Source organism: Amblyomma maculatum, chromosome 9 (genome assembly GCF_055883805.1).
Source record: "Amblyomma maculatum isolate TAMU_Amacu chromosome 9, ASM5588380v1, whole genome shotgun sequence".
In the NCBI taxonomy this organism is placed as follows: Eukaryota; Metazoa; Arthropoda; class Arachnida; order Ixodida; family Ixodidae; genus Amblyomma; species Amblyomma maculatum.
The window spans coordinates 47,121,780-47,193,868 of record NC_139352.1 but is presented as its reverse complement, the minus strand read 5'-3'; the positions used below and the strand labels follow the sequence as shown (position 1 = coordinate 47,193,868).

The window sequence follows — 72,089 nt, the reverse complement described above, 5'->3', positions numbered from 1 at the left end:
TTACGCGAGACAAGGGGAGAATCGCGAGCTGCGAAAAAAAAAAAAAAAAAAAAGACTAATCGAACATTTTTGGTCGAATCGGCCATTGTATTGTTGAGACCTGCACTCAATAGAAGCATTGCGTCAGAATCGCGTGATCTCTTTCTATACCCTATGAAAATAAAGAAAGACTGCCTGTTCGTCTGGCGACCAATAAGAATGCGCCACATCTGGTATCGTGGTTCAGCAGTGTGCTGCGCCGTTGTACGCGTCTCGTCGCGGGTTAAAGAAAAAGAAAGAAGGGGGTACAGCACAGGTATCTCACACAGTACAGGGGGCACAGGTATTTCTGAAGGATGAAAAAGCTATCGCTCCGGCCTCTTCACCACCGGTGAAGGCTGACAGTATGACATGATCTCTAATGATTAGAAGGAGAAAATTTTTCCTCAGAAAACTGCGACTTCGTAATGACTCCAGTAGCGACACGACTGAGAGCACCATGCCTATAGGTTACACCACGTATAAACGAGGACGAGGTTAGATCGCTGACGTAAGGGAAGGCTGCCTTCATGCGTCGTAGAATGTGTCGAAAATTTGCATATAGACACCGGCCGCACCAAGAGTGACGTACTGTCTGCTCGACGATACAGCAGCTGTCGACAAATTTCAAACATGTCAATGTCGTGCACTTCCACAGACAAACGGAGTTCATTAGCATAGTGTTTACTTCAGCGTGTCAAATTATACTGACATTTAAAAGTTCTTTGTTATCAATCACAGCTAAACGTAAAAAGCTTCCGAATGAGCGATCACTGGAATAGTCAAATTACAAGCATATGCGCGATCATGAAAAGATTCACTTTTTTATACATTGTATACCTTGACATCCCACCATCCACATTTCATTTCTGCACGACTGTTCGCGACGGCAAGCAGTCAAAGCATCAGTGACGCGAAGAAAATGCATTTCTCTACTCGAATGCAAATTTCAACTTCCGGGTTCGAGGCGAATATGCTTCGTATAAAACCCCCGCACGAATAATTTTTAAGCCGCACCTATTTGACCGGTATGAGGAAAAAAAAAAAAAGTTGCCGATGACGACTCTTGCGTTCTCGCTCCGTGGCGAGGTCCTCCTTGTACCAGCTTCTTCCAAAGCGGAGATTTCGAAAGTTCAAGGTCCGGCGAATTATGCGGTGTCGCCGGCGTTAATGCAAGGCATTCTTCGCCTGCCGCACCTCCGTATTGCTATATTGTCAATCGGTTTCTCGCCCTCGTCGAGCACTTGCGCTTCTGAGCTGCAGGCGCTCGCCTATAGGTGGTAAAAAAAGTGAAGACAAAAAGCTAGGAGCAAGATAGCGAGGCGCGTGGGCAAAACTACAGGACTGCGTCGGCACGCTTACGAGCGCCGCGTTACTGGACTGTTTTCTTTAACTGCATCGTCGCTGTCATCCCAGCTAGTATAATCATCATCCCACTATCGCTATACTACCATCATTATCATCTAAATGCACTGTCATTATCAATGCTATGAATATTATAATTGCCACTAACTCCATCGTCATTTTCATCGCCACTATCATTCTCATCCTCGACAAGGAGAATGACGAGCCCGGCGTGGCGTAGTGGTTTGCGCGCTCGGCTGGGGATCGGAGGGATAGCGGTTCGGTTATCGATTGTTCCCTTCTTTCGTCTCCAATCTTCGTTCTTTTCTCTTTCGTTCCTGGCTACTTTTATCGGGGGCCTTCGACACGCTTCGTCTGCAGCATGGCTCAGGTTTGGCTCTAATAAACCGTAGAACAGAGCCTAACAGAACACGACAGAACATAAGTACCAGATACAGTCAGTTAAAGCCCACAGAGAATAATATGACGCTTGCACAAAGCGGAAAACGGTGGAAATTTTATAGTTAAACCCTGACGCGATAGCAGCATATATAGTTCTCTCTTATTACACGCATACTGATTAGTATACACTTCGTAGACATCATTTTACGAGAATTAATACCACACTGTATATATATATATATATATATATATATATATATATATATATATATATATATATATATATATATATATATATATATATATATATATATATATATATATATATATATATATATATATACCCCGGTGGGTTACATAGGTTTCCTCTGATTTATTCGTTAGAAAATTTTCTGTGCTTTTTTTTTTTAAGGTTAGCCTACACATTGGGCTTAGTTCAAAGTATGCGTGATAAAAGAGGCTAACATATTTAAACCTGATGTTAATTTTCGCAGCGAGATCGTTCATAATATTTTCTCGGTCCTAGAATCGAACGCGACTCAGCAGCTGGTTTAAACCGAAAATATGAAGCTAAATTGCGTGTGTCCAGACTTGTTAAGTTCTTCTCACGAAGGCCCAGATAAGGTCGATGCGTTTTAAGTTGGCCATCAGAAATGTTTACTATGCAAAATGTTTTAACCGTCCGTCAGCATCCGCCTCGCATTCGGGAGGTACCGGGTTCGATCCCTAGTGCCGCCGGTTACCAACTGGCTTTTCAATGGGTAAAAGCTTTCCCCCGGCCTGGTGCTCGGCTCTTCTGGGGTGAAATGCTTGGGAAAAGGGGTCACGGCCCAAATAGTTGCGCCGATGTGGCAGTGGTCCGTTCCGCCATCGGACAACAAAGAGTCCGCCTCGCGCGGCAAAAGCCAATTATGTGGACTTTTTTTTTTTTTTTCTTTTTTTAACGCGCTTACTGATCGCTGGTTGCCAGCGTAATCAGTTGGCGATGGTTCTTGACCTAGACGGCCGCTATACAAGGCTCTGTACACAGGAACAGAAAAGAAGTCGTCACAAACAGCTTTATACAGGTTCTTCTTTTTCACTGAACTTAAATAATCTATCGAGAAGCGAGCTGACAGAATTCGAACACTGCTGACAACCTCTTTGAAAAAACTAGAAAGACGCCCTGGCATGCTTTCCGTGGCAACAACGAAATTGGGCAACGCCCGCGCGAGCCTCACTTGGCACACAGTGCGCAAAAAGGGGTCGGTAACGTCGCGCCCGCCCTGCAAGGCTCTACTTTCGCGAGAGTATACACGCATTGGTTGAAATGCACAAATTGAAGACCACTGTGCCAGACTGGATTTCAAGAGTCGAACCACTATGCGAGCTGAAAGAATTTTAACTTGACAAAGGCAACTCGTATGAGCCTGCCGGCTTCTGTATTAACAGTGTCATGCTTGTGGTAACCGCTCTGCTGTGAGCATTCTGTTTGTAGCTTGTTTTTGCTGGTTTTGTTTTGTTTTATGTTGGTGATGACCGGCAAAAAAGAGAAAAAAAAGAGTTGGCGATGGTTCTTTTCCAGAACTGCAGGCGACGGTGTGTGCGCCTCGCGAGAGAGGGGTGTGTCATCGCGGAGGCACCGTGGCGCTGGGAGGGAGTCGATCTGCACCCAGGATTCGCACAGGGTGAGTGGGGCGTTTCGTTTCCTCTCCGAGGACACATGCCGTTGCGCTAGGGGCATGCACGAGCTTAGCGCGCGTTGAGGGCATCGAGGCTTTTTTTGCCTTGTTCGCATCGCGAACTGCATTTAGCCGAGGGTAACCACCTTCAATAGGCTGGGACATTCGAAACTGGTTTTGTGACCCGCGAGGGCACAGCGGGATTTACGGAGCTTCCCCTAAGCGCATTTCCTTAGAGGAGCCGGGCGCCAGGCCGGGGAACGCTTGTACCCAATTTTTACCGAGGGTGTCCGGCGGTGGATGTTCGGTGGTGGGTGTCCGGCGGTGGGTATCCGGCGGTGGGTTTCGAACTCGTTGAACCTCGAGCAAATCAAGCACATACAGTGAAATACATATCTCGAGCTTAACGCCTTGTAGGGTAGCTATTCCGGCTCGTCACTTGGTTTTTTTTTTTTTCTCTCTCTCTCTCTCTGGTGGGCGGATATATACTTTATGCGGTAGGCACCCGCTAGATTCTTCCCGCGGCAATTGTACCTCCAGATTTCGCGCTTTTCCACCTAAGTCAGGACCTCCAACGTCCGCGGTATATCCACCCCATTAGCCTCTCCTTCCTCTCCATTATGAACGAGGAGGGGCCCTTATTACTTCCATCCCTTTTGCCTCTTGCCAACCATGACAGGTGGTTTACATCCAAATCATTTGCTGTTTAAACTCAATCCAGGCCATTGATTCAATTTATTTTAATCAGGTAATGCAGGGTGCAATGCGGGGCTGCATGGCTGCACCAAGCCTATAAGTTTTTACTCTAACAAAAGCCATATAAGTCGAACGGTGCATGATATCGTCACCCTGGCCTGTTACTCTGCACATTGAGGGAAGGAGAACGGAAAAGACAGCTAGAGTGCAAATGGAAGGTGGTGATGACATAGCACTGACTGTCATATAATGACCCGAACAATATAGATATGTCAACGCACACTATGTCTCGCAGTCCTCTCTCTCTCTCAAAGATCCTATAATGTGTAGCAGACACTGCGCGCATATCTGCATTCACACGTGTGCACGGATACACGGCACTGACACACGCCTTAAGGTCTATTCACACTTGCGACTCGCGAAGGACGCGCGACTGGCAGTCGCATGCGACCAGAAACCAACCGATTTTCACAATTGCGAATGCGACTTGCGGGTTGCTTTCCACATCGTGTCTACCTTGACTGTTCACCACACAGAGTAAAGCTATAGCTTACGTTCACGTCAGCTGAGCCGCTGATTGGTTTAACGGTTTGCGACCAGCAATCGCGCTACTGGAAATCGAGCAGTGCCCGAACGGCCCGCCGCTTTTCGACCGATGCGACCATTTGCGACTGTCGCAAGTTCGACCAAAACGGTCGCGCGACCGCTGCGAGGCGCAAGTGTGAACGGGCCTCTAGAGATCAAAGAACTGACTGTGAGCTTCCATGCACACGACTTAACACAATCACGTATGCGCGTGCAGCTTTTGCGGGGTTAATGGAGCAATTCCGAAGAGTTCTGGGGGCATTAGGGTGGCATGCCGGCACCCACACAGGGCACGGGTCGACGAAGTTGTTCACGGGGATAATTTGAATCAACCCCAACTACAGCGCTGTCTGCAATATCCGTAGGTTTAGTGGTTCTGATGGCGCGATCCAACACCCGGAAGGTTTCTGGACAGTGCCTATGCGGGCAAGCGGCGTCCTGCGCGGCCATGAAAGACTAGCATCGAGGCTAAAAGTGAAAGTGTGAAACCCGCCGTGAGGAGCTGCGTCCTCAGCAACCCAGTCATTGCTCCACCTATAAGCTGCGATTAGCTTCGCGTTGCTTTTTTACGACTAAACTACCACGACATTCCCTGCTATTTAGGATGGAGCAATATAGACCTTTAGTTTAGCGCTACCTCTTACCGTTTACCTCTACCTCCTACCGCTACCGCGCGAGCGCCAGTACGCATGCGCAGATCACCTCAAGGGTGACAGATGGCGCCACGTTCCTGTCAAATTCCAGTGGATTCCGCACGCAGGCACCAATCAGCGCGTGCTGGGCTGACGTCGCGAAGTAGCGGTAAATGGCCACGTAAGCGCTAACGGTAAACTAAAAGTCTGTTGTTAGCACCGCGCTTCGTTCTAGTGGGAGCGTTCGCAGTACCTTTACAAATTACTACAGTGGCTACCTCGCACATTCTAGCGTTTTATATCCACCCTGAAATAAGCCGGCGCTTTTACGTACCCATAATTTTTGTAAGTTTCTCGGCCGAAACATCGCTGATAGTTACAAAGCCTGAGCATGAGTCTTGCCGCGAGTCTCTTTTATGGGTGATGATCGACCCCCCTGACATGGACGACGAGACCGGCTTCTATACTTCAGAGTCTGACTGCTAACATTACCTCAACAACCTTGCCACTTGGCTGACTCACGTTGAGCGGCACTTTATGATCCTATGCGGCTTTCGCTGTGACTCCTCCTGCCTGAATTGGCCTGCGCCAATGCGAATTACCCCTTTCTCGATCCGTCTGTTCCTCATACTCCAATTCCCTTTTCCCCTGCGACGAGCGTGGCTAACCTCAGTGGCTCAGTTCGATCACTACGACCTTGTTTTTCTCCTTAAAGTTATAGTTTAAAACGGCTGTTTAACCTGATACCGAAAACACAGCCACCTTTATTTGCACATCCGTGTGCCTCCCTCCACCTGCAAGAGGGCGGCAACAATGTTGCGAGCTAGCATAGAGCCGTCCGTGCCAAATGAAATTCAAGCGGTGCTCCAACGTGTCATCAAAGGGCACGAGTCACCGGAGTGTTCACCTGTGTTTCACAACACCTGTGGCACTCGTAGGTGCCGCTCTACACTCGAATGGGCACCAGCGAAAAGGGCAGCTAGCGGTTCTACCCCGCTGTGCCACCGCAGTGCACACACACGACGCTGCTGTACTATAAGATAAACCGCGTGAACAGCGCACTCAGGACGCTACCGAAACACGGTGAAGACTAGTCGGCTGCGACTCTCCCCATCTGTACGTCGCGTGTCTCACGAAAACCGTTGTCTACACGTGCGCTGAATCTGCTCGGGCCGCGGTATAGCATTGTTGCTGATGCTTTCTGTCTTTTCTGCGGCCATTGTTTGTCTCGACGTATCACTGCAGCACCAGAGCAGATGCGCACCTCTTGCTTTCGCAGTTCTGTGCAGTTCTGCTGAAGCCGGAGCCGCGGTGTAGGAGATGAGAGGTCATTTTCTGGAAGGGAATGTTGTTGTTCTCCTCTAATTTGGTGGCACATACCCACACAGGGTGAAAGGGAACATTGTTGTTGTTGTTGTTGTTGTTGTTGTTGTTGTTGTTGTTCTCCTCTAATGTGATGGCACATACCCACACAGGGGGATCGGCCAAGAATTGGGGTGCAGAGATATTAGATTTTGAGATGTATAACTACAATGGAAAAGGGAACATAACGTCCCCTTCGATCCCCGCCGATCGGTTCTTCTTCTTCTTCTATAGATCCAATAGCGTCAGTACTTGCAGCGAAATTACGGTTACGAAACTTGCTTCTTATTCAGAAATGTGGCGCAACAAACACTAACACAAGAGAAGATACACAACACACGCGCACACTACCAACTGTAATAAGAATCTGAAAACACTTCCTCTTCCCCACTCCTCCTCTTCTACACTCAGGCACATCTCATCTTCCTCTTATTACAGTTGGTAGTGTGCGCGTGTGTTGTGTATCTTCTCTTGTTGGTTGGTTGGTTTGTGGGGTTTAACGTCCCAAAGCAACTCAGGCTATGAGAGACGCCGTAGTGGAGGACTCCGGAAATTTCGACCACCTGGGGTTCTTTAACGTGCACTGACATCGCACAGTACACGGGAGCCTTGCTTTTCGCCTCCATCGGAAAGCGGCCGCCGAGGCCGGGATTCGATCCCGCGTTTTTGGGAACAGTAGTCGAGCGCCGTAACCACGGCGCCACCCCGGCGGGGCGTATCTTCTCTTGTGTTTGTGTTTGTTGCGCCACATTTCTGAATAAGATGCAGCACCAACTAGCCCCTCAAGCCGTTATGTTGAGATACGAAACTTGCTCTCGAAATTCGATTTGTATTAAAGCGTTCAAACACAGAGGCAAGTGACTGTGTTTTATTCAGGAAGCGCTTTGAGCTACTACCCAATGAGTACGATCGTTTGACAGCCTTATCATTCGGCATTGTTTAAAGCAAGAGAGAGAGAGAGCTCAATTTGAACCATGCACGCTTAGTTATGTCAGCTTAGCGGACACTTGTGTAATCCGTACTAGCCCCTTCAGCCATGATTCATTCCATCGTGCGGTGTTTCCTTTCACTCAGTGTTTTCCGCTTCGATATTGCTGCGGAAGATGGTCGCATTTCAAGAAGAGGCAGAGAGACAGAATGAACTTTAAAATTTGTTTACGTATTTGCATGGGTTGTTTTCCTTAGTCCAGGATCCCAATGGCTGCGTCCCTGGCCCTGGTGAGCAGCTTGCCCAGCTCAAAGAGACCCTTGCGGGCCAGTTCCGCCTGCCACGCCGTTTTGCTCAGGGCTCGAGAGTTATATTTCTGTATTTGATCTTTGCAATTTCATATCCCGTGAATGATGTCCAGACTTTTCCGCATGGGGTACATGTGTTATTTTTTGAAATTTTCTGGCCGTATTTCGCGATACTTTGCTCTGTTCGAGAAGGTCCTATAGCCTCTATACTCCTCTATACTCCTCCAGGCTATTTGTTCCATGTGTTCCTTGTGTGGTTCTGCATATGCTTTCCTTACTGATTAGTTCCCCGTATGTGAGAGGGGTTGACGGCTTCGGGGCAGCTGGTACAAATGGCCGGAAAGTATCCCATCAGGCTGCCCTCGGTTTTCAAGACGACAATCTTGTTTTCCTGCTCCATTATTTTGTGTGCCTGTTTGCATACAAGAAGAGACACTCATGGCTCTTTTCTTTTCAACGCGTTAGACTCGTGGTGGGTCTGCTGCCTTCGGGTTACCAACGTTCTCCTATCGCTCAAAGCCAACGTCGACGGGATTCACCCCTTATCCAAGGTCTAGGAGGTTCCTCGGCCAACCTGTAGGCTTGGGAACAGGTAGTTTGTATTGCTTCTCTTAGCCCTGAGGCCATTTGTTTGAAGTCACGTGCGTTTATCTTGTGGTGTTTAATGTTGCATTTCGTCTTGGCGCTAAATTTAAAAAGGGCGGGGATGGCATTCGTGGCAGTATTCGCACTTGCTCTTATCCACTTCAGTTCAGTCGTTCAGTCGTGTCCGACTCTTCGTGACCCTATGGACCAAGCCACGCCACGCTTTCCGGTCTCTCACTATCTACCTAACATCACATAACTTCATCTTCAGTGCCTCGAGAATGCCATCTAACCATCGCATTCGCTGCCTACCCCTTCTCCGGCGACCCTCAACCTTTCCCAACATCAAATCTTTCTCCAGCGACTCCTCTCTTCTCATCAGATGACCAAAGTAGCTGAGCTTTAACTTTAGAATTTGACCCTCCAATGAGCAGTCAGGGTTTATGGTCGACAATATCGACTGATTTGATCTTCTGGCAGTCCAAGGAACTCTCAAGAGTCTTCGCCAGCACCACAATTCAAACGCGTCAATTCTTCGGCGGTCAGCCTTTTTCACAGTCCAACTCTCGCATCCATACATCCCAACTGGAAAGACCATAGCACGAGTTATACGGATCTTGGTTGGCAGACTAATGTCTCTGCTCTTTACTAGGCGGTCAAGGCTAACCATTGCTCTCTTTCCCAGAAGCAGAATAGTCTGAGGAAAAATATTTTTTTAATTGATCGAATGACCTGTCGGCACCGTTCAACTCTACAGCAGTACGACGAGAGCAGGCACGTGTGCGGCCCTTTGAACTATGCGTGAGAGGACATGTGTAGTTTCAGGTGTCCGAAAAGTTAGCGGCGCGTAGCTGGGAGGAGTCGAACGACAGGCCGTAGCGCTTTTATCGCGCGCGCGGCGGCACGTACTAAGTCTCCTACAGCCACGACGCCATATCGACGTGTATGATGTTCTGAAGAAATGTGTGCGTTCTTGGAGGTTCGCCGGCCGTGCCGGCGCTGTACGGTTCAATGTAAAGATGCTCCTGTGGTCTTTATTGTCGTTTTCATGCTTTCGCTATTAAAGGGCAACTCCGGTGTTGTTTTCGTCATTTTGTGTTTATGATTGAATTAAATTCCTCGGCATGTCCCGACTACAACACAAAAAACCGTTTTTCGAAATTCCAATTAGAAGTATTTTTAGGAAAGAAAAAACAGCAAATTGAAACCGAAACTGCTTTCACGGCCAGAAACGACGTCCCAGGTGATGAAATGGTGACGTCACACTCAGTATTAGAAAATCACTCGTACGTGCGTTGGATGATGAAAATAAAGTGTGGAAATCATGACGCACTGCACAAAATGTCTGAGGTAGTTCAATATAAACCCCACAATTTCATAATCACGCGGGAAGTGGACAGTGACGATCTATAAACATTGGTAACGCTGATATACTGTTTGTGACGTCAGAAACTCAGTGTTGCCCGCAGAAATACTCTCAACTTAAGCCATGAAAACGGCATATTTTAAAGTCACGTAGCGCGCGAACGGATTATCGTACGGCGCCCAAAGTTTGTGGAATGCGTCAGGACGGAGAGGAGAACCTACAGTAAGACTTTTACTACAATATTCGAATGCCAAAAAACCTCCGGAGTTAACCTTTAAGCGTCGTACTTTCTTACTGTCGCATGGGCAGACCGCAAGCTTCTGAGTTGCCAAAACTTTTACCACATGGTAGCGTTAGGGTCCTGTGTCGCTGAAAACCCGGTGTAGGCGCTGTTGCTCACCATCATCGTAACCCGAAAAACTGCGCCAGCATGCGGCGGCCACTGCAGAACCCGTGATCGTACAGTGCAGATGGTGCGCAAACAGTATGAAAGGTCCGCCTGTATGCTTTGCCGTACGAGTGTAGCTAATGAGCAGCTGAGTTATTAGAACAGGCGATGTTAAATGCGTTATTGCTTCTACTCTTAAGGAGAATTTTGAACGTCCACTAAATGTGTTTTTTTTTCTTTTTTTTTTTTTATGAGCTCACGCGGAGTGGCTAGAACTGCCATAAAGAAACTAGCTATAGTTTTTGAAAATAATTATGATTCAGCTGCGGAGTATTGTGACATACTTTATACTTTTATGAACACCTTATTAGAAATACTCTAAGATACCGACGCGTATCAGAAATTTTGCTCGTGAAATTTGTCCTGCTCTCACAACAAATAATTATTCAAGACGCTCAAAGGACACCAAAGGGGTACGTTTATAAAATAATTAGCAGAAGCTACAAGCCTGCCGATGGAGGATATCCCGATATATTCATGAACATGAGACATTTTTACTTCAAAATGCGATTAAAAATTACGTTCAAAAACTGTTTTCCCGGATTTTGTACAAAATTACGACGTGTCAAGCCGTGTGGCGCGTCGCAGTAATTATGTTACCTTCAGCGATTTGGAAGGTTGACGATGCATAGCGGGCCACATCTTTATATCATGAACGAACAGAAATGAATTTTTTTTTACCTCTATACTTAGGATATAGGTGGTTTAGATATCGTTTCAGTTTAGATACCGCGTATCAAGGCTGCATGAAACCATGCATGGCTACTAGTTTTTTTTTTTTCTCCCAGTCAGCAGCTTCCGAGCTCGTCTCCTTGCGCTGGAAGCGTCAACACTGCACATAACAAAACGGTGAGGACGAAGCGCGCGCGTTGTTCAACAGCAAATCTGGGACACAAAAATGGCAGGACAGGTGTACACAAAGCAGCCATTGTAAGAGAAAGAAAAAAGAACTTGAGCGGACGAACTCAGAGAATCAAAGTAAAATATCGCTATAATGCTTGATGCTTCTACGCGACGAAAGTCCAAATCGTTGGCGTACAATGACGGCGGAATAAGACGCTGCGCACTGTCTCGCTTCCCACCTTGTTTGGGGGCAAGACAAAGCGGCTTAGCAGTTTCCGCAGCTGCTGTATTTACCCGCCAGAACCTGCTCACGTGAGGAGTGGCCGGGGAGTACGGTGAGAGGGAGGGCAGCCTCGTGATGTCGGCCAGGCCGAGAACAGTTCTGCGTATAAATTTGCGCCAGATTTTTCAAGCGCTCACATTGTAATCTACACGCCCAGCTGCGGTCGCCCTTCGAGACGTCCTTTCCCCTTTCCTTCCTCACCCTCTTCCTTTGAGTCATACTACACGCGATTCGCGAATAAATCGGCAGTCGTTTCCTTGGTCCTTTACATTGTTTATTTGTTTCTTGGACTCTCTGTGAGCTTGACATTTTTATTCGCCTGCAACATCAATAAAATGTCCAGGAGCAGCATAAATGATCCCATAATGGGGCATTACGGCGACTGGTATAACCCTAACCTGCGCCGTAAATGCGGTGTCGCGTGCCGTTTTTGTGTACATATGATGCAGCCGTGTGCTGTGCTAAGCTGAAGCTCTTAACGTGTACCGCTACGCCAAATCTCATTCTGATATTTTTATGTAACAACGGCTAGTAGATGAGTCTGATCAAGGACTCCCCGCCTAGTGGCCATTGTTCGTCTGTGTGAGTCAGATATGGGCAGAAAGCGCCAAGGCTAAGCTAGGCGCGGCGGGTCTAGGTTTTCCTCGCCTGCTTCTGTAGTAGGTCTGGCAGACGGGACGTAAAACATTTGTTTTTCCCACTAAAGCTTTCCTACCAGTTATACATACATACATACATACATACATACATACATACATACATACATACATACATACATACATACATACATACATACATACATACATACATACATACATACATACATACATACATACATACATACATACATACATACATACATACATACATACATACATACATACATACATACATACATACATACATACATACATACATACATACATACATACATACATACATACATACATACATACATACATACATACATACATACATACATACACCGGTACGCCTCTCTCGTAGCTATCTATCTACGAGTCTCTCTGTACGCCTGCTACATATTTTTGCACGTTTACTTTTCTACATCTAGATGTCCATATAATTCATCTTATTGGTCTTCGTCAGTCTATTTTTCATTCTAATCTATCTGCGTGTCCAACCAATTTATGTATTTTGCAATAAAACATCGATTTGTAGGTATTTCTGTTCATTTTGTCACGGAGCCAGGTTTTAGCACAAGTCACCGATGATCGCACAGCGGCAGCGAGCTAGGCAAGGCCAGCGGCTCAACGTCAGAACTTCGGCTTCTTCGTCTCGAGGAGAGCGCTCGCGATAAGCACGAAGCGACGACGGGAAATGCGCCGTGCCATTGCCCCCCCCCCCCCCCCCCCCGGGTAAATAAGCATCGTCCCAATGCTGGGAGACTGTGATTGAGAGAAAAAAAAGACAGCACGGAAGGCAGTCGCTGGGCTTACGTCTACACACAAATATACACAAAATTCAATTGTTTCGGTCGTAGTATGGTTCCAGGCGGACCACGTGGACCACCTCAGGGAGCGCGAGTAGTCTAGACTTTTGAAAGTCATCCGGAAAGACCTCGTAATTTAGGTTCCCAACGTTTGAGAAACATCTTCGTCGCCTCTAATACACCGTGTCAATCTATTGATGCATTCTTCGATATTTTTATCTGTCGGTTTCCCTCCATCTGAGACAATAACGTTAGCCTGGCGATCGACCTTGCTCTCATTCCGTAAAGCTGTCATTTTGTCGTCCAATGTCTCTGTGCACCGACAAATGCGACCGTCTTATCCATTGGCCTATAGATTAATGTATGCCTGCCTGTTTATGTTATTCAATTAAATTATCCCCTTATCTGTTAGGCTGCCATAACAGTGGACAATAATACCGAAATGGGCAGACTTAGGTGAATGGATAATATGTGTCATAAAGGCTTGGTTACTTGTGCACTGGGCCTTAACTACGTCGATGAGTTTGGACGGGAGACTGTAAATACATTCGATCTAATCCGGTCCCGACGCCTATTCACAGCAACAGGTGAAAATATTGCTATCGTCCTCCGCAGCTGCACATCGAGCGGCGAAGGGTAAACAGTGGGCCATGGAGGTTCCTCGGATCGCCTTCCAGAGTGTATCCGAAAACTGATCGGCGCTTTGTTCGATTCGCTTCTTCGGCAACAATAAAAGGCCGCGGAGTTTTTGCGTCGCAGAAGGCCTCACGGATAAGCAACATGCTGTGGTGCAATAAAGGCGGGAAATTGAATTTACAGGTTGTTATACAGAAAATTAGTCTTTAAAAATTGTCTTTTTAAAAGCGCTGTCCTTGGAAGAAAGTCTTCACAAATCATTCTCGTGCCACACACGGGAGAAAGATTGAGCCGAGAGCCAGCCTCGCGATGAGCGCGCGTCACAGGGTCACGCGTGTCACGTGGTGCCTTCCAAGTGCTCCAATGGGAGCGGAGAGCGCGCAGATCTCATGTGAAGTGCATTTGTAAGGTGTAATTAAAGTGACTACATGCCGTCTCAGAAACTGTTTGCAGCAGTCTGGAAGCTATGGGCATCAGGATGGGACAAACTACGTATACTTTATTCCAGTAGTTCCTTTCAGAGGTGCAAAAGCTCCGATGAGTGCAGAGGGGACGCTCTTACGCTGTGGAATGTAGTGCTGGTTAAAATGGTCATACGAGTGTATTAAAATGCGCATTAGTGAAACGCTCTTTCAAATCGAGCCTTAATTAACTTACGCTCGCTTTACATAGGCTATACGCCCCAAGTTTAGCGTCTGCAACTCTTGCACATAAAAAAAAAATGCGTAGCCAATATGGCGGCGCTCTTCGAAGCTGGGCGTCTCGATTCGGAGCGAACTTGTTTTGAAGCGAAAGCTTCACTACTCCAGGTTTTCAAGCCGTCAGCATGGGAGAAAATTTGACCTTGAAAAATTTGTCATAATTTTTCTTATAATTGGTTCACAGGAAGGGAAAGGCGCAGTAGCTATCACACTTGTTTCTGTGGACACCTCTATCCCACCGTAAACTGATTGATTGATTTATAAAAAGGAAAAGGCGCGGTAACTTTCTCACTTGTTTTCCGTGGACACCTCAACCGCGCCGAAAGGGAAGGAAGGGAGGTGGGAGTGAAAATGGAAAGAGAGAAAGAGGAGCCGTAGTGGAGGGCTACAGAGTAATTTCGACGGATTTTTGACGTGCACTGACATCGCACAGCACACGGACGCCTCTTAAACGCAGCCGCCGAGGTCGGATTGCACCGTAAGGAATAGATCAGAGTAAAAAGGCAAAGAGCGAAAGAGGTGCCGTAGTGGAGGGCTAAGTAGTACCTTCGTCAATCTGGGGATCTTTAACGTGCACTGACATCGCACACAACAACAACAGGGTCATTTGTTTAACCTACACCATCTACACGTGTGTAGGAAATCTCCTATACCTAATAGATTTTTGCTGCACTGGTGTAGCTAGTGTAGGTTTAACAAATGACCCTAACAACAACCTCTTCGTTTCACCTCCACCTAGGCGCAGCCGCTGGCGGTCGTTGTTGTGGCTGTAGGAAGAAGGAAACGAAAATGCACGGGCCTGCTGCTGGCTCTATAGCTGAGCCACCTCCGCTGCCTTTAAAACTGATTTATTTATAGGAAGGGAAAGGCGCGTTAACTGTCTCACTTGTTTTCTGTGGACACCGCAACCGCGCCGTGAGGGAATGGAGGAAGATGGGAGTGAAAGTGGAAAGAGAGAAATAGGAGCCGTAGTGTAGGGCTACGGAGTAATTTCGATCACCTGGGGATCTTTAACGTGCGCTGACATCGCACAGCACACGGACGCCTCTTCGTTTCGCCTCCATCGAAACGCAGCCGCCGAGGTCGGGTTCGAACCAGGGTACTCCGGCACAGTAGTCGGGCGTCTTGCCACTGCACCACCCCGGCGGGGCAACCTCCGCTACCCCGTGCAGACAGAAGAGAAAATAGAGAAGAAAGAAAAGAGGTAGAGAAAGACGCGCGCCGCAACAACAGCCGTCGTCCACCACCAGCGGTGGCGTGTGCAATGACGACCTACAATAAATAAAAATTGAGTGCCAGGCTAGCCCCCACCGCAAGCGGTGGTGACCCACCTGTGTTCGGGATCGAGCCCGGGTACTTATAATAATAACGTTTAGTTCACAGGAAGTGAAAGGCGCGGTATCATTCTCACTTGTTTTTGTGGACACCTGAACCGCGCTGTAAGGAAATGAAGTTGGGAGTGAAAGTGGAAAAAGAGAAAGCGGAGCCCTAGTGGAGGGCTATGGAGTAATTCATTCATTCATTCATTCATTCATAAATATTTATTCATAACAATGACCTGAGGCCTATAGGGGAAGGGGTTGGGTTAGGTGAGGTTGAGGGCGCCATACTCCGACATGAAGTCTAGCTTGCGCTTGGCGTTGGTATTGGAGACTTTCCAGTCTTTGTAAGTCTGAATGTGGTGAGCAGATGTGAAGCGGGCACGGAGACTCGCCGTTCCAGGACAGGTCCAGATCAAGTGCTGCAGGTCAACAGAGTCAGCAGGGCAGGTGGGGTAGCCAATCCTGGTTCGGGGCCATTAAAAAAAATGGAGTCAATTCATTGGCAAAAATAGCCTCAGTCCAAATACCAGATGGCGGCACTAGGCTGAAATTGTCGCTGCGGCCTCGTTTACATACGATGCAGTAAATGCGCGGATGTGACAGCGGAACGTCATCCAGAATACTTTTCTAAATCTTCCGGATCTTGTTTTGAAGCTTGGCGCATAAACAGCGTCTATTTGTACTCTTTTCCAACCATATCTGCATGGCCACGAGCAGACGACGTGCAGACGACGCGGCGCGGAGAAACATGCTTAACGCACTCTCGTGATTGGCCGAAAAGAACTCCTAGATTCCATACTTAAGTCAGTTATTAGAGAGAGTATAGTTGTGCTCCTACGCGCATATGATCCCCATGAATACGACAGGTGGTTCCCCCTATATGTCATAAAAGGTGCACTATAGCGGACAACCAACATTGAACGGACGGCCTAAAGGCGACACAACCACCTCGGCCGACGACTTGTTGACGAATGGGGGCGCATTACTACCTTGCAGCAGTCCTCCTCCGAACTTTGCCCGTACTGGTTTTGTCTGCTGAATTTACCATTGACTGAAAAGCCCTTTGTACTTAAAAAAATACCCTTTCAATATTTCTCAATTTCTGCTAACCAACTATTATTATTATTATTATTATTATTATTATTATTATTATTATTATTATTATTATTATTATTATTATTATTATTATTATTATTATTATTATTATTATTATTATTATTATTATTTAGTATGAAAAATTTGCCTTCGCTGCTGAATTACTTGAGGGACAATTTTTTTGTGGTCGTAGAAAAAAAAAAACTGCAGATTGGATATTTACTTTGTGCTGCAAACTTGCGAATAAATGATAACCCTAAAAATAATACTTACAATTTGTACTTTAAAAATTGTTAAACGTTCCTCTGGAGTTCGCATGTTGGCTTTCGCGGTGGAATTCGTTGACGCGAATTACGTGTTTTCTGGTACACGCTAATAATAATATGCCAAATCAAGCGCTCCTTTATTTTCATAACTGTATACTAAATAACTGCTAGCAGTTCTAAGTGAAACAGCCTCTATATGGGGATAGCAATTAATGATAATATGGGTGTATTCAATCAAGCTTAAAACTCAACTGAATACTAAAATGCACGTTCTTAAAAGTGTTAACACTCAGTTGAAATTGAAAAAATTGAGAGCATTGTGGAATCTACACTGCAGAAATGCGAAAACTGGAGTTTTGGTGCTGCATACGGTGCATTACGTTTGCTCTCATCATTATTATCAACTAAATGCACCGCCATTATCATACATGGCAAAATTACTTTTGAAAAGGAGTTAAATTACATTACTAATTACTTTGCTGAAAATCGCAGAAAAGTAATTAAATTACATTACTCATTACTGCTCCCAAAAAGTAATGAAATTACATTACAATTACTTCTACTGAGTAATTCAAATGCTTTGAAATTACTTTCTAGTTTCCATAAATGCAAAAACTAAGTAAAGCTATTAAACAAAACAACAACTTGTTCTCCAGAATATTCTAGTTCACTATAGTTCTGCTCAATTCTATCTCCTTTTGCCGATCCTTTACGCTGGCTTTGGATTGCAGCACGTCGTTCCTGCTTTCGCGCACTCTACTTTGTTGTCTATTGAAGGAGTGATGGCGCACTTCAGTAAAAGTAATTTCGAGAGGAGTTAATTACTTTGCTGTGAAATTACTACCAAAAAGAAATTCACTACATTACTAAATTACCAAACCAATAAAGTAATTCATTACATTGCAAATTACCGGGAAAAGTAATTAAATTACAGTCATTTCATTACTGTAATTCAATTACTGCCATGTCTGGCCATTATCAATGCTACTGTCATACAGCTGTCTAACGTCACAACACCTGTGGCGCTCCTGGCGGAGAGAGCGGGAGTTAGGCCGCCGTTCTCTGAAAACAGTGCACTGAAAACAAGATCTTCACATGCGGCGTCGAGGTTCTGCCATCAACGGTGCGCGAAGTGTTGTCTTGGTCCAAAGTTCGCCACCCAACCTAAAAAGACTACACCGGAGCTGCTAGCCTTGGTTCGTCAAGTTGCAAAAAGAGGCCCTGAGTCTGAAAGTGCAAGGTGCGTTTCCGATGGGGTCCAGGTTGTCAGCTGCGTCCAACCGAGCTACCAAAACCTACCGGTGGGAAAACCTGTTAGGTGCCTGAAAGAGAATTAATTCCCTCGCGTTGCTGACCTCTGACAAAGAGGGGGGTTTTGCTGTAATTCCCAAGCACCTGTACAAGGCTAAGGCTTTAAAAGCCATCACATCTGTTTTTGACGAGCACAATACTTCAGTTTTGAGGAAGGCAAAGCCATCAGCTAAACGGCTTTGTAAAAGACTAAAACTTGACCGCCTCTTACAAGGAATCACAACTTGCAAGAAATCTTGCCTGGACGTATCTTTCAATGTAAAACCGCATAAGCCTGACTGGCCCTTAAGGGTAATAGTTTCTGAGGACGGCGCTTGGCAAAAGACGCTCGGCAAGTTCTTGCAGGAAAAACTAAAACTGCTAACTATTGACGACCCCTTTCAGGTAAAATCCTCTGACGACGTAGTGATGTTTTTAAGTGACAACTTTAGCAGTGACTTTACAGCGTGTTCCATGGATGTGAAAGATTTATATTATTCCATTCCCCAGGACGAATTGATGAATTGTGTTGAAGAATGCATCGATACGTTTGGTGCGGTCGCTTTTCAAAACGACTGCGGAATGGCAATCCAAGGGTTCCTGGAATTCCTTTCATTGTACCTCAGGTCGACTTACGTCCTCTGGGAGGATAAAGTGTATCTACAAAAACGCGGGGTGTGTATCGGGTCATGTATCGCGCCATTTCTTATTGATTTGTACCTTGCCCAAAAAGACAGGGTCTTAAACAATATTCTCGCTGGCACAAATGTCAAGAAAGTGTTCAGGTATGTCGACGACTACCTTGTGCCGTGTGAAGGCCAAGGCTCGAACAACCAGGAAGCAGTACTGGAGGCTGTTTGTCACTTTTCTCATGCGTTAAAGCCACTTGCTGTTACTCATGAGCTTCCTTCCATCTCAAGTGTCTTTGAGATTTTTAGATCTCAATCTTGAGTTTACCAGAGGGCATACTTGTTGGGGATATGAGCCTAGGTGCCACTGCCGTTCCTATCGGCTCACTCAAAGCTGACAAAAAGAGCTATTGTGAACTTATGCTTGACAAATGCTTTAAAGAAATCATGCGTGCACAAAATGAAAATTAGCTTCCTACGTCAGACAGAACGTTTTGTTAGTGCTGGTTATCCTTTGCATGTGCTGGTGTCGGTTGCCAAGAAGATGAATAAGCGCTTGAGATTGCCAAGGCTTGAACAACAATGTGGGCAAGAGAAAATAAAGGATAAGAGGAAGGTGGTTGCTGTGCCGTACATCCATACTGTTTCTCATCGCCTTAAAAGAATTGGACGAAAAGCTGGTGTTAATGTGGTTTTCACTGCCCCTAACAAATTGAAAAGTCTCTGTAGAAAGGTAAACAATAATTCAAGTGGTAAAAAACAGGTGTGCCTGACAAAGCACAAAAAACCTTTTGTTGAATGTACTGAAGGCCTTGTGTATTCTTTGCCGGTGTCCTGTGGAAAGGAGTACATTGGGCAGACGGGAAGATGTTTCAATGAAATACTATTAGAGCATAAAGGGAATTTTGAGCAGGCTTGCCAACATTTAGGGGTTCACTGCAGAGACTGCCCCTCAAAAACTTGTGCTCCGCAACTCAGCAGGTGCAAAGTGCTTGTCAAGCACAAAGAACAGCTTGTCCGCGAGATTATCGAGGCAGCTGCTATAGCGAAGCTGAATGACAAGTGTATCATCACACCGTCTATTGCATTAACAAAAAGTGAACTGGACATGTTGTAAATTGACGCGCCTGCATGTTTACAAATTCTGTTACTTTTTCCAATGCTTGAGCGATATGATTGTGATGCACGTGGCTGTTGCACATGTATAATAAGGCATGTTTCTTCGCAATAAACTCAGTTGTAAGTCAGCGCTTGTCTCTCGTGTGTCTCGTTGTTGTTGCTCTATTTTGTCACTAATGGATAACCAACACGCCCAAGCAGCCGTAGTTGCTCACCTAGCACGCTTTCTTCCCTTCTCGCTGGCGTCAGTATACGGAGAAAATGATTACGTGCCCCCACTGCACGACTCTAACTCGCGGCGGCATATCTCATCTACTCTGGGATTGCCCTGCTTTTTCTACTGGACGCTCCGAGATCAAACCCTACCGCCTGAACTACCATTCCCTTCTAGAAACTGATGCTAACACACAGATATTTGCCAAGTATGGCTCGCTTAGTGGCCTGCTTAGAGCAATGTGATTCGGGTGACGACCTAAATAATGAAGATTCTGTCTACTCCCCTTTATCCCCATCCATGGCCATGAGCCTTCCCATTCAATAAAGAACATTCAATCAATCAATCAATCAATCAATCTTCCCCTCTCCTTTTCTTTTCCTTTGTCTCTCATGCTCACCCTTGAAAGTGGAGAAAGGTTTCCTTCTTTCCGCTTCGCGTCTTCTCCGCCGGTTTCACCCCGTGCTGCAGACTCCAGACAACTTAGTTTGACAATGGCTGTTTTCGTGGAAACATTTCTCTTTCCTCCACTGCGGTAAAATGGCAGTGGAAGGCGCTCAAAAATACAACTCGTTAATAAAACGGTATTGTACAGTGAACTAGTACATTGTAGCTATTGTAATAGTATTCAAGACCGCCTGACCATTTACGTTATTTTCACGAGATGCCCACTTCTCGGCACTGTTTAAAAACCAATTCTTCCTGGTTTTTTCTTTTGATAGTCTACAGTTGCAGGCGGGAAAGAGACGACAGCAACTTGGATACGCGACACGTGGAGTTAATAAAATGACGCTATAGAGCGAGGGCGCCTGCCGCACTCCCACGCATGTCTTCTTCCCATTCTTGCTAACAATAGAGCCATCCATTATGGTAACGCCCTTCGATAGACAAACCTTATTTACTCCGCGGGCACCAAATGCGATGCGCACTAATGTAACAAAACAGCCTTTTATGCATGTCGTTATCCAACAGGTTCTATCATTATGGTTATAGCCATTTCTACTACCTTTCGTTAGATCACGCGCGTTTAGATGTCGGAGCATATTCTCTTGATACGAATTTCAGTATTTGTTAGAGATGTAATTCGTTGGCTCGTGTTGTAGCCTGTATATTCTCTAAAACAACATGACGGCTGCGAATACGGTTTTGCGTCAAAATAGGAGCTACCTGACGCAAAAGCGATTCATATTATTACAAAAACCAGGCATTATTCTGGAAAACAGAACAAAACGAAGCACCCGTGTGACGTCTGACGTCAATGTTGGCAAACAGATTGGTCGATTGTCTCGTGGCGCACTGCGAATGGGGTGAGCCGTAGGCTCTTGAGCACGATGTGACGTAAAATAAGGCCACGTAATCACAATCTAGTGTGTCAGAAATTGCACTAAAACTCACTCGAAAAAAAATAGGACAGTTTACACTCTCTTGTAAGACAGATGACACAGGGATGCTGGTTGCTTTTGGTTCGACTAAGGTATCATCCGTAATTATACTTGGAGACTCGTCTTTATACCAATCAGCTGACTCGAGGTCGGGGAGATAGCGACGCTTTCGATAACGACGGAAACTCCGAATACTGTACTGCGTGTGCTTTTGTTTGCTGTGTGGTGCGGCGTTCGAGGAAGCGCCATATAAATGGCGCCGCACGGGAGCCTGGATTGGACGCCCGGCAGGTTCATCTCTCGTAAATCGCCTTGTGACGTCATCACCATGCAGTCGTGAGGTCATGGCCAGATTTTACATCATGATGACGTCATAGTCAATCATCTCTGTCATTATCATCATCACTATCACTACGCTGGGCTGTTTGAATCCGAGGACAATTTCCAACATGATTACATTCATTTTCTCTATGTGTGATCAATTCCTTCACCTCCTTCCCCAAAGTAAACCGACATATGAGTGCAATTGTGCCGTTCCTGAGACCCCGCCGGGGTGGTGCAGTGGTAAGACGCCCGACCACTGTGCCGGAGTACTCGGGTTCGAACCCGACCACCGGCGGCTGCGTTTCAATGAAGGCGAAACGAAGAGGCGTCCGTGTGCTGTGCGATGTCAGCGCACGTTAAAGATCCCCAGGTGGTCGAAATTACTCCGTAGCCCTCCACTACGGCTCCTCTTTCTCTCTTTCCACTTTCACTCCCATCTTCCTCCCTTCCCTTATGGCGCGGTTGCGGTGTCCACAGAAAACAAGTGAGACAGTTACCGAGCCTTTCCCTTCCTATAAATAAATCAGTTTTTTTTTTTTTTTTGTGCCGTTCCTGACGTCACCGAACTAAACCCGGCAAACCGCTCACTCTTTCAAACCTTAGGCCCATTTCGCTAACTTCATGTCTTGGTAAACTTTTTGAACACGTTGTCTTGAATCGGCTACATACACACATGCAAACCCGCGACCTTTTTCCTCACACAATGCTGGGTTTCCGCAGCCACCTATGCACCCAAGATGTCATGCTACAGATATCAGAAGAAATTCTCCATCCCCGACACTGCAAACGCACAAGAGCATTGCTGGCTCTAGACTTGCAAAAGGCATTTGACAATGTCTATCACTCCTCTATATTGGATGCACTATCCACTCTGAATGTGGGAAACCGAACACATGCTTACATTTCAGCCTTTCTCCGGGATCGCACAGCAGAAATTCGGTTCGGTCCCCTAAAATCCCCCACTTTTACCCTCGGTAATAGAGGCACCCCGCAGGGATCAGTCCTTTCCCCTTTTTTATTTAACATCACACTCATCCCCATGGCTAAAAAGCTGTCACAGATTCCAAACCTCTCCCATTCTCTATATGCAGATGATATCACCCTGTGGACCACCACTGGGAATGTAGGTAGCATGGAAGAAACTCTTCAGGAGGGGGCAGACATGGTGTCAAGATGCGCAGCTTCAATAGGCCTTGCATGTTCCTTCACCAAATCCGAGCTCCTGACACTCCACCCAAGCCCGCGGAAACACCACCAACCCCCTATGCTCATCACCGCAGATGGTCAGCCAAGTACCACAAGTTCACAAACTTCGAATACTAGGTATGTTCATACAAGACAACGGCCTTAACACGGATACACTCTCCAGACTGACTAACACAACACATCAGATCACCCGCCTAATCAAACGTATAGCCAACAAGCACTGTGGAATGCGCGAGCATGACCTCAGACGCTTAGTACAGGCATTTATTATAAGCCGCATTCTCTACTCGATTCCGTATTTATATCTAACAAAAACAGAGACAGACAAGGTGGATGCTCTCATCAGACACGCTTATAAGGCAGCTCTCGGCTTACCTAAGCGCACCCCAACCTATCGACTGTTAGGCATGGGAGTTCATAACACCCTCAGCGAACTGGTGGAAGCCCACCGCATCGCCCAACTAGGACGGCTCTTCACTACCCCAACTGGTCGCCACATTCTTTCCTTTCTCCAACTTAGACCGTTTGGTCCCCCTCCAGTAGAAACTTATGCAGTTCCAAAGACAGTCCGCGATCACCTCACTGTCCACCCACTTCCGAAAAACATGCATCCCCTTCATAACCAGACCAGACGAAAAGCGAGAGCACGTGCCCTACACAGAGCACATGCGAACGAACCCGACATGGTCTACGTGGACGCCGCAGAATATCCACACCGCTCAGCTTATGCGATATGCGCGGTATCCAGCCGCTTCGAACACATCACATCAGCCTCTATCATTACCCGAACGTCCGTAGAAGCGGAAGAATCCGCTATAGCCATCGCGATAGTCTCTTCCACTGCCACCCTTATCCTCAGCGATTCTAAAACTGCCATACTAAATTTCGCCCGAGGCCAGCTACATGCTGCCTCTCACAAAATCTTAACTACCAACGTTCAAACACCCCGACCAATAGACCTTGTCTGGGTACCAGCCCATTCGGGCAACCCCGGTAACGAAGCGGCCAATTCTGCTGCTCGAGCATACGTCGACCGAGCAACAGATACCGAGGACCTAGGCAGTGCCAGAGATCGGCTGATCACCTACAACGACATTACACTACACTACCGGTCTGAAAGACTTCACTACCCTCCCCCACACCCCTCCTTAACTAAACCACAACAAATAACATGGAGACACCTTCAAGCCCGCACCTTTCCCTCCCCAGCACTGCTGGCACTCTTCTCCCCCTCTACTCATTAGTCCAAATGTTCCCTCTGCGAGGCCCCGAGAGCTACATTCGAACATATTATGTTCAGACGCCCGGAGTTTCAACCACCGGCCGAATGGCGCCTTACGGACAACGAGGCTTGGGAGATCGCGGTCTCCAGCTCAGAACCGGCTCCACAAAGGAGACGGGTCGACAGGGCTGAAGCGGTCGCCGTCAGGCACTGCCTGCTGGCCACCACCCGTGATCAGGAGCCGGCCCAGCCCTTGTAACGAGCATTTCGCGGCTCCACTAAATAAAGTTTTTCACCACCACCATCTCCACTGTGGACAATGTTGTTGTTGTGGCTGCAGGAAGAAGGAAAAGAAAATGCACGGGCCTGCTACTGGCTCTATAGATGAGCCACCTCGCTGCCTCGTGCAGACAGAAGAGAGAAACTGATTGATTTATAGGAAGGGAAAGGCACGGTAACTGTCTCACTTGTTTTCTGTGGACACCTCAACCGCACCGTAAGGGAAGGGAGGAAGATGGGAGTGAAAGTGGAAAGAGAGAAAGAGGGCTACGGAGTAATTTCGACCAGGATCTTTAACGTGCGCTAACATCGCCTCGCTTTGGATCTCTCTGATGGGGCTGGGGGACAGGTAGCTCATCGCCGCTTGCGGCGGCGGCTTGCCTAGCTTCCATCGAATCTTTTTATCTGTTATAGGCCGTCATTGCACCCGCCACCGCTTCGGGGGTGGACGACGCCTGTTGTTGCGGCGCGCGTCTATCTCTCCCTCTTCCTTTTCTTTCTTCTCTATTTTCTCTTCTGTCTGCACGCGGCAGCGGAGGTGGCCCAGCGACAGAGCCAGTAGCAGGCCCGTGCACTTATTTTTCCTTCTTCCTACAGCCACACCAACAACAACAACGCTGACATCGCACAGCACACGGACGCTTCTTTGTTTCGGTTTGGTTTGGTTTTGTGGGGTTTAACGTCCCAAGGCGACTCAGGCTATGAGGAGGACTCCGGAAATTTCGACCACCTGGGGTTTTTTAACGTGCACCGACATCGCACAGCACACGGGCACCTTGCTTTTCACCTCCATCAAAAATCTGCCGCCGATGCCGGGATTCGATCCCGCATCCTAGGGAACAGTAGTCGAGTTGGTGGTGGTGACAAACGTTTATTGAATCAAAAAGGGTAGATGTATGCATCGGCCGGATCTATGAACATCCAGCCCTTACAGATACTGGGTGGGGTCCCTAGTACGGGACCCCAGTGGCGTCGGCCGCTGCCCGGGCGCGCTCGACCAAGGCCTTTTGGGCCTGCAGGTCATAGCAGCCGAGCAGGGTCGCCTCCCAGTCCTCCCGAGTGGGGTTGGAGTGAGGAGGAATAGCTGGGTTGGATGGGCAAGCCCACACCATGTGGTAGATGTCCGAAGACTTCTCCGCACAGTGCGGACAACTGCCCGTGAAGGAGGGATTAAAATGTTTTAGTGCTGCCGGGCACAGCAGAGTGTTGGTATAAAGACGGCGCCGTAACCACTGCCTGCGTCGAAACTCAGCCGCCGCGGTCGGGATCGAACCCGGGTACTCCGGCACAATAGTCGGGCGTCTTACCACTGCACCACCCAATTTGGAGAATGCGAAGGCTGTGTGTGTCCCAGTAACCTTGCGTCCCGATACATATCTTGCATGTTGTCGCGCATTTACCCAATATTAAAGACCAGCATGATTAAACGGATGCTCCGCATGGAGGACCTTCTCTGCACTTCTGTACATTTCTTTTTTTTTTTTTCTGAATTCAAGTTGCCCCCCCCCCCCCCTACATCTTTAGACATCGTGAACAGCTCACTCCACTCAATATCTATTTTGACATTGAGTACGGAGAGTGCTTTGATGGAACTTGTCGGGCTGGTTGGCTCATTTTGGACGCACGGTAAAAACTGACCGAAGGAGGCACAAGACGGCAAATAAAGTACAGGACACGCGCAAACGCGATTTGTCTTTCGCCCGTTTGCCTCTCCTTTGCGCAGCTCTTACTCGGGAGGTTGGTCGTCCCTGGTGTCACGTGTTCGTGGCGCTATATCGGAGAACCGGCAATACGGCAGTGATGATGAACGATAGTGTCCGTCATTTTTTTTTCTGCACTGCCGTCTCGTTTACCCATTTTTTATTTCAAAACTGCACGATACTATTGCGCACAATGGATGACAACCGGATTAGTTTTAATCGGACCGCTTGACTGCGTAAAGCGAAAAGCAATTTTTGAGTATAGCCGGGCATTCCGCATTCTACGTGCACTTAGCTCCTGGCACTGTTAACTTTTTCACGCTTATCAGCAATCGTAGACCGTAACCGACCATTTATCTAGTAGACCAGTGCCAGTCCAAGAAAGTATAAAGCGGAGGTGGGAGCTGCTTTTAGAACGCAATCTTTATAGCCCTGTCATGCATTCATAGGTATATACTGTGGTGCTAATGGACTATACTTATAGTTGCAGATTCGATGCGTCGTAGTTTAAATGCACTCTAACATAGTAACTTTATAAGGCTGGTAAGCGTTATCTGCAACCGAGCCATTCCGGTCAATTACATTCGCCGATCGCTTATCGCAACGCTGCCACCTTGCACTATTTAAAACGAGTCTACTTAAACGTACTCGGTCACGTAAGGTAACGCATTTCGCTATACGTAAAAGTCGTATATGTTAAGTAGCGCTACGGTGTAAAGTATAATGAACAAAATTTGTGAGTCACCCGAAAGGGTCCCGAGTTGCGGCATATCGAGCCGTCTTTTCGACCCCTCCCCCCCCCCCCCTACACACACGCAAAATATCAGCTGATAAGCTTATTGCGTAAGCAGCTAAAATAAAATCACAGTCTAATCAATGCCAAGTTATATACCACACCACTGCAGGAATGATTGCAAGCCGTTCAATGCCTGAGTGCCATGTATATACAAAGAACCACACCAGGGAGGTTTCCACTAAAGAAATGTTTATGCTCATCTTTTCTTTTTCTCACTCGTAATCACCTGTGTGGAAGCAGAGATGTCGGACTTATCTGCTTAAATAATTGCCGGTACGTTAACGCCGGCTAAAATCTCTTTCATTAAAGAGTTCTCCCTCCCTCTCTCTCGGCGCAAGAACTTGTTTTTTACTGCATTTACTTTCCACATAGTTTCGCGCGTTCCAGGTGTGGTCTGCGAGGTAGATACAAGAAAAAGGGATGTTGGTATAGCCCTTTATTTTATTTTTTATTTTTTTAAATATCCGGAAGCGTAAACTGGTTGGCGCTGCTAGGTGGCGAAGTGAGCAAACAGGGGAGCTTCGGGTCATGAACAGAAATCGTGCTGCAGGAGGGTGAAATCGTGCTAAAAAAAAATTAAAAACTACTAATCCTACCAGCATGCTTCAAGAAAGCAAGATTAAGTTTAAAATACATTGTTTTATGAATCGTAAAGTTATTTGTTAAAAACACTGCTATATTTTGTAATTTTATTGCAGCGCACTTATTGCGCCCCTCATATATAATTGTGTATTAGCAGAGCAGATTTGCAGGCCTTGTTGCGGTTGCCGGTCGCAGTAGTAAGCTCTTGCGAAGGAGGTAATAATAATAATAATAATAATAATAATAATAATAATAATAATAATAATAATAATAATAATAATAATAATAATAATAATAATAATAATAAAAATTGGTTCGCAGGAAAGGAAAGGCGCAGTATATGTCACACTTGTTATGTGGACACCTAACCGCGCCGTGAAAGAAGGAAGGTGGGAGCAAGCTTTCCTGGCTTGCTCCCGTCCTCTGCCGTCGTCTTTCCCAGCCGTATGTATTGGTTTTCCAACTACACGCAGACCGCAGGACTCAAACACACTTGAATGCCAAAGGTTGGCGAACCCTGAGCGGCCACCCTCGAAAGAAGGAGCCTCTAAATAGGCGGACCCAGAAAAATGCCACTTTAAAATTCGCGCCAGCAGTATACGATGACGTGACGTCGTTCAACGTCATGAAGATGACTGGACCTCCACACTCAATGGCGCTGGGGAGTCCATGAGCCACCATGTTTTGACTGTGCTGGCCTCTGTAGAAGCTTCGCTAAGCCTTGTACACTGTCCCAAGGGCGTTGGTTTCGACGTTCTTCGAATATGGCGATCATAAGTCCCCCAAGATTAACTTTAAGGAATGAGATAGTTTAAAACATGAGATATTTGACAACCTCCCCGCCTCGGTGGCTAGTGGTTAGCACGCTTGGTCACTGAGCTGAGAAATCCTGGCTAGATTCCCTGCCACTGCGAACGTGCTTCAACCCTACTGAAAAAATTGTATGAGGCAATGACGTCACATTGTCTCACACAATCTCACTCAATTCGCATAAGAAATCACATACAAGTCACATATAATTGCATAAGGTCTCATAGTTTCTTTTACATTATCATAAACTATGGGAAATATTTTATGATAATGATGTGAACCGTATGAGAGTCTATGCGATTAGATGAGATTGTATGAGGTTATTGACACGTAGACCTTTTGGTTTTTCAGTAGAGAATGGAAACAAAACGCAAGGCGCACATGTAGTGTGCGATGTCAGTGCACGTTGAAGAGGTCCAGATGGTCAAAATTATCTGTATCCCTCCACTATATACGAAGCTGGTTTGGGAAGTCGAATCTTACACCAAATTTTTGATAACTTTATCTCACTTCCTCTGTTGCTACCCCTGCCATCGCATGTCCGATTGATTCTTTTTCACCTGTAATTTTGCTGGGATATGCTCATTAATTTTGCATTCCTGTTCATCTTTAAATTTGCCGAGTCATGACAGGGTCACCTTTGTTCTGCCAAATTAGGCTCAATCATAATTTCACGAGCCACTGTAGGCTTTATACATCATGACTGTACTTCTCCAACTCCCATATTTGTTTATTTAATCATTATTAGTCTTCTCTATTTTTCTGAGCCATGCTGGGTCATCAATATTATATAAAATATTATATATCATAATATAATATTGTAATATATTATTAGATTATAATATATAATACAATATTATACATCACTATTATACCCATGCACTGTCAGCCATTTACTATTTCCTCTTTCACCTCTTTTTTGCTTCTCTGGTCACCTTATACACGCATATAAGAAAGATTTATCTATTCAAACAGAAGAAGACGGACAGTATTCGCCTCCATGACCCTAATAATGTTTTCCATTGAAAAATACACATCAACGACTCGTGCGCAGGCTCTCGTTATTCTCAGAAACAGACACAGCACGCATAATCGCGTCCTGGCATATCCAAAATATCCTTGGCGAGACGCTATGCTGGTCCGTAGAGTATAGGTCCCTACAACATGGTCTGGAAATCGGGGGCCGAATTAAACAATTATCACACCACAGAAGCTCGCACAAACCATTCAATTAGGCCCCGCTCTTAATGATCGGCATGCCCGCCAGTCAGAATCGACCAATACGAGCACGGCTAACCGATCGGTTTCTGGCAGGTTTTAAGCAGTTATGATGTGGTTGTTGCCTAATTCGGTCCCATGTTGGAGATTTGTAACCGACGTATGAGTATCCATAATCGTGCCCCACAAATAATCTTTTGATTTGTTTCCTAACTAGCTTTCTTTTTCAACGTTTAACATCCACCAGTCATTTTGAAATTTTCAAATGCCACAAATAAACTGAAGCGGAGGATTTATCCACCCCCGGACGAGAAGTTAGTCAAGGCACAGGAATGCGTCTAGAAAAGATTGCAGACTAGGTCTTTCCTCAATCCATACGTGTTGTTTAAAACGTATCCGGATGATACTGAGTCGGATTTCAGATGGTGCCAGGAGCTGGCAACCTATGACCATATTTTATGCATATGCAGCATAGCGCCGCCGCTTGTGGATAAGCATTTTTTTTTTTTTTTTAGATTTGTTTCAGACAAGGTAAAAAGGTTGCCCGGGTTGACATGGAAAAAGGCATACACTTCCTGAATGGCAGGCGGCACCACAGACTACACAAAAATCAGGAGAAAGGATTTACATGACTTGACACAGATTCGCTTTTTACATAAATAATAAAAGGACGGATTTACAACCATTGTGGTTATGCTAAGAATAAACATAGTTTAACCACAGTTTAAGTATAAAGAAAAAGCATATTCCAGACAGCCAGTAAGAGTACATTATATTTCATCTTCAAAAGCTTATCTAAGCATTTTTATTAATTTTTTATATTTGCGATCGGATGGAGTACTGCGTGCAATATTCATTATAAGGGGGTGCTGATTAATTTATTGAGGAATCCGCCATCCTAGCCTCTGAAGACGATAATTTGTCCGTGCGCAAGTTATTTCCATTTGTTGTTCTCAAAGTTCATAGATGCTAATCTTAGTGTGATATGCATTTTTGAAGGCTATTTTATATAACTTGTACTGGCGTAGTATTTCAACACATAGCTTGTATGTCTGCACTTGACTTATTTCTAATATGTCATAAGACCTAAATAAATGCCGGCAGCTTTGTGAAAGCGGTAAATTTCCAATAGCCCGCAATGCTCACTTTTGTATAGCAAGGAGATAATTTAGATTTGTTCGTGCCGTCGATAACTATACAAGGGAACAGTAAATTAAACGGGCGTGTATTAGTGAGTAATATATTTGTACCTTTGTGGACACCTGGGGATAGAACCTCAATCTTGTAAGCAAGTGTAACGGGCGTCCGTTTTTTTCTGTGTGTTCACTTTACTAATGGCCATTCCTCTTATTTTACGGCCAAGGGGAGTGAGGTCCTTCTTTGTGTGAGAGTCCGTGCGCGCGAGGGGCCCGACGCAGTGTGGCCAATTCCGAGGGAGCGACCTTGGCTCGGACGCGGGACAGCTCCCACCCCGACGTTTCTCGGAAGATGACATTTGCACGCATGCGTCCCTTCTCTCTATGTTTCTGTGTTTTCTGGGAGTGTTTGTATTTCTTTCAACTTTTAAATGCGAGACTGTCAACTTTGACGAAGAGCAGAGCACCCTCTTTGTGCGGAGAGAGGCGTGCGGAAAACGGGCGAAACGGGCGAAGCGGAGAGCGTGTGTCCGAGCGTGTGCGCGAGCGGTTCGTTGTGTGAAACGTGCTTAGTAATTTACCCTTATACAGTGTGTGTATTTATATATTAAGCGTCATTAACTGTAACTTGTAGTTCATCCGTCTATCCTTTTGTGCATTCTTTTCCGCGTTAGCAACTGTAAAAGCTAACAATCTGTTTAAGATGGCAACAGCTCGACAAAGATAACCATACGAAGCTGATCTACATGCGAGTTCCAGGATAAGTTTTCTTAAAGCAGAACACCAAGAAAACGAACTTGCGAGCATTGCTGTAACTGAGTGTTTTCAAAATTTAAGTTTAGATTGTCAGGAGCTTTTACACCTTTTACCCTAAACATAATGTATTTTGTCTTACTAGCATTTAATTGCATCTTGTTTGCATTCAACTACGTACTCAAGCCTGTCAAGTAATAGTTAGCCTTTATTTCAAGCCTGTAGGGGTCGATACCTGAGACAAAAACATTGCTGTCATCAGCGTACAACACAGTTTTCGCTTCCCAATAAATTTATTTTATCATGCAGGTATAAAGAGCCCCGATCCCAGAATAGATTTATGGGCACACCATATTTCACGTTTTTACGTTCCACGCCACAGAATTTACGACTGTAAATTGTTCTCTTACAGGTAAATAGCTTTCAATTAAAGTCAATGATACGCCCCGGATGCCGTAAAATCGAAGCTTTTTTAATAATAGGTCGTGCTGAATACAGCCAAAAGCCTTACTATAAGTCGAGGGAAATTCCCAGGGTGTATGCCTTTTCTTTTATGTTGTTTAGAATTTTTTTCATTTATCCCAGTGAGTGTGGTTTCTGCTGATCTATTTTTCCTAAAGCCATATTACTCATTGGCTATAATATTTTGTGCAGTTAGAAATCGAACAAGTCGTTTGTTGATAATCTGTTCAGCAGAACCTTTGCAAATACCGGTAGTACTTATATGAGCCTATAATTTGTTAGTTGCTCCTACAGCCACCCTTGTGTATGACAGTGACTTTGGCCAGTTTAATTTCATTAGGAAAAACGCTTGTAGGTAAAGTAATATTGTAAATGTGGGACAGTGGGAAAAAGATTATTTCAGCCACACCCTTTATCGGTTTCGTGTAATTTAGTCGGCTCCTGGTGCACAGGCATTCTTCGGTGTTAGAATTGTATTCAACGCTTGACTCTCGTCAGTCGGCGCTAATAACATTTCGTTTACGGAGTTTGATTAGATGAACTGTTCACATGGTATATCGGCTGATTCCTCAACCACATGATCCTACTGCAATGAAATGATCATTAAAGAAATCTGCAACTTCCGTATCAGTTGAAGCGTCATTTTGATACGGGACCTTTCTTTTCTTAAGTTCTTCTAGAGTATATACCTGACAGTTTGCCACCTTAGTTGTGAATTGCCAGTAATGTCTGCAATCCTAATTGTGCAATAATCAAACTCTTAATCTTCTAATGATCTGCATTTAACTTGTTTCAAACGTCTTTAAACAGCGAAAATTTATTTTCATGTTTAGCAATAAGGAACTTTTCAAATAGCCTACTTTTTTGTTTGATTCTCATATGCTGCTCACGGATGATCCAAGGATTCTTTACCTTTTTCTGCTTTACCCACATATATGTCAACGTTTGCACTTATACTGCTCGCTCCCATCTTTCTTTGAGTGCGCGTCTAATGACCAATGATCTGCTTGCTTCAACGTTCACAGCCCTCCTCACATCTGAACTTTGAAGCTTCTTCATGCCATCTAGCGAGAACAGTAAAAAAAAAAAAAAAAATAAAAAAAATACGAGGGACTTTAGCGACTAAAGTAGTAAAAGGCGAAAGCCTGAGTGCCGCATTCTGCTACGCAACTGCACTAAATTGTAACAAATTAATTCATTAGTCATTAATAATTGATTGATTATTTAGTCATTAAGTATGTAATTGATAGTGGCTTTCCGCCACTAGCAAATAGCCACTATCAAGCACGGAATCAAATGTACATGCAGCCTCGAACGAAAACCGTTAGGCTTGGCTATTTGAGTTTTTTCCCGCGCATATAGCTTATCGTTTATGGCACCTTTAGAGCTCTAAGGGTAACCTCTTTCCGAGATTTTAGGACGTTTGGTTTTTGTTTTGAACAGTAAGTATAAACGGTGTATAGGTCCTTTTTTTTTTTTTAATTTCGACGTTCTAGCTTTGATTTTTTTTTCTTTTTTTTTTTCTTTTTTTTTTTTTTTTGCTATGAGAGTGATAAGCACGGCAGATCACACATCGACAAGGCAGTGTTAGTCAAAATGCTGTCAGAAATATATGTTGCACAAACACACACGCGCTCGCGAACTTAGTCTGTCTTGGCGAGAGCCCTATATATATGAATGGCAGAACTTACCTGCAGTAAACTACGATACATAAATAAAGGTTACTGTCAATGCTTGCATCGTGGTTGAGTTCGAGATCAATAGTGTAAATAGATTGTTAACAAAAAAGAACCGAAACAGCGCACCTTTGGTACTCTTTATGTTTGTATATCTGTTACCTATAAGCATACTCCGAAAGATAAAGCCCTTATCAATTTCTGCTCCTATGATCCATTATCGATAGCACAAGACTGGAATAAGTAAGGAGAAAAAAACAAAGATGAACCAAAGAAAATCAGCCACCACTCATTGCTACTAATGATGTATACTGAATACAATGATTAATGCCGCGGTGTTCTGCGTAATGGTTTTCACTAGGAACGTTAGGAAGGGCTCCTCGTAACCACTGCGCTCGTGCGCGCACGAATCCCCACGTCGAAGCGAGCGATTATTATTTCAGAGCGACCGTGGGAATCATCCGTCACGAACGAGAGCGCGCTCACAGACAAATTGCACGTCCACAAATGCGCCGTGTAGACAAACGAGTTGCGTTATTACGCAATCCAAGCGCTCCGAATACCGGCGCATTTCTCGGACGAACTTGAACTCAACGAGGCGAAATCGTTAGGAAGTAAAAGAACGCAAAAAGAGATAGAACAGCCACGAGTGCACGCGTCGGAGCGGCATCTAAAGACTCGTGCGATCAGTCGTGGAAGATATCGTGAGCAATAATTACACGGTAGCTGATCTCGTTAAATACAACGCACGGCTTGCCGCTCAGTTTTGTTAATATTTCCTCACATCGCCGTTTTCTTTATCTCTTTCTCCTTGGTATTGCTTCCTCTTCAATTCTTAGTTCCTTTCCGTAGTTTTTCGCTCTCTCCGTTCCTCGGCTGACCGCTGCTGTTCCTCACGTTTCCTAGCCCTTCCTTTGATTACAAGAGTATTGGCTGGCTACGGTACTACGCAGAAAAAAAGGCAATGAGAAAACATAAGAGAGCAACTTGAAAGTAAAGGAAAAAAAATGTACGCAGTGTAGACTGTGCTCTAGATGGGTTCTCTATATTGCCCATCCATTAAATCAAAGCTCCAGCTCCGTTCAGCGCCCGCGTCGATTACGATGAAAGAAAGTCATGCGCGAAGATGCATGCAACGATGAGCCAAGTAGCCGACGAACGTTATCCAAACTGCGAGCAACAGTTCCGGGAAAAAAGCGCGAGCCAAGTGAAGTGCATTGCGCTGTGACTTCCTCGCCGTGCAATGCTCTGGAGACGCCTCGCTAAGCACCATCCTCGTCAGGAGCACGTATGGACATCTTCTGTCGTGTTTTTTTTTTTTTTTTTTTTTTTTTTTTTTTTTTTTTTTTTTTTTCCTTGGACGCTTTCAGCAGTTTTGTGCAAATCCTCGTGGCAAAGACGTCCGATACCGACAAGATAGGCAGATGGCAATTGCTGCACCGAAACGACATCGCGGGATTCGGTGAAATGCGGAGAGAGTATTTTGACGGAAGTGATATAGTGATAAAGTGCGGTGCAGTGTCTGCCCTGTGGCGACCCATCACTGCAAGCCGGCCCGAATAGATTAGTCCTTACGTTTGCTCCAGAAATTACGGATGGCGTGAGCAGGTATAGAGCGCCTGTCATCTTTCCCCGACACTGCGGCGGAATAATTGACCGATCAATCGATTCAGGATTTATAATCATGAGTGTTTGCTCAAGAAAGGCGCCTATACACGTATTATAAAATGATAGATTTATTGATTCATTAACCGATCGATGGAGCGATTCAGCCTGGTTATCCGGACATGGGCGTATTACATCATTTTCTTGCTTGAATATCGTATTGTGTTTACGGCGCGCGTTTTTATGAAGAAGTAGGCAGTTGAGTAACGAAGATGCACTTTCAAAAAAAAAAAAAAAAAAAACACCTTTCATAGTCTTAAATGCGTGCATGTTTCCAAATCGATATCACCCTCTTCAGACACCACTGATTCGATTCTCAGAATAATTTTTCCGGGTAAACTACTTATGCATCCCAAAAAAAGCCTGTCAGAAGGCATATAGCCCTAAATCCCAAAGGTTAATTTGTTTCCTTAAGCTTATGCAAAATTTCGTACATAATGTTAAAAATAGTAACACGAAACGAAAAACGAATATTTAAGTGAGTGCTTGCGAGATCCAGATGATCGCTTTCTCTTTCTTTTTTTTTTTTTTTCGCAGCCTTTCAGTTCCAGTTATACTAATACGGAGTAGGCTTAGGAAGTCAAAACTTTTGTCACGCACATACTCCAAAGCAATTATTAGAGATTACTTTATACGCATACATTAGCACATCTTGCGCTCGCGTGTGAACCCAAGTGATCAATAACCTCTCTAAGGAACACATGAAAAAACTGCAAGTCCCCGATTCGTGTTCAGTATCCTTCTGGCGGCGTGTCTATACACAGAAACTAAGAAAAACCCGGCACCAGAACTTGTCTGCACAAATATGGAGGATTACTTTTCACCAAGCTCACTGTATTGACAAATAATATTCGGTGCATTCGCCAGCTAACGTGAGAAAGAATCCGAGCGGCGCTATATACGAACGCTGATTTCGTCTAAAACAAAGAAAGAATATACTAGAAGCTGCACCTGCTAATTCACTATGTACATAACTGCACAGAGATTATCTTAGGTGGTTGTTACAAAGGAATGGAAAAACTCGCGAGTATATAATAGTAGGTGTTTTCAGGTTGGCGCGCCACGCGCCAAAGATTGGCCGGGTCACTGTACGCCTGTGCTCGACGCTTCTTTTCTGTGTGAATAAATTCCGGATAAACCAGATAAGATAACCGTGCTAATACCCCGCTATCTCTGACTGCATACACGAACTTCCACGTGTCGTTGGGAGGGTATGGAAAGGTTGTGAGGGTATGGAAAGTGTGATGAGACCGAAGTCGGGGAAGCGATATAGACTGGCAACAATCAGCGACTCAGTATTCATATCACAGAAAGTATAGCTTAACTTGGCTTGCGGTTGTTCCACATCCAGTTCACCTGAAGCCTCGTGTTCTTTCCTGCTATCTCCGAAATCTCCATAGGTCGGGTACAAGGGCTTTCGAAAAAAAAAAAAATGTAGAGGTTCAATTTTCATTGAACGAAGTTTCACGAGAGTTAGCCATCGGCCGCAACCGCAGTCACTACTGCCGTTTTTATCTTGGTTCACTTCCGTGCTTGGTAAGCTTCTCGGCAATGAGCTAATCTGGCTTATTGCTGTTCGATGGTATCGGCAGCCTGCATTCCACGGCTGCGGTCTCCGTCTTTACCTAGATGGCGTATGCGTACGGTGGACCTGCTTTAAATGAAGGAGCGGGGCATACCGAACTCCGTGGAGACGACCATGTTCAATGTACAGCACGTGAGAGTGTTGCAGTTTTATACGAGGCGTGACGGGCTGCGGCGATAGCAAGTGAATGGATTGAAAAACGTTATTCCGTCAGAAAGCATATGCGGACGATTCTGTATTAGTTGGCCATCAACCCATGACTGACGGCGACCTGTGTGGTTCATTCCACGGCTCTGGTCTGGACGACCGGGACTGAGCTGGTCAACATGGCCACCAATTACTCGAGACAAGGATTACGCATTACGCATAATCACCATCAATCACGTGCTACCAGAGTACAATATTATCAGTGACAACATTGAATGTGTCGTTGTGCAATTTTATGATGTTCTGGTAGCAGCGTTTTTTGACCCACCATGTGGATCCTTAAGGAATGTTCTTTTGCACTGTATGGAAAAAGTTTGAACTAAGCCTCCAGTTAACGCTACAATGTGTTTCTGTTGCCGATTTTAATCTTAATGCTTCAACAAATAGCTCAGGCTATTTGCGCCTACAATAGCTGTTTATGCCATAGGCGTGCTGCGACTTAATAGAAGCGCCAATCTGAATAAGTTCTACCTCTAAATATATCTTATACCTTTGTATCACAAGCTTTTCTCCTGACGACGTCAAAGCGGGTCCATTGATGTGCGATCCAAGTGACCAGTTGCCAATCTACCTCATTCCTCCTCACAAAATGTCTAATACAAATAAGGATGAAAATTACTCATCCACCACTACTCTGATAAAAATACAACCTATTTAAAGATATTATCTCAAATCAAAGATGGAACACGAACTTAACCGAAACAGATCCTAATAAAGCATACATGAACTTTTCTTTCTTCCTTTATGTCCGCGTACGAAAAGTGTTTTTCATTCAAACGGTGCAGTAAATGTATAGCACGTCATTTTAATGTATGTGTAATCATGAATTTCCGGTCACGAAGGAAGGAACCTTGTTACCATGGTAGCCACAGGAGTACGAGAGAGCCCGTATGGGAGTGGGCGTCACGGTGCTGAAGATCGTAACGGCGCGTTTCAGAGCGCTGAGACACGCCAAGCTGGTCTCGAGCAATATGGCGGGCGACATCAGCGCAGGCGATAATCGTCAATATATAAAGTGTCGAAGGGGAGTAAACGGTCGAAGCCGAAAAGTAGACAGAAGGGAGAGTATCACGGCGGTTTTGAGAGGCAAAGAGACGTCCCAGTCGGGGTGATGGTCGGAAGCATACACTGACAGCATGTTGGCCAGTGTGCGATGAAAGCGCTCAGTAAAACCGTTTGTTTATAGGTGTTGTGGACGTTAGACCATTGCGAACTTGTCAAGAAAGGTCAAGAGAGGTCAAGAAAGGAAGCAGAGGCCGCGATCGGTGAGCAGTTGACGGGGAGCGCCATGAACCGAGATGACTTTCATGCGGAAGAAAGTCTACAGTGTTGGAGGCGCAGCTGGAGGCGCAGCTGGTTATAGCTGCCGGGTGGCATTAGGTGGCCACAGCAATTCATTTGTTCCCGGAAGCGGATGTCAGAAAGGGCCCAAGCAGGTCGAGGCCAACACGAGAAAGCGGCTCAGTTGCAACTGCGATTGGTTGCAGGGGCCCACCGGACTGAAGCGGGGATGTCTTCCGGTGCTGACACAGCTCACAAGCGGAGACGTAGCGACGTAGCGATGGACAGAGCGGTAAAGACAAGGCCAGAAGAATCGTCGTCGCACACTGTCGTAAGTGCGTGACACTCTCAAGTACCCTGCTGTAGGAGCGTCACAGAGGTGTTCAAGGAGAGCGCAGATGAGTTGGGTACGAAGCACAAATAAGCTAACGGAAGGATCACAGTTGTTGCGTAACTGGCCAATAATTGGTCACAGAGAAGGGTCACGACTCTGGTCGGCGCTGATGTGAATAATCTCCGAGACGGACAAATCGAAGTCATCGGCAGTAGGGCCAGGCAATAAGTTAGTGTCGACATGATGGCGAGACAAGCAGTCAGTGTCTTGAGGTATAATCAGCCCGACTTGTAGAAAACAGTAAATGCCTATACTTGTAAGCGCAAAGCCCAGCGATCGGCCAGTATAGGATTTTTAAGTGAGGACAGCCAACACAAGACATTATGGTCTATGACTACGCAGAAGGGCTTACCAAACAAATAACGGTTGAATTTAGTGAATGCCAAAACAAGTGCGAGACATTCCCACTCCGTAAGTCCCAAACAAATAACGGTTGAATTTAGGCAATGCCAAAACAAGTGCGAGACATTCCCGCTCCGTAAGTAAATATTTGCGCTAGGAGTGAGATAGCAGGCAGCTGGCATAGACATTCACACCAGAGCTGCCGTGCTGGTACTGGGCATGGATGGCGCCAATACTATGGCCACTAGCGTTGGTGGGTGCTGAAGGGTCGAAATGCACCAGGATAGGTGAAGCGATGAGGGCAGAAATAGGCGTTTTGAAGGTATGAGCTTGGTCACGGCTGCAAGTGAAATTCCTGTTTTTCTGTAGAAAAGGGAGGTAATGGGACGCGCTACGTCTGCAAAGTTCAGAATGAAGCGGCGGAATTCATAGGAGCAAGGCCCGAGAAAACTTTGCACATCACTTAGGTTCACAGAGTAAAGAACACGCGCACGGCCCGCATTTTATTGGGGTCCGGCTGCACACCAGTCGCATCAACCAAATAACCCAGTACTTTGGTTTGGCGCCACTCGAGGCTGCATTTCTTGGCGTTCGGTTGAAGACTGGCACGGAGGAGGACGACCGCGATCGTAGAAAGGCGGTGCAGGTGACTTGCGAACGTAGGGGACAAAACGATGACGTCATCCGAATAGCATAAACACGTCATCCATTGTAAGCCACTGAGGAAATAGCCTACCATGTGCTCGAAGGTTTACTCCCGGTTTACTTTTGTCTGCACCTGTAAATATTCGGCCAGACTGCCATCGTCGCTACTACATTACTTTAATCCGGCCGTAGTACAGGGTGACCGAAAAGTCACAAATGAACAAAAAATTCCACAACCAGGCGACTATGAACTGCAGCGTGATGCAAGTTTCATAAAAATGCTCATTGAATCAGGCACGTTACTTAATAACAAAAGGTTGTATTGCAAAAACAGTTATTATTTGTTACTGACAGAGAGCGCCTCCGTTATGTGAATTAGTAGATGTGGCGCCACCACACCATTTAATGGTGAGAAACGGAGACCAAATTTTTGTCATCAAATATTGAATCCTATGTCGTCTTGTGCATTTTTATGAAAATCGTATCTTAGTAAGATATACATCTTAAGAATATTCCAGGACTACCATGTATGCAGTCGTGTACATAGCCTTCACTCTCTCTCTCTCTCTCTCTCTCTCTTTGTATATGTGTTGCGAAAACGTGAAAGAAACGGCTGTGAGTATATGGCTGCGCAGTTTTAGATCTCTCGACAAGCTTTTATTGTCTTATTTATACCGTTCCGTAGGAGCGGGTCTTCTTGAGAGGACTTCTTCATAAAAGGAACATAATTTCTACGCTGCACTTTACTGGTCATCCTCGCAATGTTTTCTTATCTGTTGAAAGCAGGCCAGAACGTATACAGCATAGAAAGCTTCTGCATGCCACGTCGGGAGGCACGTTACGGACACGAGATATAACTCTGAGAATACCGGTGGTAAGATGCAAACTCTCCGCCAGCCAAGATCGAATGCCTACGTTAGAAAAGTCGCGAGTTTAAGTCCCGCTGTACAATACTACTTTCGGAGGACTGTCGTCATCCTCCAGATGAGTTTCTGACCCCATATATTCCTCTAAGTTGTTGGTGAGGTGTCCCAAAAAAAGTCTACATGCGCTTTCGATGTCCCACCCACCCTGCTGCGCAAGCATAACGCACATTGTGCAGCTTTCCCTGTTGTCTTTGGATCTTTGTGTTCAGTGTGTGTGTGTGTGTGTGTGTGTGTGTGTGTGTGTGTGTGTGTGTGTGTGTGTGTGTGTGTGTGTGTGTGTGTGTGTGTGTGTGTGTGTGTGTGTGTGTGTGTGTGTGTGTGTGCGTGTGTGTGTGTGTGTGTGTGTGTGTGTGTGTGTGTGTGTGTGTGTGTGTGTGTGTGTGTGGTACGTTGCGAAAACTGAAATTATCCACACAGAGAGGAGTTATCCAGTGCGCTGTTTATCACTCGTATCGGCTAAATTTCTGGGCGTTTCAGACGTGTATTTTACGCATGATGTCTTGGTGGGATGCTCCGAGGAATAACCGTCACCGCATCTGGTCGAGTAACACTCTGCAATCGGCAACCAATCCGTTATTTAAACGACTGACCTATGCAGAGCTGTCGGTAGCAATATTATAGGGGCAGCAAAAGGTTTTGGGGTGTAAAATGCGCAAGAGTAAGTGCCCTTTCAGACCCACGAACTACTTACGTGTAACAGGTTTGGGGTAATACATTACTATAAGACGCACGTCTGACGGGCCTATAAGCCGGACCGTGAGCAAGCGAACGCGAAGTCCGTGCTGCCCATAGAAGACCGACCGTCTGCGCGAGAACATTTCGGTGTGTGTATATTCGGGGAGAGGATGCGAAGGAGGGGGAGGGGGGAATCCCGTTTTCATTATCGCGTGGCATCCACCTTTGCGTCCATCGACTGCGATGATGCTCCTTCTTGGCTCAAGGAGGCTGGTCGACCGACGAGCGCCATCACTCGCCCGCCCCGAGACATCCCTCCACCCGTTTACACACTCGCCGCCTTATTCAGTTCGACTGAGGCGAGAAGAACGGATGCAGGAAAAAGTGGAAGCATAATTGACGCCGGCAATTTGCTTTCGGCAGGGCAGGCAGACAGGGAAGGAGGGGCTCACGTATTCACAGGCGGTGGCATGCCGGCATGGATTACAGTGAGCGAGCAGCGGCTGTTAAAGGGCCTAGACTATGCGGGAGAAGGAGAAGGGTGGGCTTCGGCGGCAAGGCATGAAGATTGGGAAAGGGGGAACGTTTGGGGTGAAAAATTCTCCGTTTATCTCTTGGTTTTAGTTTTTTTTTTTCCGGCCATTGTAAGGCCCGCCAGACCGGATCTGGAGGCGCGAGAAATGAAGTGGCCAAGAAAGGGAGTTTTTCTTTCCTTCATCTATATATACGAGCTTGGCGGACGAAATTCGTCCCATCCACCTTTCTGGAGTTGCCGAAGCGTCCCACGAAAAGTTGCGCTCCAAGCATGCATGCGCTTCGATAGGACGACGACGCAGTCTACGGTGTACTTCTGTTCATGTTGCCTGGTGTCTTTTTTTTTTCTTTTTTGTCTTTTCTTGGGGCGGAATGTTTTATGGTGGTCATTCCTGAAATTAGCCGAATGCTTCCAAGTAATAATCTTCAAAAGGATGAGCTGAGAATTCCTGGTGCTGGGCGTAAAGCAGGTATAGCGAGCCGAAACGCTGTCTCTCACAAATATATGTATGACCTCTAAGAGCTTGATACAAGCGAAACAAGGCCGTATTTGGTAATATAAGGTTAATTTTAATCAAGGCATGAAGCTGTGCTAGGTGGTTTTCGTTTAGCATAACTTAAACTCGCTCACAGAACAGCAGAACTAATGTGGTGTCTCTTTCTTGTGTCCTGTTCTGTGCGCGATTTTCAACTGTGGTTTATTTTAAACTGACGAAGAAATTGTGCGAACGTTTTAGTACATCATGTAGGGTAGCTCTGTTGTTGGATCACTCCTGGTTGCTGAAAAAAGGTTGCGATCATTGCATACGGGGTCTAGGAACAACATAGTGTAATATATATTGCAGCTGGTCGCCAGAGATACCCATCTTACAGCTGGTGCGGAAAGGAAAAGCATGGAACATTTTTGTTTTCAACATTTGTTGACTGGAAGGCAGCGACCGAGAACTATAGACCGGTGCGTGTAATGTCCATATAGTCGATCCTTACTGTTTTGCCGCTGCAAATAGGTTTTATTAACAAGCTAATAACATTCACAAAAAGCTAAGAAAATGTGCCAGTAACATTCACATTGCGGCTGGTGACGGAATGTTTAACTTTCAGCCTTTTCCTGACACGCCCAGCGGGTAGTGATTTGGCTAGGGCCATTAGGAGCAGCTATATATCATGTTTAAAAATGTTCGCCTGCTTAGCAATACCAAAAGACACAATGCTCAGACTCTCGTTAGTGTTGCAGAAATGTTTTCATACAGACCAAACTTGGCCCAGACTAGCAACCCCTTAAAATCTCTCCGTTTTATGGCGCACTTTTCCTGCGGAAATGATATCTTGCCTCCTGGCGTTTGCTGGAGCAGTCGGTGCCATTTTGACAGAGTGTAGCGTAAATTTAATACAAAATATCTTACTTTTAAAACCTTTTACCTGACCATAAGGTAAAAAGGTGCATGCCGTAGTTGCTACAACAGCTCCGAAAGCGGCGCTTCGTCGCACAGTTGCTTTTCTTCATAATCTGCTCATAGCTTCACTCCAGCATACCGCGAGCACTATAGAGCTAGGGACATCCTCCGCCGAAGCTAAGACGTAGTAAAATTATTAATGAAATCAATCTATTCATAGCGTCTGAGGTACAGTCGCGAGCAAAAGTGGTATACAACACTCAGCCGGTGGCAGAGCCTGGAAAAACTGCCTTTCAACTTCATCTAGCAACAGCTATCTGGGATCCAGACAGTTGTGGCTGTGAACCATTTTATCCTAATGCGTGTGTCACTGTGGCTACCCCGTCGCTGTTGCAAGATGACATTTTCATGCAGTTTTCCCAAGCTCCATCACCGGCTGAGTGTTGTATACGACTTTTGCTCACGACTGCACATGGGCGTAGTAAAAGGAGGGATGTTGTAGCTTTTCCTTAACTGCACGAATTTCATGCACTGCTTCCAAAATTGATATATATCATACTATATTGCAGCAAATCCCAAGGTATCGTTTGATAGCATTGAAAATGCCCTCCGTTAACACAAAGTTCTGCTTCTGATCACGGCATGACCTCCCAACAACGGGGTAAAACAAGCTGCACCGACAGCTCTTGAATTCGTGTATTCTTAAGCACGCGTTAAAAGACGATTGCATTCACAACCAAAGGGGTAAACAATTGCGTTACCCTCGCAAACCATTTTTTTTTTTTTCAGCGTTAGCGGCTTGTGTTGACAGTTCTGCAATATTAGCCACTTCCTACATGCAGACTTAATCGTTCAAGCAATGAATTAACTTGGTGTAGCTTCGCCACGTTTATACCGGCGTCTTCATTAGGGCGATAAAAAGACGTTATTATAAGCAAATAAAGAAAGACCCTAATCGCCACAATGGCAATTAATTATTTCGATTGAAAGCAAATAAATTTTGACCTAAACAGCATGTTCAGGCCTCAACAAATTCGGTTGGTTGGTGTTACAACCTAACCACCAATGGCTAATTTTCTACAAAATGCGCGTGCAAGATTTCTTACAGACTGTGAAACTAGCTGGAAACACTATACTGTAAACACATCAGGGTCTATGAAATGGACATTATAGAAAGTGTGGAATCATTTTGTGTTCTGAAGGTGCATGCATGCGATGCAAGAAACCCATCGTTAAAGAAACAATAAAAATAAGACGGTGGTACGGGCGGAAAATACGCCAGCTCCGAAATGGCGGAATATATGAGCTGCAAAACTTTCTATTTTACAAAACATCTCTTGCTACGTTCGCTACTAGACGCAGAAAGTACCCTAATTGCAAGGCGAAGGAGATTTAAAATTCGGCTCAGAACTAGAAAAGAACCCTAACTAGATCATGCTCTTCGAGAAACGAGAGTCCGTAACGTACACAATTATGTCCAAAGAGCCTTAAAGGTCAACTCCGGTGGTTTTATCATCATTTTGGGTTTTTAGTTGAATTACATTCATCGGCATGTGCTGACTCCAACACAAAAAAAAACGTTTTTCGAAATTCCAATTTGAAGTATTTTTAAAAACGAAAAACAGCAAATCGAAACCGAAAGTGCTTTCACGGCAAGAAACGACGTCCCGATTGACGAAATGATGACGTCACACTCAGTATTAGAAAAACCCTCGTACTTGCGTTGGATGGTGAAAATAAAGTATGGAAATCATGACGCACTGCATAAAATGTCAGAGGTAGTTCAATATAAGCCTCACAATTTCATAATCACGCGAGAAGCGGACAGTAACGCCGGTATACTGTTTGTGACGTTAGAAACTCAGTGTTGTCCGCAGAAATAGTCTCAACTTTAGCCATGAAAACGGCGTATTTTAAAGCCGTGTTGTGCGTGAACGGATTATCGTACGGCGCCCAAATTTTGTAGAATGCGTCAGGATGGAGAGGAGGACCTGTGGTAGAATTTTTACTAGAATATTCGAATGTCAAAATACCTCCGGAGTTGCCTTTTAAAGTGTTAGACTCCTTGGTACAGCCAGTTGTACCAAAGCACATGTGCTACTGAGGCCGATGAAACAGGATTGATTGAAATCACAACCACAAGAAGGAAAAATGGCAAACGGTTTTTGCGCATTTACACAATATGAGACATCTGAGTGATTCTTTTTCACTGCGCGTACCAAACAAATGATTAGGAACGCTTAAAACAAACTGCATGCTTTACGCGCGAAGATCTGCACACTCCGTGAGTCAAGCGAGTTCCGCCTAGACAGTCACTAAACAGTCATGAAGTACAACGAACGCTCGAAGCGCACAGGAAGTCGGCGGGAGCATGCAAGGCCTTGTAACCTGTAAGAGCGTTGTACCTACCTAACGTAGCATGTAGTAGAGGATAGTTAAACGAGAGCACGGTTAAAGGGCAACTCCGGAGGTTTTTTGACATTCGAATATTCTAATAAAAATTTTACTGTATATTCTCCTCTCCGTCCTGACGCATTCTACAAAATATGGGCGCCGTACGATAATCCGTTCGCGCGCAACACGACTTTAAAATATGCTGTTTTCATGGCTTAAGTTGAGACTATTTCTGCCGGCAACACTGAGTTTCTGACGTCACAAACAGTATACCGGTGTTACTGTCCACTTTCCGCATGATTATGAAATTGTGAGGCTTATATTGAACTACCTCAGACATTTTATACAATGCTTTATGATTTCCATATGTTATTTTCACCATCCAATGCACGTACGAGTGTTTTTCTAATACTGAGTGTGACGTCACCATTTCGTCACCTGGGACGTCGTTTCTGGCCGTGAAAGCAGTTTAGGTTTCGATTTGCTGTTTTTCTTTTAAAAAAGAAAAAACAGCAAATCGAATACTTCTAATTGGAATTTCGAAAGACGGTTTTTTGTGTTGGAGTCAGGACGTGCCGAGGAATGTAATTCAATGAAAAACAGAAAATGATGAAAAAAACCACCGGAGTTGCTCATTTCCTGCCCATAAAGGCACAGCGGGCTTATCAAGCGCATCAAAACCAGAGTGAAATATGGCATTTCCACCAAAATTAGGGGAATCAAAACAACAACACAAAAAAGAAATGCGCGACATTAATGAACCTTCCCCGGGCTCCTCCATTCTTTATATTTTTCTCCATCAGTTTCATGACTCCTTGAGGCGTACTATGGTTCCGCAGAATATCCCTAGATTTATACACAGAGCCCTATATTATTTATTGTGGTCGGCTAGCAGCTCAAGCTGATCTCCGAAAATCGCAATCACGTTGCATGAAGTTGCTTCCTTGTACAATGTCCTCATAAGTAAATTTAAATTTTTCCTCTCGCTTAGGTCATTCTTCTCAGCCTTTTTACCGTCTTGACTACCGGCCCCCTGTTGTGCATCCCTTTTATTCCCTCTTTCCGCCGCGGCTGTTCAGGTGCCCACTTTCTCCCACAGCTTTTTCTTTTGTTACTGCTATGATTTCAAAAAAAAAAAAAAAAAAAAACCCGCTCCATCATCCCCAGCTTCAACAAAAATGCGACACCTGGCAACAATCACCGCTATCTCAGAAAGACACCGGGTGCTGCCAGTGTCATCGCAGAGGTGCAGTCGGAGCAGCAGGAGCAGCTGACAGATAATTGGAGCTCTGTCGACAGACCAGTGGCGTAAAACTGCAGGGTGTCTCCCATTCTCATCCAGATTTACCTTGGTCCCCTTCATTGCACAACACGCTGGTGTGACGACTCATCCAACCATGGGACCCGCACCGCGCGTGTAAATGAATACACGCGCGCTTGAAACATATATACTCCGTATACGTCGTTTGAACGTCGCCGCGTCTATGTGGCTACTGACCCGAGACGGTGGTGCTTGTCCGCGTTCATTCTACCCATTTTTCTAAGTGTCAATTGACTTCAACGAGGCTCTCCCAATGCTTCCATAATCAGGGCGATGTGAGCGGTGCTGCTACGAGGCTCGAACTGTAAGCGAAACCATCCGTACCGGACACTTTTCGCAAAGACTGCACCATGGCAAAGCCGTTTGCGGCTAAGTCCCTGTCCCCGTTATACGAGGAATACGAAATTGCGACACGGCCTCCGCCACCGCCCATTCCTGCGCCGGCAGCATTCAGGCCCGTTGACCGGGAGGAGTCGGCATGCGGTGGCGGGCGCGGCCCTCGAACGCGTGCTCAAAGGGGTTCGTTCCTCCTCGGCCACGCAAGGAGGAGGAGGTGGCGACTCGCTGACCGGACGGTCTACGAACCGGACCTGGCACGTGTCTTAAGAGGGGCACTGAGGCAGAGCGATCGACAGCAACCTCAAAAATGATTTACCGCCCAAAAAGGCCGCCGAAGAAAAGTAGGAACGATGGGGGGAGGGGTGATGAAGTAACAAGTGCACTTGCAGGGTTGATGGACGGATTCAGGGCTAGCTCGTTTAATCGCTTGACGGAAAAACGGAACTGTTGATACTAATAGGAAGTTTTAGCATTGCGTGACGAACAAGCCGGATATGCGTCGCAGCCACCCAGCTAGTCGGTAGCATGAGGTTACGTTAGTGCGTCTTTTGTGAGCTAAAGCCATATTGCGAACAGCAGGAACTGCAAAAATGGTCTTATTAACGTAATTTGAAGGGGAACAAGCAGTAAGTGTCGCATAGACATGGGGGCATTCCGTAATGACTCAGCAGTTCACGATGACTGTAAATGAAGAGAAGCGAAGTACCTGCAAAACGAAAAAAAAAAAAAAACAAAAAAAAAACATTAGGTTTTGTTATTATTTTATTGAGTCCCCTTAGAGCCACCGACCTCGAGATCATCACGTATCAGCTGAAATACGTGTTCCCATCGGCCTGCAAACCATATGTCGTCGTGTTCGCGTCGTTCAAACCTCGCGCCGAGGGGCTGGGCATATTTACGACACGGCACATATATAACGCAGTGGAAGTGTGAACTCGGTCCTGTCAGAGTGCGTGTTCTACGGTAAGCGGCGAGTTCGCGGTAACGGTTCCGTGCCTGTGCCACTCCTCCTCCCCTTCCTCGTTCGCCGAAAACGTACATTACTAGACGGTCGAGGGTACGAATCCCACGAAGACATCGCGTTAGAAACGGCACCCCTGGCTCGCGGGCGAGGCCAAGGACATGAACCGCGTATTAAGTGTAAACACCGCGCTTTCCGGGCAACCGTCTCTTTTCGTCTCCCTTTCTGCCGACTTACGGTTACATCAGTGTCGTCCCATAAGTAACGCGCCGAGCAGGGAAGATCTAAATCTTCGCCCGTTATTGGCTTCAGCTGACAGGGTCTAAATGGCTGCTCGGAGATGGTTTCGTTCTCTTCAAATCAGTTCCTGTCGTGCAGCACTGTTCGTGGGTAACGGAAGGAAGAGGGCCATTCTGTTTTGACGCGTATACTTCGGCCTGGGTTAGCCCGCGCCGCGATGAAGTGCAGAGGTAGAAGCTGTCATCTAATCGTTTGTTTGCGCTTTCAGCAACTGTGTTGTATTGGACCGCGTGAAGTCTGTGCGCGTATGCGGTTTAGTTTCGCTTTTCTTGCCTCGTGTTTTTGCCAGTTCACGTGTGCTATAGCGCAGACACGATTGTTGCGTTTTCTTCCTTTTGTATTTTGTCTGGTCACGTGATACCAGCGTTGAATGCAGTTTAGTATTTCACTTGGTTTTTTATTACCGGGTGATGTGGGATCCACTGGAAGAACGATGTGCCCGCCTATCCAAGCGGCGACGTACAGTCTATTCTTGCGGCAGCAGTATGCCGGCCATGAAATGCTTTCCACCACCATCCACCACCTACGAGAGGGCCTGCCTAATCGGCGACAAGCCCAGTGTTTAACAAGAGATGTTGTCGGTAATCTAAGAGTACTCACCGTGAGCTTCTGAAAGAGAGAGCTCAGGCGGCTCCATATAATTGGTAAACTGAAAATTTGTCCGTCTTCACTGTAACCATACTGTTCTGATACAAAGTTCATTTGTCAACGTCAGAGTCTTCCTCGTCATCTTTCGCGCCCAATACCAATCAATAAGAAGAAGAGACAAGGAAAGAAACTCTACTGTCCCCTATTAAATGTTTGCACGAAAACCCGCTGCTCGCAGTAAGTGATGTCACAATCACGTGATCATCATTAATGATGCCACAATCGATCGTGCGTCCAATTCATCGCCTAAAAGCTCGTCACTTGTGATCGCGACCGCCTAACACAGCGCGAACGTCATCACTGCTAACAACATAGCCTCGCTTCAAACCGAGAACTGAACTTTCCATCTCTCTTATCTTTAGTTCCCCACTAGTCCCACCCTAATGCAGTGGATAGCTAACCGGGTATTACCTGGCGACTCAGACTATGAGAGACGCCGTAGTGGAGGACTCCAGAAATTTCGTCCACCTGGGCTTCTTTAACGTGCACTGACATCACACAGCACACGGGCGCCTTGCTTTTCGTCTCCATAGAAAAACGGCCGCCGAAGCCGGGATTAGATCCCCCTTGGGCACAGTAGTCGAGCGCCCTGACCACTGCACTACCACGGCGGGGCGGTTACTAATTAAAGTAGTAGCAATTGCATGTACGTGAGTGAAGGACATCCTCAAGGGAAAGAGGGAGCTCCATTAATACAGTCGCGTCATAAAGGCAGAGCTTAAGTGTTACCCCCCCCCCCCCCCCCCCCTCTACTTTCATAATGCTCCTGAGAACTCGGCATCCAACCTGTCACGCACTGCTGATGCCGGCCGGCTCTGAGAAAGGGCCACCGACGAAAGCAAATGTCAGAGCGTCGGCCTGGCGCCTTGTTTCGGAGAGTGTGAAAGAAATCAGATGCTCTTGAGATATGGGCGTTATGTATACTACGAAATCTGGGTATCGAATGTCGGCTGCATCTCCGCTGTTCCCGAACATAATGCACCTTATCGGCCGGGAATGACGTCTTTCGCCCCTGCTCACTAGGAGATGCCAAGGTTTGGCTCTTCACGGCTCCTGTGGCAAGAGCCTGCTTTGGTGAAAAAAAGAAAAAAGTCAAATGCCGTCGAGAATACCTGAATGACGGGAACAGCGACGACTGTCTACTGAACAATAAACCAAGAGAATGGCGGTCAGTTGAACCGAATTTTTGTCGGTTAAGGCGATTAGCTAAACCAAATCAAGGATATTGTGACATCTATAGACCGCGCCGATGGGATCTTAACAGACAAGACCAGTGCCCACCCATCCACTTATTACCCAGGGGCTTCCTGAGAGGAGAGGGGGAGCTCGTAGTGCTTCACGTCCCCCCCCCCCCCTCCCCCTTTCTCCCGAAGTAAGACTTGCGATATGACACCTATTCATGGCTGAAGCTTAACGTATATTTCATACTGAAATGGGAAGACATGAATTTTGAAAGAAAAGCCAAGGGGACCTTTAGCTAGTAGCCCACTCCATGCACAAGCGGCCGGTGAGCCAAGCACGGATCGCGTGTCATTTCTGGTCGGGCCACGCAAGCTCATCAAATTCTAGTTGAGCCTACTATACTTCCTTACATCTTTACTGCACTCATCCCGTTACAGTGATGGGATGGGCTTCTTTTACGAGCAGTGCTGGTTTCCCCTAGCCACAGAGGCGGGCTTTGTGGACTCCCCTTCCTGACTCTGTAGCTCTGCGATGTACGAACACCACAGTGTTACACACTGCGCACCAAATATGCTCGGCTCGCCATATTTGCCCCACAGCACTAGTTCTGCATTTATGGGAGTTGGAAAAAGAAACTTGAACAATTTACAGTGCGCCAAATTTGATGCTGACGTGTGCGTCCGTTTCAGCGCCGTTTGATAAGGATAGGTTAGAAGCGGTCGTTAGTTGTTGTCCGCCCCGCCGCGCGTAGTGCAGTGGGGCCCACGACTACTGTGCCCAAGACTTCTGGATTGTAACCCGGCCGCGGCGGCCGCTTTTCGATGGAGGCGAAAAACAAGTCACTCATGTGCTGTGCGATGTCAGTGCACGTTAAAGAACCCCAGGTGGTCAAAATTTCTGGGCCCCTTCACTATGGCGTCTCTCATAGTCTGAGTCACGTTAAAGCCAATAATCCAAAAGATTAGTTATCATCCTTGAAATGTTTAGAAGAATCCTCGAAGTTGAAGTAGGTTTATAGCAAAGTATTGATTACTAATCAGCAAATCACTCAAGCGCAGCCATTGGGCTACAATAGAAAGCTATGCAGTTTTCTCATAAGCTTGTTAGTTGAAAAAATTCCTCCTCATCCTGAATTCGAACTCACAACCACTGAAAGTAGAACGGTCGGAAGTAGATTGATTGGAATTCAGAAAATATATATCGTGGGAGCACAGGTTGTTGGGGCATGTGAGGCCATGACAGCAAGTTTTTAAGCATGTCAAAAGCACGACGTTACGCTGCCATGCCTCCAGGACCAGGTTCAGAAGATCGCAACGGACCAAGTTGCTGGCATCATGGGCCGTATAGGGACATGTAAATACGTTAGAGTGTAGTGAGGCTGTGCGAGTGCTTGAGGGCTTTCGTGCCCATCTTTCTCTGTTTTTCAAATAAAAGTTTTTTTTTCTCCCTATTTCTCTCCAGATCAAGTCAGCATATCGAAAGAACGGACGAGCAACTTCAAAGAACAGCAAGTTTCTGCGGAAAGAGGAAGTTTTCTAAACGCGATGCTCAGGTGCTAAAACGAGCTTTATATACTCTGAAGCACAAAACCACAGCTGCATGCAGTTCATCAATGCGCAGCCGAACTGCATCCGGCCTGATTCACCATTTTCTACTAAACTAAACTATTCGTAGACAGTTTCAAAGGGCGAATATCCAAGTCCCGCTGCTCATGTCAAACCTTGAATCAGTGCATGCTTTCCTTTCAGTGGTCATATGAGGTAAAAAAAAAAAAAAAAACTGGTGGACACTTAAGCTTCGCCTTCACGGTTATGACGCGACAGAGTTAATGGCTCTCGTCTACTTCCCCCCTTGCGAGAGTTATTTCGCAGTAATTCGCTCTGCTTTTCGTTTTATCGCTAACTACTTGACATGAGCCACAGTCATCTCGCACATACTCATAATATATATGAATTAGGCGTCAGCTGCCTCATAATGTGAAATACCACCCCACATAAAATAAAGCCCCACTACAACCAAACCGTACGAACGTGGCTGCGTGGGACGAAGGGACGAAGAGTCCCATATATATATATATATATATATATATATATATATATATATATATATATATATATATATATATATATATATATATATATATAAAATTAATAATAATAAATAAATAAATAAAAGAACAAGCCGAGTCAACTCAGTCCAGAAATACTACAGAACCACGACAAAAATGCTACAAGATATTCTATAGTTCTGTCGAAATGTCTGACGTACTTTTCTATTGCACCTGCTACAGTTCTGCAGTAGTTGTATGTAGTTCTGTTATGCTTTCTCCGGTACTTTTCTGTAGCTTGTAGTTCTGTAGTGCTCTTCCGTTGTAACTACACGGAATTCTGAAAAAAATTCAGTCGTCACAAGTCCACTGTCAAAAACCGCACAGAAATCCTGTTATCACACCAAACACTTTCTGTAGGTTCCCTTTTCTTTTTTTCGACTGGGCAGTCATATATTAAGATATTATGACGTCACAACAGCCGCGGACCAGTCAGTTACTGGCCATTTCACCTGACTACTATCACCTGTCAGGTGTAGATTCTTTTGTTTTTTTCTTTTCGACTGAGCACTCGGTCATATATTAAGGTCTTATGACGTCACGACAGCCGATGACTAGTCAATTCCTGGCCATTTCACCTGAGAACTATCACCTGTCAGATGCATGTTCTTATTTTCTCACAACGCGAACGTCGTATTTCCTTGAGAAGCGCGTGTACTGGGTCAGTGCTTAATAAGTGTCCCCTCATTGTTTTTCCCTGGTGAGTGCGTATTTTCTTGGGTCGATCGCTAAAGGATTGTGCATGTCACAAGCTTTATTCCCACACTCGGCCCCCTGGAAGCACTTACGCATATTACTGCGGTAAGGACGCGAACCTGAACGATACTGCGCTGCATCTATAACATATTATTTCACTCAAACATTTTTTTGTTTTGTTTTCAGTATCCGTAGTGGTGTTGGCTGCCTCGTTAAATGCCCCATGCACAAGCGGGCACTAGAATGCACTGCATGCAGAAGAAGGGTACGTGCTTTTTTAATCTAACAGTGGGATAATATACCGGGATCGAATTGCGCCATGTCTGGACTGTCGACGGCGCTTGACGCGGAGAGCCGAGTATAGGCGATTTGAAGCATTGCTCAATGCCGACTCGGATGCCTCCGCCATCTGTTTTCAAATCAGTCGCCACTGGACTCACTGGTTGCGTGTAGCCTGCAGTAACTATACATCGTCCTAACGTGCCTCATATTTTTATGTTTGCTAAAACAGAAAGCACAAAGGTGGCAAGAAAGCGTTAAGACGAGCCTTTGCGTTATTGTTCGTCGCTCTCGCGGCCGTTGCGCCTCACTATAGTGTACACCAACGCTTTCGTTGCATTTTAGCTGGTACGTTTATTGAAATCTCGCTTAAAGTTGTGGCAGATGGGATAAGGGCCGGCGAAGCAGTCCTCTCTTAATCAGCATGAGCTCTCTGATCCTATACTATTTGCCCTGTGTTGCCTCATTTCCTCTTCCTGGTCGTTTCTGCAGATTTGCTGCTTGTGATGTCCCGCCAACTGGCCTGCAACGAGCACGCAGTATTAAGTTATATTAACGAAAATCCACTTCTAATCCCGACCGTTTCTTGTGGCCTCTTCAATAAGCTTGGCACATATTCACCAGTGAAGGTGCTACTGAAGTTCTTAAAGGGCTCGGGGCTGCTCTACACCCTTTTACTACAGATCTCATGAAATGTGGCAGAATCCTTTCCTTGGTGCTCGTTCTTTCCTTTTTCTCCCTTTGTTCCCTTCCTCACTTGTAGGGTAGCCTACTGGGCATCGCCTAGTTAACCTCCCTGCCTTTTTATTTTATTCTATTCTATTCTCTCTCTCTCTCTTAAGAGACCTCCATGAAAGTTGTCGCCATCCGTCGTCGTTAACTTCAGAAGCACTACAAAGTGTTGTCCAAGATTTTCAGTCCTCGGTCTGTACATTTAGGCACCATCATCTCTCTCGTTGATTTCGGTTCCGGGCACTTCTCCTCGCCCCCTCTCCCTTTTCTTTTTCTTTTTCTTTCCCGCCAGCCGCAACTCGAAGGGGGGCTTAAGATATTAAGTAGCAATTGCCGTGGTCGGCAACATTCTTACTTCCTTTTTGAGTAGTATTTTTGAAAAACTGCTACCACCACCACGCTTATCAACCATTTCGGAGTTTATAACTTGTACTCAGTGCATATTGCCCTCGGCAATCGCGGCAGTCGGATAGCTTCGCAATTTCTTTTAGGCCCTGTGGCCGTATGATTTTCTGCACGTATATACTGTAGAGGGAATTAGAGTGGTTCTTGTGATGAAAAATCTGTCGAAAAGCCATTAAGCAACTACTCACTATATAGGGTCCCCGAACATTTTCTTTCTTCACTTTCCGCTCTAAGGCATGTTCGGAAAGCTTTCAGCACTCAGCGGGTGAAAAAAGATGTGAATAAAGTGTGTTCTATCCTCCTTCTTTGGCTTGTTCAAATATGCCTACAGCGCCCGCAGCCTAGCATTTGTGCCGACACGGATTACGTCCAGCTCGCCATAGCGGGTAACGAGCTTATCTCTGATGTTTTGGCGCAAATAACTGCTGAAAGCGTCGTATTATAAGCTGTTATTCCCACTATGATTTCAGATTTTGTGTGTGATTGAACGCGCATGTCATTATGTGGCTCAATTTAGGCGAAAACACAACGCTAATAGAGTGCCTTATAATCCCGGCAGCTATGTAATGCTCTGAATTATCACCAGATTTTCTCAGGTGTCCCAGCTTTACATTCGGCGTATTCATGGCGCTCAGTGTTTGGTTATAGTGTGACGCTCATTACGGCTTGGCGTACTGAGAGGCAATGATACGACATTGCTTTCAATCTCTCTGTCGACTTGGAGACAAAAAAAAAAAAAAAAAAAAAGAAAAGAACAGTACGCAAGAACGAGCCTGTGCAGAGATCATTGCAGAAGCCCGTTCAAGACAGCTCTGTGGGAAAACTTTCAAGTGTCAGGTGAAAGATTCAATATACTTACGTATAAATATAAGCAATGAAGATAATGAAACTGAAGAAACAATTTCTTTAAGTAAAACAAAACAAAACAAGACGCCCGATTTAGCTTCGTTAGGCGAGATGCGAATTGGATGCGACACGTGTAGGCGTGGCGTTGACTTGGTTCAGCAGTTCTTTAGTTTGTTGTTTTGTTCGTTGCGATAAGGGCTTCCACCTGATCACTTGAACCCTTTCCTTCATCGTAATGCCCACTTCCACCGTTATTTTTTTCATGCATCCTTCCATTAAGCACATATACGAGGTCATTCGGCTCAGGTTGCAATTTACTTCCTTGCCGTTGCTCGTTTCTTCGAAGCTGGCGTTCCGCCGCAGACAATCCGGATGACCCCGCTTACTCCGTGGCTACGCCTGACGACCAGGCTGGGCACGACTCCCTCCAAATCCGTTCTTATAGAAACTATCCCACACTGGTCCGAAGCTAGCGCACGTTGGTGGTCATGTTAAGCTTTCTTCGTTTGGCAGAATAACTTCAACTTCACCGAGAAGCGGCCCGGAGCGAAAATTTTGATTCTTCGCGTGTTGCATGAACCTAGCTGCTGCACTAGCCTGGAGGCTTCGGACAGAGATCGGCCAGCTGACTGTAAGTTACTTGGTCACTGATCACTTTCCAATGGCTGTGCGTTTAGCATTAGGCCTTACCGTTGATTTTAATCGCTTCTCTTATACCTCTTGTATTCTCAGCGTATCATCACGGCGCCGTGTTTTCCTTTGCTCATCGAAAGTTTTTTTTCTGAAGTTTTCTAAGCGAACTGCTAAATAACTTCCCATCGCCCTTTACTGAGCCATTCATAGATATCATTAGACTCCATTAATTCTACAAGAAATTTGTTTAATCGATTTTCAAGAGGCGTTCCGTGACCTCCTTTTAATGGTCTCTCCCTTTTATCACCTTTAAGTGGAAATTGGGACTTCTCCCTCTCTGCTTTGCTGCATTCCGGCCTTGACAGCTAGGAGATGACGTATATATGTATATATATATATATATATATATATATAGCGCAGTGGTTTGGTTCTTGACTTGGGCTTTTAACGCGTACGTGTTAAAACGTCCGCACCACTAGTTAATATAAAAGAGATAAACGTTAATGTATTTTTTGGCTAACCAGGCTTCTGAAAGCTCAGACGCATTCAGTGCGGTGTCCTTGTTCATCGAATTTTTTGTTTTGAAGGTCTTCAAAGTTTTACGCTTCAAATGGCTTCAATTCTACTTATGACATTATAGCTACAACTCTCCAGTCGAGACTGTACTTGGAACAATAATTTGCACTATGAATTATTTAGCGCGTGCAGGAGGATTCCACGTAAAGATTGATGTTTGCTAATGTCTTAAGCGTCACTCGAAAACAGAAAAGAAATAGCAAAAACTTGCCGCTCCAACCTCCCAAACGTGGCCCGCTGAGAGAAGAGCGGATGCAAAACCAAAGTTTATCCGGCCAAAGGGAGGCTTAGCGTTAGAAGGCCTGATGCTCTGTCGGCGTCATTCTTCGCTAATGGGATTCTAACAGCCTATGAACGGTGCATTTCCCCACCGGGCAGTTTCGACGGCGGGGTCAGATACAATGATACCACGTAGAACGGAGTCCCTCTGAAGGATGACGTCGTGGTCACCGTTAATAGCGCACTGGAACTTAAACTACCACGGCCTCCGTAATGACCTACGGGAAAAAAACTCTTTATGTTTCTCTCTCCTTTAGAACCGAAGTAGTCACGGTTAAACAGATATTTGATTCTGGGCGGAATCGCAGTCACCGGCCAGCACCTGTGATCCTCCGGTGACGTAGCCCTTCTCGACAGGAAGCAAGTCAATCAACCCGGAAAACTATGCCAATTTCGAACACCGCATTTTCTCCTGCCCAGTCGCAATGAAGTCCCCTCATTTTTCGCACCCTCTTCCGCTAACGTGGCGAGCGCGGCTAGCCTCGGACCAGCTGATGGACCAGTCGGTTTTAGTAGCCTTGGTCCAAGACATCCCGACGCTTAGCACTGGGCTTCATTAATATTTTGTCCTCCTCTTCCTCCTCAGCACTAGTATAATTTCCATGGGATCCTGCAAATGCTACTCTCTCCTAGGCATCTCTCTCCAATGCACGCACCCAGATCGCCCAAAAAAGTTAGCTCAAAACCTCCTCTCTCTCTCTTTCTCTCTCTCTCTCATTCGCTGCTAACCGCTCCCTCTATCGGACGTGCTTCAATCCTTCCAGGCACCCCCCCCCCCCCCCCCTTAGTTACACTTCACATTAAACCACAATATATTGGATGCAACTTCTTTCTTCAGTGAGCGTGGTTAGGCTGACAGGCTAAGAGACTATAAATCCCGAGAAACGGCTTATAACTTAATTTGGTTGGGCCTAAGCAACGTAATCAGGTAAATGTAATAAGCGAATCTATGCAAAACCTTTCTGAAATGGTGTAGCGAAGAAAGCCTTACTCTAAAGTGCCATTTTGGTGCTAGCTCAATCTGTGTACTGAATTACCTTGAGTGCTACCTCAGCACCATTATCGGAGAAACATTCCGCGCCCATATCGTGTAGAGCTTCCAAAATTAGATCGGGGACCTTCTCCTGGAGCCGTGTGCACCGAAATAAGGAGGTGGCATGAGGAAACCAATATAGATGCGTGAAACTCCTCAACCTTAGTAAACGGCAGTAACCGACATTTCCAGCTCTTTAACACTGCCGGGAAAAACGTCTTTTTTTTTTTTTTTCTACCTGTAAATGTCGAGGCTATATAGGGTTACAACGCAAGGCTTCAGGCAAAGATCAGTGAAATGTGGGACTGGGGACCCAGGTGCTAGCGCAATAAAATATGTTGGAACTTGGCACCGCTTAAAAATATTTGAAGGAAAACACGATAGCGGTATGCTCTGAATCCACAGCCCACGAATGGAAGCTACAGCTGACAAAAACGACAACATGCACCGCACAACAATATAGCAGTTAAACACGAAGGTTTGATACTCTGCGCGGACGTATACCTTAGTGAACTAGTGTTGTTGCCAGCGAAGCTGACCCGTTCACGTTGCGCCTGAGTTCGAAGGCTCGGCGCCCAATTTGACTATATTGATTTTATTTAATTATGCGAGTTACCCAAATGCGCAAACAACAGCTTATCACCGGATTGAAATCGTAGTGCTATCCTAAGGCACTGAAAGGAAAATGTGTATCTTCTTGCCATATTGCATTCCGAGCATGATCTTTAATCCATCCTTATCCGTTCCTTTGCACTATAAGACAATGTCGATGACATATTTTCTAATACATCAATTTTTTCTTAATGAGAAAAATTTAACTCCGGCCGTGGGGCTGAAAAACCTCTCGCGAGGCCTCGGACCTACTAGTTAACACCTGTTCTCCCATTCGTTACGCTAAGACTAGGAGCAGATTTCAGAAAAAAAGAAGGATTCCTGTTCTCGACTGAGATTCAACTTGCTATACCACCAGCCCCATTTACTTTGCGTTCACTCCCGCCAGCAGCTATTGTCCACCGTAAAAAATGTTGTCCCCAGGAAACAAACAAAAAAACTATTTCAATCGTGGCTAGTGATTCGGGGCATTAGCAAGCTGGTTACGAGAAGCCATTAGCTACTGGTATAGTGCGAGCTTTGTTCATCATTAAAAACAAGAACGTGGTGAGGTTAGCCTAAAACGTATCTTTCGCTAATCGCCGATGCGGAATTTCACTATAGCCCTGTCCACAACATTACATTGGGCTACGTGCAACTGTGCCATGGTGTATACATTTGTCTTTATTTTTATTTTTACCTACCCTGTCCTTTCTCCCTCTAGCTCACCTCTTTGATTTAATCTACCGCTTCCTCACTATCCCTTTATTTCCGCCGCCCCAGTTCAGGTGCTTCAGGTACCAGATATAGCAGATACCGGGGCTGGCAAACACCTTTTCCTTCTTTTTACAGGGATTATGCAATTCGTCTTGCAAAATTACATGTGAACGCAAGCGATCGTCAGACCTGATATAAAGAAATGTGGCTTGTGCCCACACCTAGAACATGTTATGGTCACCAATCTTTATCTTAGCTACCCTCGCTGCTAAACTTACTGAACCGGCAGGAGTTTGATCCTACCTGTCACCAAAAGGGTATCATCAAATGTTTTTGCCAACTTGCTTTTTTTGCAGAACTAAAATAATGGATTTCATTTTGTTCGCATTCTAATCGACAGCTTCTATTTTATTGTTAAAATTATTTGTGCCGGCATTTTCGTTTATTTGTTTTTCTTGTGTTTGCCACTTGCAGTGTGTATTGTTCCATGCTCTTTGCTACTTGTCTATTTTTGTAAATTTGATGTATGACTGGCCGTCATCTTGCTGTTTGCTGACTTGTAAGGGGTCGGGACCTCGTCAAGCTCTCCGAGCTTTTAGTCCCGTACTCCTCCTTTTAAAGGAAATAAAGACGTGATTGATTGATAATAAAATAACCACATACTGACATTGCCTTGCTAAGCAACTCGGCAGATGAACTACAAATAATGATTGATGACCTAGACAGGAAAAGTAGAAAGGTAGGCTTGAAAATCAATATGCAGAAGACTAAGGTAATGTTCAACAGCCTCGGGAAGGAACAGCAGTTTACATTAGGTAGCGAAGTACTGGAAATAGTAGGCGAATATGTCTACTTAGGACAGGTAGTAACCGCAGATCCGGACCATAAAAAAGAAATAACAAGAAGAATAAGATTGGTATGGAGCGCATTTGGCAAGCACTCGCAGATTATGTCTAGCAGCTTACCGGTATCGCTTAAGAGGAAAGTATATAACAGTTGCATCTTACCTGTACTCACCTATGGCGCTGAAACGTGGAGGCTAACCAAAAGGGTTCTACCTAAGTTGAGGACAACCCAGAGGGCTATGGAACAAAAAATGGTAGGGGTAACATTAAAAGATAGGAAGCGTGCAGAGTGGGTCAGAGAAATAACTCAAGTTACCGACATTCTAGTGGAAATTAAGAAGAAGAAATGGACATGGTCAGGACATGTATAGTGCGAAGAGAGGATAACCGATGGTCGCTTAGGGTAACAAACTGGATTCCAAGGGAAGGAAAGCGTAGCAGGGGGCGGCAGAAAGTTAGGTGGACGGATGAGATAAAGAAGTTCGCAGGGGTCAAGTGGATGCAGCTAGCACAGAACCGGGTTAATTGGAGAAATATGGGAGAGGCCTTCGCCCTGCAGTGGGTATAGTCAGGCTGATGATGATGATGATGATGATGATGATGATGATGATGATGATGATGATGATACTACATTCAACGCAGTGAATATTCGCACTACTTTCAATGTGTACGCGCTCTTCGAGATATAGGTGGCCACATGCAGTATTCGCGGCCGAGACAAGATTCCGCGGTACATTTGCAATGTGTCACCATAGCAACGGCCTTCGCTACGTGTCTTCCACGCTGTGATTGTCACCGCTGTAGACCTCGGTGGTTGCGATAAAGGTGCCTGCGGAGCAAGAACCTGACCTTCACTGAACGACACTCTGCAAGTCATTAGAAGCCGTGGCTGTCTGAATTCAAGGCGACATTTGCGGCCAGAAAGTTCGAGCATTGTTAATTCACTGTGCCGGCAGGTTGACGTAGCCGGCACGGTGGATGAGATGGAGGCCTTGGTCGGCTCATTAGTTCAAAGAAGCATTTTAACAAGGCGGTTGCCGCTGGATGGAGTAGCTTTACGATCTCGACTGTTGCCGCTAATACGGGACAAAGAAGGCGTCTACGACGCTCAAACTTCGTAAATAAAGTTATTAGTTCTAGTATTATTTACTGGGATATAAAACTGCACTATACTAGATGACCATAGCCGCCCTTTTAAAAGAAGGGACAACTTGTTTGTTTAGCGATGAAGAAATAAAAATCAGCGCTGCGTACGTGGACGTGGCGATTTGTCAGCTCGGAAAATCTGGATATCGAAAGATATAAGGACCCACTCCTGCATTATGGTCGCGATTTTATGGCCCCCACCCCCATCCTTCCTCCCCTCGCACAGATAGCCGACTACACACACGTGCACATACATAAGCACGATTCCTGCCCGCGATGAACGGTGTACGGCACTCGCAGCTTTCTCAATCGATGAGTGCCTCCATCGGCTATACTCCAACTCGATCGTGTAGCTGAACTTCGGGACAGTACCGCACCGTTTCCCAGATAATGTATACGGAGTAACGGAACTAGTTGCGGTCGAAGCGAGATTTGGTTAGCGTGCGTAGATAGGAAAAGACCGCATTTTTTCGTCCCGACAGCGACGCGCGGCGGCGGCTGTCTTCGGCTGCAGTAAAAAGAGGTTAAGCGGTCACTCAGGCTATGCAGTTTGAATCGGGTTAAAATTGCGCGAAGCCACTTTGGCTAGAAAGCCCCTGCATTGCGACCACTGCTGTAGCGATCTCCAAATGTTTACGAGTACGGCAGGTGTGGTCTGGTTTTGTTCTAGGTTCGCTGCTAGATTGCGCCGCCGTTCTGGCCACCAATACGTGGGTATATTATCGCTGTGTGTGTGTGTGTGTGTGTGTGTGTGTGTGTGTGTGTGTGTGTGTGTGTGTGTGTGTGTGTGTGTGTGTGTGTGTGTGTGTGTGTGTGTGTGTGTGTGTGTGTGTGTGTGTGTGTGTGTGTGTGTGTGTGTGTGTGTGTGTGTGTGTGTGTGTGTGTGTGTGTGTGTGTGTGTGTGTGTGTGTGTGTGTGTGTGTGTGTGTGTGTGTGTGTGTGCGTGTGTGTGTGTGTGCGTTCGTGCGTGTGTGTGTAGACAAAATTCTTATAAGCATTTCTCTAGCAGGAAACAAAGTGTTGCCGTAATAACAATTAATGATAGTTACGGGTTGCCACGGTACTTGGAACGAGTATAACAGAGATGAGCACAAAAAACTTGTTCAATGACTCGAAGTCATTCCTTAGCAAAAGGCACCGCGGCGCGCTTAATGATTTTTGATATACATACGGCGGCACGAAGACGCATTTTGCACGCCAATTAAGGGAGGGGCTACGGGTAAGAAAAAGTTATAATAACGAAACTGGCGCACACTCGGTGTTGCAGGAGCTCGAACCGTACACCTCCCTCATATACGACAGGGTATTTAATCCAATATAGGGCATTGATCCAGATAACGATACAAGTTGTAATCGTGGTAGCAATGATAAAAAGAGATGTCAGTCCGCATGGCACCTCTGAACGCGCGAATATTCATTGAGCGTGGCCACTGCGTGCTACCAAAGAAAACTTGGGCGTTTTCGACGGGCCAGGAATACAGTGATGACTTAGAGATGCGCGCGTTAACAAGGCGTGTATAACAAGGCGTGTGTTCGAGCAGCGAAGCACGCCGCATATCGCGCATTGCCGAAGGCGCCCCACAGCTGCTGTCTGCACAGAAAGTCAAGCCACAAGCACTCGCATACTCGGGGCAGCTGTGAGTCGGACGGAGCGCTTTAACGAGTTCCGGAAGCCGCCCGGCGACTGTAGCAATGCCGCTGCAATTGATTGTCGAGACGTACGGGCGTGCCATCACACACTCAGACGCACAGACGGAGAGAGGGTAGAGCGCATGACGGTGACATTCTGGGACGGATGTCGGGCAGGGTTTTGTCACATGCACGAAGCCAGGTGAAGAGCATCACGACGGAGTATTATATCATGGCTCTATTATTATACCCTGTCTCCCCCTCCACTTCCATCCACGTTTCTTGTTTTGCAATCGAAAATTACGACAGTAACTTAGTTCCTTCCATTTTATTTTATTCTTTTTTTCCTCTCGGAGAAGAATTGCAGAAAAAAAAAAGAGGGGGCGGGAGGAACAATGTCCATAACTCCGTTTGCTACCACCACGACAATACAGCTACATAAGTTTTTGTGTCGCTTGACGAGGCACTTGCTCTGAGCGTACTTGTACTCTCCTCTGTAATAAACGGCCCATAGCCTGAAATCAGTGTAAAAACAGCATACTGTTTAATGGCTAGTACAGCTACCCGACGCGGTACAATAGCGGTCGGAGAAATTTTAAACAATGAATGATTTTGTTTCAGTTTTCATATGTGTGTGATCAAACTACGGTGGTCCAAACTATACGCTAAGAAGTAAAAATTCCATAAAGAATACGCGCACTTCTTTCTGTTTATACGGTTCAAAGAGAAATCATCATGATGAGTCAGAATTGCAGCTTGTGCGCGCTGGTTATACACATTAGGAAGTTATTTACAGAGCAAAATGTCATTAGGAACAAGGACGCGGGATGACCGTTGACTTTCAACGCAGGCGTTTAAAATCAGGACTTGTCTCCTGTACTTATCTCGACGTCCGCAGCTCCTTCCTAATCATGATGCAATAATCCGACTCGCCCTCCCCCAGCTAGAGCCAAACTTATAAACGCACTTGCTGCTTGCTGTACACGATATGGAGCGCCACGGTGCGGTATGGTACGGTACGGTACGGTAGGGTGCGGTTTATTTTGGTATGGTATGGTATGGTATGGTATGGTATGGTATGTATGGTATGGTATGGTATGGTATGGTAATGGAAAAGGCGACATCAGGTGGTATGGTATTTTGTGGTATGGTAATGGCAAAGGTGAAACCAGGTGGTACGGTATGGTATGGTATGGTATGGTATGGTATGGTATGGTATGGTATGGTATGGTATGGTATGGTATGGTATGGTATGGTATGGTATGGTATGGTATGGTATGTCCGGTTAGATGCGAAAGCCGTAATCCTAGGGGAGACGTCGCAGTGAAGTCCGGCTTATTTTGATATCCTGAATGCCTTTCACTACGCTAACATAGCAGGGCTCTAGGGCGTGTTTCCATTTTGCTATGAGAGATGAATGGTATGGTATGGTATGGCAAGGTACGGTGTGGTTTATGCAGTTTGATATCCTAAAGCGGCTCAGTCTAGAGAGATGCATGGTATGGTATAGTATGGTATGGTACTGTAAGGTACGGTGTTGTTTATGCGGTTTGACGTCCTAAAGCGGTTCAGTCTATGAGAGATGCATGCTATGGTACGGTAAGGTACGGTGTGGTTTATGCAGTTTGACGTCCTAAAGCGGCTCAGTCTACCAGAGATTGATGGTATGGTATGGTATGGTATGGTATGGTATGGTATGGTATGGTATGGTATGGTATGGTATGGTATGGTGTGGTGTGGTGTGGTATGGTATGGTATGGTATGGTATGGTATGGTATGGTATGGTATGGTGTGGTTTATGCAGTTTGACATCCTAAAGCGGCTCAGTCCATCAGAGGTGCATGGTATGGTATGGTATGGTATGGTATGGTATGGTATGCTATGGTACGTTATCATGTGGTTTATGCAGTTTGACGCCCTAAAGCGGCTCAGTCTATGAGAGATATGCATGGTATGTTATGGTATGTTATGGTATGGTATGGTAATGGAAAAGGCGACATCAGGTGGTATGGTATTTTATGGTATGGTAATGGCAAAGGTGAAACCAGGTGGTACGGTATGGTATGGTATGGTATGGTATGGTATGGTATGGTATGGTATGTCCGGTTAGATGCGAAAGCCGTAACCCTAGGGGAGACGTCGCAGTGAAGTCCGGCTTATTTTGATATCCTGAATGCCTTTCACTACGCTAACATAGCAGGGCTCTAGGGCGTGTTTCCATTTTGCTTCCATTGAAATGAAGTCGCCGCTGCCGGTATCGAACCCAGTACGTTCAGATAAGCAGTCGAGAGCAAAGCCCAGGCTGAGCTAGCGTGGCGGGTAGGCAATTATTCCAGCCGACTCTTTGAGTGCAGTAAATCAATTGACTGAAAACTGAAGTCCTAATGCTCTTCAGCCCCTTGAGTCTCAGTGACGAATGCCAAAAAAAACTATAGAATTGAACCGGAATAGGATATTACGTGTCAGTTGAATTTATTTGGGGCATCATTGCATGATCTGAATTACGTGCGAGTGGGGAGACAAAACGAAACCCGTACGTTTCCTGATAAGGCCTTCACTGTGGACTTGCAAAGGTGACACAAGGCACAAAAACACCGGAGACAGATATATAAGACACAAGGGTGGGAATGGCATTTATTTGAGCTACAAGAATGTGCGCAAATATACACATTTGAACATGGTTATTTAACGGGAGCTGTACGTAAAGACTACCAGATTGGTAGTACATTGTGAAGCGTTATACAGCCCTTTCTTAACCCAAAAATTCAACCAAAGTGGGCAAAAATATTTAATTCTATTCTCCGTTTCCTTGGCCGTTCACTCCTTTTGTACATATAACCGAAGACTCCTTTTCCTCACCTAAACGTATCCTAAAAGGACTCATCGTCTTTCTGCGAGATCATTAACCTCATTTCATATGACGAAGAAGAAAGACAGCGGAAAAGCGCACAGGGTACGGTAAGTTTAGTTTTTTTCTCCGATGTGTAAAGTGAAAGTATTCCAGCTACACCGTTCTTGCCTACGTTCATGTCGTCGCCTGAGGGAGAGAGGGAAGAGGGCACTTCGTGAAAGAGACTGTCAAGGAGAGAGATAAAGCTAAAGGTACCAACCCTTGTAAGAAAAAAAAAAGCTATGAGGCGCAATAAAGTCATATTTTCCCATACAAAACTCATGCAAATGTCATACAATCTCATATATTTGTTGCATAGTGAATTATATTTATGACATAATATGATATTTGTACGAGTTATGTATGAGAAACACTGAGTTTGTTGGCATCTCATAGTTTTCTCATAGCAACAGCTATATAGCAAAAGCTTTTTCATGCATGATAGCGGTTGTTTTCTTGACTAGCAAGCTATAAAAAAAATTCCGTGAAGTCTGAGGGTGTGGGCACGAACAGAAGGGTGGGTACAACACTTCGAGCACTATTTGCAGATCATGTCCATCGATATCACTCCTTGCCTTCAGGAAACTCAAAATTTTAATTTCTTCTGCCCCTCTCTCCCGAAACCTTTTGTTGGTGTCTGTATTACATATCACAAAATCTCCTTGATCCTGTTCAACCCTTTCTTTTTTTTTTGTAAGTTCTGTATACTTGGTCCTGTTGAAAATATTTCAGGACAAACTTGAAATGCATGGTTAGAAAAAAAAAGATATTTCCTTTGCATTTGGTTTTGCCCTGTCTAATTTCTAGTGAAACCTAGTGCATCAGTCAGGCAGCCCTCGTGGCGTCTCGTTTACACAGCCATTGAAGCGTGGATCACGATGTCGATTTAGGCATTGACATTATGAGTTTCAATCATTGAGACGATAAACGTTTTTAAGTGCAATTTTATTGGCGGTGAATGTGTATTTTACTGCCGCGCGAACACCTGCATTCTTATAAAGAGGCAGCGAATTGATTTCTAATTAAAACTATATTTGGACAGATTTATCCTTCATGTCTCTTCAACAAAAACATGTTTCCGGTTGACTACTAAAAATTGCGGCAAGGAGGATAGGATATGTAAGGAAACTGAGGAAGGAAAATACGAAAGAAAGAAAGAACAGGGCAGTGGAGAAGTCCGGCAACGCGCACAGCAATCGCTACATTTTTGTTCTTTTTTTCCTATTGAGAACGGTATGTGGACGAGTGTTTCCTTCGTGGTAATGGAGAGCCGATACCCTCGTGCTCGTGTGTCCGCGTGCCTTCTTCCTCCCAACTCCACATGTGAGGTTTCCTTGCCCTCTCTCGCCTGTTATCTCGAAAGGTATACAGCGCTATACAACGCTGCGAGGAGACTGCAGCCCCACTGTTTCTCTTTCATTCCCTTTAATAAAGGAGTTCCATGCTGACACAAAAGGGCCAAGCTGGGCTAAGCCCGTAAGGGCAGGCGCAGTTCATACCGATTATCATCGGCCCCCCAGTGGCGAGCCGCGTGCTCTAATATTTACCGGCACTCTCCATCAGGCCGACGCAGGGTTTCCTGGCCTATTTATAATACCGGGCACTTTCGACAGTGTCACTGCAACTAAAACCTGGTGCAGTTTGGCACGTCTGTAGCAGTCAAACGTTAGATTATATGGAGGGAAGCCGTGGGGAAAGGGAAGAGGTGATTTGTAAATGGGCGCGGCCGATGCCTGCGCAAGCTATTCGGGGCTCCTCTTCTCTTCTTTGCGTTTTCCTCGACACGAGAGCCACGATTACAAAAAAAAAAAAAAAAAAAAAAAGAGCGCAAAGAAAGCAGAGTCGACATGGTTTCCTCTCTCTCTCGCTTTGCAGTTTCTTCGCTGGTGCCTGTACTCACTACACGTGTAGAAGCGTATGCAACGCGCGCTAGTGTCACCGGAGCGCCTCTCGTCAGCAGCTAGATTGCGCGTATACCTCTACTTCCTTTCACAGCCATGCCTAGCGGTTTTGACTTTTCTGACATTACAGCGCTCAGGGTGTGGCCATATAATTTACAGATTCTTACCGATGCATCATACAGTCTCCTTTATTCCCAGACCATGCGTATTGAAGCTCACCTAATTAAGTAAGGATAAATGAGGATCGTACTCTGCAGGGTAGGTTGAAATTGCACTCTTATACGCTTCCTGTTACGCACCAATTCACTAAACCTTGCGGGAAAAATGGAAGATAATACTGCAGCACTGACTTGGCAAGTGACCTTTATTCTAAACGCGGGAGCACAGTCCGTCTTCTGCATGTTTATGTCCCTATTTAAAGTAAGGAGCAGTTATTATTGCGAAAGCATATACTACTCTAGGTTTCGAACCTTCAGCGTGGTGCGGCCGCATCCACGTGACGCTGTGACGTCACACCCCACGTTACACTAGGGTGAGAGCTGGGCTACCAACTCAAGCGGTCGCCGTAGCGCGGCCGCACCCACGTGAAGCTGTGACGTTACATCCCACGTGACACTAGGGTGAGAGCTGGGCTACCAACTCAAGCGGTCGGCGTAGCGCGGTCGCAGCCATGGGGCAGCGAGTGATGTCACACTCCACGCGACACAAAAGCGAGAAATGGGCTGGCAGGAGCTGCCAACGGGTCTCTCGTTTCACATGGGACGGTTATGTCAGAATCAGCCTGCTAGGACCTTGGCATTCACGTTACCCCTATAGGCCACTAAGGCACGTTCATACGGCTTGGTATATGTGGTCGAGGAAGAAGAAAAAGAGAACAAGAACGCTCGGTCACCCGCAGCTAATGCTTTCGCTCAATATTTGGTTTAGCAGTGTTTAACCCTTGTAATTTTTTTAGTACCCTGTTCGTATCCATTTTGCTTTCTGACAGCTAGTGTGTTGGTACACTGCTACAATGGCAAATAAGGGTTAATAAAAACATTAAGTTTCCCGCCCGTAAAGTGGGGGTTCTAAACTTGCGTCCTGTAACTTCATATCCTTATAAGGAAAACAATTTAGAAACATTGCAATCCTAAGACAAATACCGTCAAGCATTATACATACATATATATATATATATATATATATATATATATATATATATATATATATATATATATATATATATATATATATATATATATATATATATATATATATATATATATATATATATATATATATATATATACAATGGGTGGGGGTGGGGGTTACGCGTTTAAGGGGTAGGTGGGGCCTTTACAGGGGGCGCGCAACATTTCTGAATTTCTGGTAGCGGAATTCAGTGCTCATCCAGTCCAGTTGAATACGTTTAAATTGAATTGAACTGATTTCAGCCGCACGTCACTTAAAATATGTCTCACAGTGTCCACGTCAGAACCGTAGTGGACACAGGCATTTAAAGCATATTTTTCATAGGTTTCTTCGGCTCTAGCCTTGCATATATTGCGCGGTCGTTTAAGAAAAAGGGGTGACAATTACATTATATTCTATTTTTTTTTTTTGTAAAATTCGCCCCTTAAGTATTTTATGGCTCAGTTTCCATTCGTTCAGCATCAGGGTGGGCAGTTTGTAGTTAGAAATTACATGTCTTTTCCCACTATTCGTACCTAACTGGTTGGACTAATCATACATCATACATTTCTGTACTCGTCTTACGGTCTCCAAGTGCACCATGCGATTGTGGGAGCGGGTTATTTAAGTATCCCAAAATCTCAATACCACAAAAAGCGCATTAAGAAAAATATTCAAACTGATTAAGCTAGGAACCAACAACATTACTTGTTATAACATTCTCAAGGGGCTCAATACAATATGCTTGGCCGGGAAACGAAAAGCAACAAAGGACAGGTTCCAGCTATGTGAATGTCATCCTCCATTCAGTACTCATAATAATAATAATATTAATAATAATAATAATAATAATAATAATAATAATAATAATAATAATAATAATAATAATAATAATAATAATAATAATAATAATAATAATAATAATAATAATAATAATAATAATAATAATAATAATCTACGTTATACGAGAGAACTCGACGTCGTTACGGCCGCCATGTTTCCGGCACCCCAGAGCACTTCGGTGAGAGTAAACAAGCCTATCACTGAAAACCCTTCCCCGCTTACTCCCCTCTTCAGAACCGTATTAGCTGTCGTCAATCTCCTCGCTTTCTGATATTTGTGTTTTTTGGAAGTGATCGTCATTCCGTTCTGAGTACGTACCCCCCGATCACTAATGCTCCCCCAGTGAACGAAAAAAGCAAATAAGTAAAGGAGCTGACGAAACCGCAGTAACAGGTGTATACGAGAGACACGTCTTTCAAAGCCTAAAAAAATGCGCACGCCGCCGAAGCCAGCGTCGATCGTTTACCGCGAGTGAGCGGCGTTCGTCTCAGCGGCGGTTTCGCAGAGTTGCATGCAGTGTACGACAGATGGTCGTGCTGCTACAGGATCGTTTCTTCGTGCACCGCACAAGTAACAGCTCCATTTCCTCGGTTATCCCTTTGTTTCTCCTTGCATACCTGGAGCCTGCCTTGCGTGTATGGACTAGCATCATCACGCACATGTACCGAATGTCTAATTAGATAATTTCACCGTTTTGTTTTCACTGGCAGCTTCTTTCTTTCTTTCTTTCTTTCTTTCTTTCTTTCTTTCTTTCTTTCTTTCTTTCTTTCTTTCTTTCTTTCTTTCTTTCTTTCTTTCTTTCTTTCTTTCTTTCTTTCTTTCTTTCTTTCTTTCTTTCTTTCTTTCTTAATTCATTTTAATCCTCACCTTTTTTCTTTCCTTCCCATTTTTATTACTTCTTTCTTTTTTTTTCTTCTCCATCCTACTGTCCTTTTTTAATAGTTTCTGCTTTCTTCACTTCTTTCCTTCCTTCATTCTGTCATTTTTTTCCCGCTTCTTCTCACTTTCGTCATTTCTTTCCTTCCGTCTTTTCGCAATTCATTCTTTCTGTCTTCTTATCTTTTTCTTTCTTCTTTCATTTTCTTCTGCCTTTTCTAATTTCATTCTTTCTGGCTTCATTATTTCCTTCTTAAATTCTTCATTTCTTTCTTTCAATCTCCCTTTCTACTTTTTTTTTTCTTCCTTCATTGCTTCCTTCCTGTCCTCATTTCTTTTTCTTTGTTTTCTATTCTTTGCATATTGTTCTCTGCCTTCTTTCTTTCCTTCCTGCTCTTTTCTATTCTTTCTTTCCTTCTTTCTGCCATTTTCTACCTTTATTTCATTGTTTTAATTTCTTCCATCCTGTATTCATTCAATTCGATTTTGCTTTCTTCTCCCTTGCGTCATTTCTTTCCTTCTTACTTAGCTATTTTTCTTTGCCTTATTTCTTCCAGGTTACTGCCGTGTCTAATCCTTGCCTTCTCTGTTTTTCTCTTTTCTTCCTTCTTAATTATTTTGGGCTTTTTTGCTTTGTTTAAATCATAACTGCTTTTTTTCCCCATCCTTGTTCGTTGCTTTCTTTACTGTCTCCCTTTCCTGGTTATCTTCTTTCCCTTTCATTTTTACTTCCTTCCCTTTGTTGATTAGCTAACCGGCATGCGATAACGCATCTATATTGATGATTTCAGCACGTCCCGCCCGAAATCTCAAATTCACACCTCAATGGTTAGGAGCTAAAGTTATGTTTCATTTTTGTAGAGAGAAATGAGAGAAATAACTTTATTTGCATCTATGGGAGAATTTGAAGGGGAGGAGGAGAAGAAAACATTTATTATGTTTGTCTTCCTGAGAGGAGCCCTCTGTCCAGGGCCCCATGTGCCGCCTCTATCCTGCAGGCCCGCTAGAGCAGTTGGCGCTGGACTTGCGGTGTGATGCTGGAGAGAGCGCTTTCATGAAAAAGAAAGGTTTCTCATTCAAAGGTTTCTCAGTTCGCCAGCGCTATTTGCTCGGCTCACTTGATATGACGGCGCTGATTGGTTGGCTCGGTGCTGGCCAAGGCTTGTTTTCCCAGGAGGACGGAGTGGGGAAATTGATTGGTGGAACGTTGCCGGGTGGTGTTGGACTAGCTCAAACTGAATGATATAATGTAGCTCTGTATTGATGGCAACTGGGTCATGCTTCTGGGTCTGGCTTCCTCCTAGCTGTCGGCCCCGGTTGAGCAGCAGTGCCACCCAGGAATCTCTACTTCTGTTCGGCTCTCCAAAGCCCCA

At 45.3% G+C, this 72,089-nt stretch overlaps 1 long non-coding RNA gene across 1 annotated transcript; it reads right to left on the bottom strand.

Moving 5' to 3' along the window:
* Positions 1-15,879: 15,879 nt before the first annotated feature.
* Positions 15,880-61,144, bottom strand: LOC146178992 (uncharacterized). The gene is made up of 3 exons (XR_014700906.1): positions 61,012-61,144; positions 33,050-33,117; positions 15,880-16,032 (listed from the first exon to the last, which is right to left on the bottom strand). It is a non-coding gene; the product is annotated as an uncharacterized LOC146178992 (long non-coding RNA).
* Positions 61,145-72,089: the final 10,945 nt, after the last annotated feature.